Source organism: Bombina bombina, chromosome 6, assembly GCF_027579735.1.
Source record: "Bombina bombina isolate aBomBom1 chromosome 6, aBomBom1.pri, whole genome shotgun sequence".
NCBI classification, from domain to species: Eukaryota; Metazoa; Chordata; class Amphibia; order Anura; family Bombinatoridae; genus Bombina; species Bombina bombina.
The window spans coordinates 270,302,240-270,374,328 of NC_069504.1; positions in this window are offsets into that span (position 1 = coordinate 270,302,240).

Below are 72,089 nucleotides of genomic sequence, written 5' to 3' on the forward strand. Positions count from 1 at the left end.
TGAAAGTTCACGTGAAGAGTTTGACTGGGGCAAAACGTTGCACTAAACTATACTATTAACCCCTAAACCGCAATATCCCCACATCGCAAACTACTCCACTACACTGGTGCAATTAATAAAATGAGGCCCTTGGATTAGAAACAAATGAGAGTGTAAAATGGTGCGCAAGTAGAGCCCTGCAAATATACTAATCTGCTCCCAAAAAAAACAGATAAGATAGTTACAAAAAATATATGGAAAAAAGTTATATATGTGCGCTAGAAAGCAGATGGGGTTGTTAAATATTTAGTCAGACTAGTGTCTCTATTTAAATTCGCCTGAATAGTTATAGTAATAATCAAATGAAAACAAAAACAGAAGGTATAAAATAAACTGTATATATTTTTAATTGCTATGCAAGGTTATGAAGTAATAGTAAAAAGTCTGTGACATGCACAAACCTATTTAAAACATACAACTGTATATAAAACTTGATCTTATATATGAGCGGTCCTCTTTATAAACATTTCTATTTAATCAGTATCCACCTTATATTTTGATTTCCTTATGCATCAGGAATTTATAGCGCTTAGATGTTTAAAAGGTCCTTTTTAAAGGTAAATGTGAATGTTAAATCCTTGAAATGATTGTTCTTGTTGTAGATATATTAAACAAACAATAGTGGAAGGATGTTTGAAATCTTAATAGATTTCTGCCGATTGTTAGAGAGAAGTCCTGTTGTTCAATAGCTTTGTTTTACACTTTGTAAAAAGATAATGTTATCCTCAGAAGAATACCACACTCAAACGGGCTGTTACACCTCTATGTGCCTACCTTGATTCAGTCTGGGATCTTTCTGTGTGTTCATCAGGGCACAGGTGTCTATACAGCTCCGTTTGTTTGGCTTTCAGGGTTGATGACATCACTATCTGCATTCACTACTATGGGAAGTAGTTCTGTGACGATTCATATATCCTTACTCTGTGCAGAGTTTTAATGGATTCCTTTTTCAAAATTGAGTCCCCTTTTGGTTCCGTTTCAATCCTTCAGCTGGATAATGTGACTACAATGTCAGCAATCTCTCTTTGTACCATCAACGAGTTTCGCCGTTTTACACAGCTTTATCGAGATGGCTCTAAGCTGTTTTTGGTATCTTTATATACATGTACCTGATAGGGGATTGGTTGACCAATCCGCGTTGTGATTTCTAAAGGTGGACACTTTTAAGGTGGATTTTCAAAGTACTTGATGTTTCTTAATACACATACACCCTAAGACATTTTTAAAACATTTTTAAAAACATATTTGACCTTATTATATGACATTAATATGTTCAATCTGTACACATTAATATATCTCAATTGCAGATATTAAAAGTCCAGAATTAAAACATATAATAATTACGTTATTTGTAGAGGAACGTTTCAGAATACAATACATTTATGGACATTAAGTCCCAATGTAAATAAAATGAAAACATCTTATTCTTGGTACAAGTTATATATCTGTTTATAGGGATATGTCAAAAATTGGTGGTATAATATAGTACATTTATAGACGTTAAGTCCCAATATAAGTAAAGTGTAGAATTCTTATTCTTAATATAGGTTATATATCTGTTTATAGGGATATGTCAAAAATTAGACACCATAATTGGTGTTACATCAATATCGACATAGTCACTTATGAACATATAGATAAACATGAACATATGTATTGAAATAATACAGTACATTTATGAACATTACAATCTCAATATAGACAAAGTTAAGAATTTTTATTCATAGTATAAGTTATATATATGTTTATAGGGATATGTCAAAAAATAGTCGCCATGATTGGTGTTATATCAATATCTACATAATCACCTAAGAACATATAAATAAACATATATATTGAAATAATAAACCTATATTAATCCAAAACAAAAGGATGAAGATCTAGTTCTGAGTTTAGACCTTTTGGATATAATGTTTTCAATTTGTAAATTAATTCTGCCTCTTTCCTTAATAGTAATTGGTCAAAATCCCCTCCTCGCCAGTGTTTTTTAATTTTGCAAATTCCCCAGTATTTTAAAGGGACATAATACTCATATGCTAAATCACTTGAAACTGATGCAGTATAACTGTAAAAAGCTGACAGGAAAATATCACCTGAGCATCTCTATGTAAAAAAGGAAGATATTTTACCTCACAATTTCCTCAGCTCAGCAGAGTAAGTTCTGTGTAAAAAGTTATACTTCAACTGCTGCTCAGCTGCAGGTAAAAAAAAAAAAAAAAATGTAAAAAATTAACAGCCGCCAATCAGCATCAACAGTGCTGAGGTCATGAACTCTTTTACTGTGATCTCATGAGATTTGACTTAACTCTCATGAGATTTCATTGTAAACTTTCTTACACTGAATAGGGAAATAAAATGAGAGTGCACGTAAGCTCGCTCCTTACGCTGTCCCAGGACAGACATACTGATTTGTTGCTTAGAAGTCCTTTACAATGGGATGTGGCTACTGAGAAACTTTTGAGGTAAAATATATTTCTTTTTTACATAGAGATGTTCAGGTGATATTTTCTAGTCAGTTTTTTACAGCTATACTGCATCACTTTCAAGTGTTTAAACATTTGGGTATTAAGGCCCTTTAAGTCTTTGATGTTTAATCCTAAAGTGTTCATAAAGGCAAGTTTCTTGGTCTCCTTTTTTAATTAAATTAAGGTGCTCTCTTATTCTGGTACGTAGAGTACTAGAGGTCTCTCCTAAGTATTGTTTTCCACACGAACATTGAATCACTTATAAAACCCCTTTGTCACTGCATCTTATTGTATCTTTGATTTTATAATCTTCGCCTGTACTTGTAAAGGAATATCCTTTACACTTAGTACTATGCTGACAGGTTTTGCAACTGTAGCATGTGTAATATCCACATAGTTTATTCCCAAGGAGGTCTTTATCGTGCCGTTTCCGTAATTGTGTTTTTTTTTAAATCACTAGGTAACAAATGTCTGCAAGCATTTTAAATACCGTTTGGGCCTAGGGTCCCCAGGGAAATTGAACATAAAGCAGAATAGCAGAAGTTAGGGAAAACAAAGATGGCGCTTCTGCAAGAGTTTGTTGGCGTCAAACTACAACCGGTCACGTATTTGGAAGGTGCACAAAAGAAAGGATAGTGGCTGTAGTAAAGAGAGTGGTTTTGAAATTAGGCTATCCATTGTAGAGACACTAGTTCCTTCTAAGACCGGGCTGCGGGCTTACAATCTCAATTGGTCTGGGGGTATAGGCGATGAAAAAAGGCCTCCAGCAAAGCTGTGCTCTTCTGCTGCCATCTACTTTGCCTGCCTCCCGGAAGTCCCCTTTTAGAAGCCATTTTAATGGCTATATTAACAGGCCAAAATTATTAAAACCAGTGATATAAACTCGAACACCATAGTTACCTATGTTTAGTATTACAAAAGGGGCATGCTTTAACTAATTATAGCATATTATTTTTGCCTTTAAATGTCCCCTTAAATATAATGTCCTTGTTTCCAATGTTTATACATAATGTCCTTGTTTTGGGAAAAGAAAACATAGTTTGGGACTAAACCATTAGGACAAAGTTCATGTTTTTGTATGAAACCTTATTTGACTTATTGGAATATTTAACAATAAACAGTTCCCTTTTAAAACCTCTTTAGGCAACAGCTTGAAAATGTCCTGGAATTCTTTCTACAGGTCTAACATTTCATTTCATTCATAACACTGGAGTAGTAGTCTATAATTTTCATGAAATATTTCTGTGTGTAATCATGAATGAAGACTATTGTTAACGTTTTTGCAGGAATGTTCACATTTCAGTGAAAGGGAAAGAAAATCCTTTCAACTGGCGTTTTAACCACCAAGAAATAATAATATCTTTGAACTCTGTATAAACATTTCTGGAAAAATACTATTGCAATAAAAGGCTGTAGTTTAGATTTGGGGCTGTGTGTAATATGACACAGGATTTAAGGTCTTGGTACCAATGCAGACTGTTTCTACAGCATTTGTGTTTGTAATTATTTTAGAAATGTAATTGTACGCTGGAATGGGGAGTTGCTGTATTTCTGTTTTTATGCTCTAACAGGTCAGGTGCAGATTGAAAACAACAGGGCTGCCGAACAAAACCAGATTACGAGTGGGGTGCAAAATATAACATTAGATTTATGTAAAAATATGTCTTTATGAATAAACAGAACTTATTCTGTTATGTGCAGAACATTTGAATGTGAAATATTCATATTTTCATGTCAGGTTAGCGCACTTGAGAATATGCGGTCGAGTTCTATGGGTGAATCAGTTATTGCGAACGTGATATTGGAAGTTCAGCTTTTTGCATGTGTCGGGCTAGTGAGAGTGCAATAACTTTTTACCTTTAACTCGTAATACCAGCAAAACCTGGGGTGCGATCCGATATACGGCGTAGTTTTCGGCGCAAGCAAGGGAACCCGCGCTGCCCGTATTTTCACCTTGCACATTGGGGTATTACATATACCCCGCCAGCAGTTGCTAAGGTGCCGTAAGTCGGACAAACTAGCGATGTCCATAAATAAGCGTAACTACAAATTTCTGGAGTCGCCAGTGACTTACGGCACTTTAGAAATTGCCTCGCCTAAAAAAAGTAACTAAAATATTAAATCTCCCGTTACTGTCTAACACGCCTCCCAAAAATAAGCCCGACACGTATACCCCTATATCCGCAATCCCCCCTCTTACTCCTAATAATAAATGTATTAACCCCTAGAGCGATAACCCCCCACAACGCAATAAGCCTAATTATTAACCCCCTAAACCGCAATAAACCTATCCTAGTATTAACCCCTAAACTGCCGCTTCCGGAGCCCACCGTCACCTACATTATATGTATTAACCCCTAAACCGCTGCTCCTGGACCCCGCTTCACCTAAATATAGTGTTTAACCCCTAAACCGCCGCTCCCGGACCCCGCCACCACCTACATTAAATTTATTAACCCCTAATCTGACCCCCCTACACCACCGCCCCCTACATTAAATGTATTACCCTCTAATCTGAGCCCCCTACACCGCCGCCACCTACATTAAATGTATTACCCTCTAATCTGACCCCCCTACACCGCCGCCACCTACATTAAATATATTAACCCCTAATCTGACCCTCCTACACCGCCGCCACCTACATTAAATATATTAACCCCTAATCTGACCCCCCTACACCGCCGCCACCTACATTAAATATATTAACTCCTAATCTGACCCCCCTACACCGCCGCCACCTATATTAAATATATTAACCCCTAATCTGAACCCCCTACACCGCCGCCACCTACATTAAATGTATTACCTTCTAATCTGACCCCCCTACACCGCCGCCACCTACATTAAAGTTAGTAACCCCTAAACCTAAGTCTAACCCTAACACCCCCCTAACTTAATTATTATTTAAATAAATATAAATAATATTACTATTATTAACTAAATTATTCCTATTTAAAACTAAATACTTACCTATAAAATAAACCCTAAGATAGCTACAATATAATTAATAATTACATTGTAGCTATTTTAGGGTTTATATTTATTTTACAGGCAACTTTGTATTTATTTTAACTAGGTACAATAGCTATTAAATAGTTAATAACTATTTAATAGCTACCTAGTTAAAATAATTACAAAATTACCTGTAAAATAAATCCTAACCTAAGTTACAAATACACCTAACGCTACAACTATCAATAAATTAATTAAATTAACTACAATTATCTAAAATAAAATACAATTAAATAAACTAAACTATAGTACAAAAACAAACAAACACAAAATTACAAAAAATAAAAAAAATTACAAGAAGTTTAATCTAAATACACCTAATCTAAGCCCCCTTATAAAATAAAAAGCCCCCCAAAATAATAAAATGCCCTATACTAAATTACAAATAGCCCTTAAAAGGGCCTTTTGCGGGACATTGCCCCAAAGTAATCAGCTCTTTTACCTGTAAAAAAAAGAACAATCCCCCCCAACATTACAACCCACCACCCACACACCCCTACTCTAGAACCCACCCGATCCCCCCTTAAAAAACCTAACACTACCCCATTGAAGATCACCCTACCTTGAGCCGTCTTCACCCAGCCGGGCCGAAGTCTTCATCCGATGGGGCAGAAGAGGACATCCAGACTGGCAGAAGTCTTCATCCTATTCGGGCAGAAGAGGACATCCGGCCCGGCAGAAGTCTTAATCCTATCCGGGCAGAAGAGGACATCCGGAACAGCAGACATCTTCATCCAAGCAGCATCTTCTTTCTTCATCCATCCAACGAGGAACGGCTCCATCTTGAAGACCTCCGGCGCGGAACATCCTTCTAGGCCGACGACTACCCGACGAATGGCTGGTCCTTTAAATGACGTCATCCAAGATGGCGTCCCTCGAATTAAGGTAGGAAAAATCCAATTGGTTGATTTAATCAGACAATCGGATTGAAGTTCAATCCGATTGGCTGATTGGATCAGCCAATAGAATTGACCTTGCATTCTATTGGCTGATCCAATCAGCCAATCGGATTGAAGTTCAATCCGATTGGCTGATTGAATCAACCAATCAGATTTTTCCTACCTTAATTCCGATTGGCTGATAGAATCCTATCAGCCAATCGGAATTCGAGGGACGCCATCTTGGATGACGTAATTTAAGGGTCGAGCCATTCGTCGGGTAGTCGTCGGCCTAGAAGGATGTTCCGCGCCGAAGGTCTTCAAGATAGAGCCGTTCCTTGTTGGATGGATGAAGATAGAAGATGCCGCTTGGATGAAGATGTCTGCCGGTCAGGATGTCCTCTTCTGCCCGGATAGGATGAAGACTTCTGCCGGTCCTGATGTCCAATTCTGCCCGGATAGGATAAAGACTTCTGCCGGTTTGGATGTCTTCTTCTGCCCCATCGAATGAAGACTTTGGCCCGGCTGGGTGAAGATGGCTCAAGGTAGGGTGATCTTCAATGGGGTAGTGTTAGGTTTTTTTAAGGGGGGATCAGGTGGGTTCTAGAATAGGGGTGTGTGGGTGGTGGGTTGTAATGTTGGGGGGGATTGTTCTTTTTTTACAGGTAAAAGAGCTGATTACTTTGGGGCAATGCCCAGCAAAAGGTCCTTTTAAGGGCTATTTGTAATTTAGTATAGGGTAGGGCATTTTATTATTTTGGGGGGCTTTTTTATTTTATTAGGGGGCTTAAATTAGGTGTAATTAGATCAAACTTCTTGTAATATTTTTTTATTTTTTGTAATTTAGTGGGGGTTTTTTTTTAACTATAGTTTAGTTTATTTAATTGTATTTTATTTTAGATAATTGTAGTTAATTTATTTAATTAATTTATTGATAGTGTAGTGTTAGGTGTATTTGTAACTTAGGTTAGGATTTATTTTACAGGTAATTCTGTAATTATTTTAACTAGGTAGCTATTAAATAGTTATTAACTATTTAATAGCTATTGTACCTAGTTAAAATAAATACAAAGTTGCCTGTAAAATAAATATAAACCCTAAAATAGCTACAATGTAATTATTAATTAAATTGTAGCTATCTTACGGCTAGATTTAGAGTTTGGCGTTAGCCGTCAAAACCAGTGTTAGAGGCTCCTAACGCTGGTTTTGGGCTACCGCTGGTATTTAGAGTCAGTCAGGAAAGGGTCTAACGCTCACTTTGCAGCCACGACTTTTCCATACCGCAGATCCCCCTATGCCATTTGCGTATCCTATCTTTTCAATGGGATCTTTCTAACGCCGGTATTTAGAGTCTTGGCTGAAGTGAGCGTTAGAAATCTACCGACAAAACTCCAGCCGCAGAAAAAAGTCAGGAGTTAAGAGCTTTCTGGGCTTCATAAAGCTCTTAACTACTGTGCTCTAAAGTACACTAACACCCATAAACTACCTATGTACCCCTAAACCGAGGCCCCCCCACATCTCCGCCACTCTATTAAAATTTTTTAACCCCTAATCTGCCGCTCCGTACACCGCCGCAACCTACGTTAACCCTATGAACCTCTAATCTGCTGCCCCTAACACCGCCGACCCCTATATTATAATTATTAACCCATAATCTGCCACCCCCAATGTCGCCTCCACCTACCTACAATTATTAACCCCTAATCTGCCGACCGGACCTCACCGCTACTATAATAAATGTATTAACCCCTAATCTGCCTCACTCCCGCCTCAATAACCCTATAATAAATAGTATAAACCCCTAATCTGCCCTCCCTAACATCGCTGACACCTAACTTCAAGTATTAACCCCTAATCTGCCGACCGGACCTCACCACTACTCTAATAAATGTATTAACCCCTAAAGCTAAGTCTAACCCTAACACTAACACCCCCCTCAGTTAAATATAATTTAAATCTAACGAAATAAATTAACTCTTATGTAATAAATTATTCCTATTTAAAGCTAAATACTTACCTGTAAAATAAACCCTAATATAGCTACAATATAAATAATAATTATATTGTAGCTATTTTAGGATTAATATTTATTTTACAGGCAACTTTGTATTTATTTTAACCAGGTACAATAGCTATCAAATAGTTATTAACTATTTAATAGTTACCTAGTTAAAATAATTACAAAATGACCTGTACAATAAATCCTAAGTTACAATTAAACCTAACACTACACTATCAATAAATTAATTAAATAAAATACCTACAATTATCTACAATTAAACCTAACGCTACACTATCAATACATTAATTAAATACAATACCTACAAATAAACACAATTAAATAAACTAACTAAAGTACAAAAAATAAAAAAGAACTAAGTTACAAAAAATAAAAAAAATATTTACAGACATTAGTCCAAACAGGGATATCTAAATAAAAAGCAATGTAGCAAGTTTGTATCAATAAAAGTGTTTATTTAAACACATTAAAAACACAGCTACGCGTTTCTCAGTATCATGTACTGTTTCCTCAGGCTGATTCAGTACATGATACTGAGAAACGCGTAGCTGTGTTTTTAATGTGTTTAAATAAACACTTTTATTGATACAAACTTGCTACATTGCTTTTTATTTGGATATCCCTGTTTGGACTAACTCTCCAAGTGCTGGAGGAGTTTTAGTGCCTATCCTGACATCCATACACCTTAACGTTGCTGGTGACTACTACCCTGGCTGCTGAGAGCTTTAGCCTGAGAGGAGAGTTTACCGGACAACTCTGAGGTTCCGGTCTGCCTAGTCAGCACTACATCTTGGTGCTTTTTAACACGTGAGTGCATTTGAGTTACAACTCTGAATTTGGTATACCAAACGGAATTATGCTATGTGGCGCCTTCTCTGTTTCTTTATAGATTAATTCGTTGTGGACGGCCTTATACATCGAGGAGAGCTGCCTTACATCCTCATAATTATTGGGGACTCTGATAGATCTTTTTGGACTTTTGAATTTGTCTATTGGGACACTATAATTTTATACAGGTTCTTTTTTCTGTAAACCTTCTATATTTTATATGCTTGTATGCCCATACAAATGTGATATTTCTTTCTGATATTAATATATTAAGAACTGAGTGTATCATCATCCTTGTATATTTAGTTACCTAGCATATTTAGATACCGCCCCTATTTTATATATATTGAATCGCACATACCTTATAATTGGGTGTGTGTGTATATATATATATATTATTTACTGTTAATAATTGTAGGTAGGTAGCGGCGACGTTGGGGGCGGCAGATTAGGGGTTAATAAATATAATATAGGGGTCGGCGGTGTTAGGGGCAGCAGATTAGGGGTACATAGGGATAAAATAGGTTGCGTCGGTTTATGGAGTGGCAGATTAGGGGTTAATAATCAAATGCAGGGGTCAGCGATAGCAGGGGCGGCAGATTAGGGGTTAATAAGTGTAAGGTTAGGGGTGTTTAGACTCGGGGTACATGTTAGGGTGTTAGGTGCAGACTTAGGAAGTGTTTCCCCATAGGAAACAATGGGGCTGCGTTAGGAGCTGAACGCTGCTTTTTTGCAGGTGTTTCCTATGGGGGAATCGTGCACGAGCACGTTTTTGAAGCTGGCCGCGTCCGTAAGCACCGCTGGTATTGAGAGTTGCAGTGGCGGTAAATATCCTCTACGCTCCCTTTTTGGAGCCTAACGCAGCCCTTCTGTGAACTCTAAATACCAGCGGTATTTAAAAGGTGCAGGGGAAAAAAAGCCAGCGTTAGATACGTGGTTCGTTACCGACAAAACTCTAAATCTAGCCAAGTGGGTTTATTTTATAGGTAAGTATTTAGTTTTAAATAGGAATAATTTAGTTAATAATAGTAATATTATTTATATTTATTTAAATAATAATTAAGTTAGGGGGGTGTTAGGGTTAGACTTAGGTTTAGGGGTTACTAACTTTAATGTAGGTGGTGGCAGTGTAGGGGGGTCAGATTAGAGGGTAATAAATTTAATGTAGGTGGCGGCGGTTTAGGGGGGTCAGATTAGAGGGTAATACATTTAATGTAGGTGGCGGCGGTGTAGGGGGGGGTCAGATTAGAGGGTAATACATTTATTGTAGGTGGCGGCGGTGTAGGGGGGTCAGATTAGAGGTTAATATATTTAATGTAGGTGGCGGCAGGGTCCGGGAGCGGCGATTTAGGGGTTAATACATATAATGTAGGTGGCGGTGGGCTCCAGGAGCGGCAGTTTAGGGGTTAATACACTTTATTAGGTATTGCTGTGGGGGATTGCGGTTGACAGGTAGATAGACATTGCGCATGCGTCAGGTGTTAGGGTTTTTTTGCAGGTATTTTAGAGAGTTACGGTGCTCCCATACTCAACGCAAGGCCTGCTACGGCTGCATTTTATGGCGAGGTGAAAATTGAGTACGATTTCTCCATTTTCGCCAATTAAGGCCTTGCGCTGGATATTGGATACCAAATTGCGCGGCTGTTCTATGTTAGTCTATAGGTGAAAAAACTACGTCCGACGGGTGAAATATTTATATGCAGTGCTGTATATAGGATACCAAACCCGCGCAAAAACCGGCATTGCCGGCTTTTGCGGGCGATGCTGCATATCGGATGGGGCCCCTGACGCCGCATAATGTTTACTGCTGGCGCAATTAACGCTCGAGTGGGAGCGTTAATGCCCCACTCGTAATCTAGTCCTATATGAGGAATTACATTTTGAGTAACTGCCAATCCGTTTCCCCACTCCTTTGTGGCTCCACTTGTAATCTAGCCAAAGGTACCAGTGAGCTATATTTCGACCAGAACTATTATCCTGCAGTTGTGTCATTTAAGTGTTGTAACTTTTTATATGAGGTAGATTTGAAACTGTGTGAAAACCGGCTATATAGAAATGATATTTGAATATGCTGTTATATAAGGCTCGGCAAGCCTTCTGCCCCAAGCTGTATTCCCTGTTTTTGTCTCAATTTATTGTACCCTCTGTATATCACTCCTGAATATGTTGGTGCATTACAAATAAAGATAAAAGTAACAATACTTCAAAATCTTAGTGACTCTATACTGTTCTTTTGGTAGGAAGCTTGGAAAAATGTCCCCTGTAAACTGGAATAGGAAGTTCTCACAAACAGGTGTGGCGAACTGGAGTATGCTTTCTGCATAAGCTTTCTGCTTTATTGAATATTGTTCACCCTTTCTAATTAGCAAGTCATAGGTACAACATTTCTCTTAAATGGGTATTATATTGTGTAGCAAGCTGGGCTATATAGTCCCAGTGTACTGTTTTAAGACATTTTCAGATATGCAAGTGTTAAAATGCTCAATTGCATTTGACTTTGACTCTGAGGTTGTCCTCTATTACATACCTCCCTGCTGCATACACAGTTGCTGTTTGGTGCAGGCACAATATGCATTTGTTTGAGCAATAGGCACAGACACATCCAGCGTGTGTACACAGCAACAAGGACTTCCTTTGTTGTGAGGGGAGTTCAAAAATTACCAGTCCTGGGGTTAACAAAATAAAAGGTGCCTTTTAAAACTCACATATAATTAAAAGCTTTTAAAACTTTATACCGGGGCCTACAGTCCCAACATATTAGATACTACAATGTCAATTTAAGATCAACTATAAACTGATTGATTTATAACTTAGCGTAACATTATTATCCCTTAAACTTGTAAGTATTATGATTAACTAAACAGCAATGAATATGGAAGTGGAGGGCCCTCTAGTGGGCCTGTAGCAAAATTAAGGGGCAAGGGACTTGAAGTCTGGATGGTTCTAGGTGAAACAATGTTGCAATGAGGGGGGCGGGGGTTGTCTACTCACCTTTAAAGGTTCTTGTTGCAGTAGATCCGGCCTCTTTGTTCCAGTGCACAGACTTCAAGAAGAACTTTTGTTGCTGTAGCAAGATGAGGCGAGCAAAGAGAAGAGCTGTTCCTCCAAGGAGATATGCCGAAGTGGTGAAGGAGGTCCCAGGGATGAGAGGCCCTGCAAGAGCAAGAGAAGAATCAGGTTCTGAGGGAGTTATACCTCCCACCCCCAGGGCTCAGTCAGTTAGTAAAAAAGGGGCCGGAGCTAGGCCAGGGGCTAGGAGAAGCCTGGGGTTACAGGGAGGAGTTGTTAGGCAAGAGGCCCAGCAGGGAACCGGGGCTCAGGAGCTGAATGCCCCGGGTTTGGTAAGGGCCCTCTCTGGAACTACAGAACCGGAAGGGCCGGCAGGTAGTGGGGCAGTTGGGAGGCCCACAGCTAGTAGCGGGCAGCATGGACAGCGGCCTGCAGTGGACTCTGCGGCCGCTCCCATGCTCCCGGTCATTCAGGATGGCACGGCGGTGCCCCAGGAGCCGAGGACGGACTCGGCGGTTGAGGCATGGCTGGCCACATGCCAGCAATTGCGGGGCTTACCCTCGGAGGCCTTGGCTTCCGTGGCCTCCTTGGCCCAGTCCCTAGCAGCGTACATCGCCCCTGGTGCGGCTGGGGCGGGCGGCGATGGTGAGGTCCCGGGTGGCAGCGGTGCGGCCTACAGGCCTCAGAGGGCTACTAGGCCGCGTCGCGCGTCCCCGGCTGGCTCCGCCTCCTTGTTTACGTCACGCGCGTCCTCCCCATGTGACTCATCGAGCGGGGAGGAGCGCGGGCGTGCAAGGAGGAAACGCGGTGCTGGCAGCAGGAGCGGATCCTCTTCCGGAGAAGCCCCCAGTAAGTTGGGGAGACTCCGGGCGGAGGATGCGGCCCCTGATGGGAGGGGGAGCAGGCGGCCTGGGGGAAAGGCAGCATTTAAGACCCCGGGAGGGGGTAGAAGCAGAATGCCCGATGTTGGTGCTCAGGCAAGAGGAGAGGACGTTGCAGTGGTCGGGTCTGCTGAGGGAATGAATGCAGGGGATATGCCTGACACGGGTTCGTTGCATGAGCGGTCCAGACAGGGCATAGTACGCGACAGGCCTAATGCACCGGCTATGCATGAGACCGGAAGGCCTTCAGAACAGGGCAGACAAGGGGTGTTGGGAGACATGCCTAATGCAGTGATTATGCAGACAGTAAGGTGTAATGCGCAGGGCAGACAAGGTGCCTCTGGGGTTAGGTCTGGAGCTGAAAGGGTGGTTGCTGGTCACAGTGAGGAGACTTTGGTGGCGGCTATTGCACAAACAGGGTGTGTGAATGAAGAAGTTATAAGGAAGGCTGTGGCTGCTGCGCTTGGGATGTCTGTTGTGGATGGTAGTAAGGAACATAGGCGTGTGGGGGAGGAGGCTGGGGGCCCCTCGGGGGTCTCATCCTACGCACAGAGTACTCCCCATATTCCTTTGTTTTCCCAGGTTAGCAGTGATTCGGCAGCAGTGCGGATAGAATCCTCAGCTGGTCAACCCCTTTCTGGATCTCAACCTGTCCCTCCAATGGCAGCAGCGGCGGCTGCACAAAGCGGAACTGGAGCGGCTCCTCCTTTGGCCCCGAGTGGTGAGTACTTGCTTGGCACTTCCACACACACTGAACACATGGTACCCTCTAGTGAGTCAGGTTCAGATAGCGATGGGGACCTGGGGTTAGTGGGTAAGGGCCAGAAGGAGATGTTTAGAATGATCAAGAAACTGGTAGCAGCGCAGGTGAAGAGCCAGGCAGCGCAAGCGTCGGGCTCGGCGTTGGTTCCGTTTGTCCCCGGGGTGGGTGCAGTTTTACAGCCCCCCTTGGGGGTGCCAGTGACAAGGAGAGTGGCCTCGCAAGGTGATACTTACCCGTGCTTGGTTCACTCCCTTTATGGGCACCTCAAGGCGAAGGTGGTGAAAAAGATTCAAGATGGTCGCTATGTGAACATCTTTGAACTCTCACCTGAAGCATGTCGCGCGAAGGAGCGGGCAGCAGATGGCACGGGCCCTAAGAAGGTCCAAAGGCCGGAAACATATGAAGAATGGCAGAGGTGCTTCAGAGTCCTCGCAACCTGCTATTTGGATAAGTGGCAGACGCAAGGTCATAACCTCTTTAAATATGAAGACACTATCGATGATGTCCATGCCAGGTTCAGGGAAGGGGCGTGGCGCGAATATGACATGGCCTTTCGTAGAAAGATGGTAGGGAACCCTATGCTCCACTTTGGGACGCAGGATTTATACCTGTGGTCCAAATTGGGGTTGGAAGGGCAAGCGGGCCAGACACCGGGCCTGCGGACCGGCCCTGGGCGGCCTGGCACCCCGCGTCCGAAGAGACGCGGACGGGAATGCTGGAAGTTTCAGGACAAGCAGTGTGACAGGGGGGCAAATTGCTCCTTTCGTCACATCTGCAAGTTCTGCAGCGGCCCACACCCAGGAATTGATTGCAACAAGAAGAGAGAGGTTGGCGGAGACAAACAGTCCCAAAGAGGGGCCTCTGGTAACAAGGGCCCCAACGCCTCTTAGGCTTGAGGCCATGACAGTGTGGCTGGCACAGTACCCGGACAGGGGAGTAGCCGAACTAATCCGCCGGGGTTTGGCGGATGGGTTTAGGATACCTGTGTCGGGCCGGGTGGTGGGTTCCTCGTTACACAGGAACCTGAAATCAGCCTACGAGTTTCCAGGTGTGGTTAGGGATAAGTTAGCTAAAGAATTGGCCTTGGGGAGAGTTGTGGGCCCCTTCAAGGCTAACCCCCTCTCGGAACTGGTGGTGTCTCCTTTGGGGGTTGTACCAAAGAAGGATTCAGGCAAGTTTCGGCTGATACACCACTTGTCTTACCCCAAAGGGGCATCAGTGAATGATGCCATTGACACCGAGCTTAGTTCGGTGCACTACCAGTCCTTTGATGAGGCACTGGCATTGGTCAGAGATAAGGGTCATGCGGCTTTGATGGCTAAGCTGGACATTGAGTCAGCGTTTAGGCTTCTCCCTTTGCACCCGTCGGCCTTCGTGCTAATGGGCATGAAATTTGAAGGGGAATTTTATGTGGACCGTTGCTTGCCCATGGGTTGCTCTTTGTCATGTGCCCTATTTGAAAGTTTCAGTACGTTTCTTCACTGGGTGATATGGAAGGCGTCGGGTGGTGGGGCCGTGGCCCACTACTTGGATGACTTTCTTCTGGTAGGACGTGCGGACACCTCAGAATGTAGGGTCCTAATGGAGGTCATGCATGACATGATGGGCAGGTTTGGTGTCCCTTTGGCGTCAGATAAGACGCAGGGCCCGTGCACTTGTCTCACATTTCTAGGTATAGAAATTGATACAGTGGCTGAGGTATGTCGGCTTCCAGGCGACAAAGTGGTGCGCTTGTTGGGGGCCGTTGAAACAGTAAAAAGGGCAAATTGGGTGTCCAAAAGAGATCTGCAATCCCTACTTGGTATGCTGAATTTTGCCGATAGGGTTATCCCCATGGGTAGGGTTTTCAACAGACGGTTGGAAGAGCAATTACGGGGTCCTCGCGTCGGGGCGCGGCGTTTTAAAGTGTCGCAGGACATGAGGGATGACTTAGCAGTTTGGGAAGAATTTTTAAGTCGGTTTAATGGTGTCTGTATTTGGCAGGAAGAGCCAAAGTCTAACCAGGCGTTGCATCTGTTTACAGACGCAGCAGGCAGCCATGGATATGGGGCTTACTTGAACGGGGCGTGGAGCGCCGCTCCTTGGCCTAGTGAGTGGGTTTCAGCTGGCCTTAACAGGAACTTGACGCTTTTGGAGCTGTTTCCCATTGTAGTAGCAATTGAACTGTGGGGTCCAGCGCTGGCCAACAAATCTGTAGTTTTTTGGTCAGATAATATGAGCGTTGTCTACGCCATCAACAGGTTATCGGCTTCTTCCCCGAGGGTAGTCACTTACCTTCGGCACTTGGTGCTGCGCTGCTTGCAGCTTAACATTTGCTTTGTGGCACGTCATGTCCCGGGCGTCCACAATGTGGTTGCAGATGCGTTGTCTAGGTTTAATTGGGATTTATTTAGGCAGGCTGCCCCTCAGGCTGAGCAGAATGGCTTGACATGCCCTCCTTTTCTTTGGCAGATGGCAGAGGCTGGGAAACTGTTATCCCTTTGATTCGGGCTTCAGTGGCGCCTAAGACATGGACAACCTATGTGAGTCACTGGAGGGTGTGGGAACGTTTTGCTGATAATCAAGGGTTTGAGGTGCACAAGGCATCACAGGTACAGGTCTTAGAGTGGCTGGCTAGTTTGCGGAAAGAGGGGATCTCTAGATTGGCTGCACAAAGTAGGCTGGTTGCAATGGCGTTCTTTAATAGAACGTTTGGCATTCAGGATTTTTCGGGGTCATTCCTTGTTAGGCAGGTACTGAAGGGATGGGGACGCGTTGACCCTCGCCCTCCTGACCACAGGGAGCCCATCACACCTTCTCGTTTGCGGGCGTTGATGGGATGCTTGGGGGAGGTATGCTCCTCTGAGTATGAAGTTTTGTTGTTCCGCGCGGCATTTGCGTTGGCGCTTGCAGGGGCACTTAGGATTGGGGAGCTAGTGGCGTCATCGTGTTCTGGGGGCGCTGGCGGTATCCTCTGGAAAAATGTACGGCCGGCGGAGAATGGCCTTATGTTGCTCATTCCTAGGTCTAAAACGGACCAAGCGGGAAAAGGAGCATGGTTATGCTTGGGCAAGGCAGAGGAGGAGGTGTGTTGCCCAGTATGGAACTTCGATAAGTTCTGCGCAGTGCGCCCGGCGGGTCCGCTGCAGCTTCTCGTACATGAGGATGGGTCATCCTTATCTGCCTTCCAGTTCCGCAGGGTTCTGGCGAGAACAGCGAAGATGGCTGGGTTGGACCCTGCTAATATAGGGTCTCACTCATTTCGAATTGGGGCTGCGACGTCGGCTGCCGCGTGTGGGTCTTCAGGCAAGGAAATTCAGCGGCTGGGTCGCTGGAGGTCGGGCAGATATAAGTTGTATATTCGGCCGGTGAAGAATTCACGGGGGCCGGAACAAACAACAGGACAGGTCACTCAACGCTAGTCAGATGGGCTTTTAGGACGTGGGTGGGGTGAGAAGGGAGCTCTCTCGGGCTTCTTAGCTCTGAAGGGGTGGGCGATTTGTATGAGTGTTGCTCAGCATTTATGTCATGTCCTTTCAGGCAGGAATACCCCTTCATCACGTGTTTGGATAGTGGGCCACTCATTTATTCATTGGGCGGCCATCAGGGCGTTGAGGTTACCAGAAGGGCAGCAGCTGGGAATTCCGTGGTCAAGGGCCAATGTGCGTTGGTTGGGCCGCAGGGGATTGGCTTGGGATGATTTGCCAGCACTCCTTCAGGATGCTCACAGGAGGTGGGGGAAGCCTCAGATTGTAATTTTGCATGTGGGAGGCAATGACTTGGGTGCTGTCCCGGTGTTGGATCTGATCAGAAAGATGGTGTCTGATTTGCGATGGGTGTATGCTTGGCTCCAAGGTGTGCAAGTAGGGTGGTCCAACGTGGTTGCACGGCTGCGATGGAGACATATTGTGACACAAAGGGCGGCATATAATGTCAAGAAAAAAGTCAACCGGGAAGTAGGGAGAGCGGTCACGGCATTGGGCGGCTTTGTGATTCGGCATGACTCAATTACAGCCGACAAGAAGGAATTATACCGTTCAGACGGTGTTCACCTGGCGGACGCTGGGATTGACATTTTTCTAGCAGACATTAGACGGAGTTTGCTATCAGTTTTATAAAAGTTGAGACAGTTGTGTTTTATGTCAGTTACATGTTAAGTAAGTTATTGAGTTAATGCTGGTTATGTGTGTATGTGGTGGCGGCAAGAGGGCAGGGAGCTGTTCTCTTGTGGCGGTCGGCTCGGTCCCCCGAAGCGGGTAGAGAGAGATTTGAGTGACACCCTTAGATGGGGGAGGGACGCCTGCCGGGTGCCGGCCTGGGGGGTCCTCCTCCTTACTAATCTTTGGTTGAAGATCTCTACAGTTCTGCAACTATCTCTCTCTGCCATTTTGGGCGCAAGCAACCCGTGCTGCGCTGCAGTCCCCCGATTGGGGGGTCCGGGCCGGCTGTCAGTAGGGGTTAGGATAAGGAGTAGATGCCGCCACCAATTTTTGCTGAACTTGTTACAAGTTATAAAATTGAAAGTTGCCTGATGCGGCATTTAGCCGTGATAAAGGTTAGGTTAATAAATGCGACCGTGACCGGTCTTTTCCCACATACATATGTGTTGTGTATTTATTTTGAGTAAGTCTAGATTAATTTAAGACGGAATAGGAGGTTTGCCCCTTATGGAAGTGGAGGGCCCTCTAGTGGGCCTGTAGCAAAATTAAGGGGCAAGGGACTTGAAGTCTGGATGGTTCTAGGTGAAACAATGTTGCAATGAGGGGGGCGGGGGTTGTCTACTCACCTTTAAAGGTTCTTGTTGCAGTAGATCCGGCCTCTTTGTTCCAGTGCACAGACTTCAAGAAGAACTTCCCACCCGCCCAGCCCAGAGAGAGGAGATGCGGCATATTAGTGTAATTTAGGGCTTAGTCAGACGCGGCCCGGGTAGGTTTATGTGAGCCAGCCCGGTAAGTCCAAGTCTTGTAATTTTTAGTTTCCACCACGGATTGGCGTGTTTTTACGACTCGTCAGGCGTGGGTGCCTTCTCGGGCTGGAATTGTGTGCCCCAGCTGGCGGTCGGCTCGGTCCCCCGAAGCGGGTAGAGAGAGATTTGAGTGACACCCTTAGATGGGGGAGGGACGCCTGCTGGGTGCCGGCCTGGGGGGTCCTCCTCCTTACTAATCTTTGGTTGAAGATCTCTACAGTTCTGCAACTATCTCTCTCTGCCATTTTGGGCGCAAGCAACCCGTGCTGCGCTGCAGTCCCCCGATTGGGGGGTCCGGGCCGGCTGTCAGTAGGGGTTAGGATAAGGAGTAGATGCCGCCACCAATTTTTGCTGAACTTGTTACAAGTTATAAAATTGAAAGTTGCCTGATGCGGCATTTAGCCGTGATAAAGGTTAGGTTAATAAATGCGACCGTGACCGGTCTTTTCCCACATACATATGTGTTGTGTATTTATTTTGAGTAAGTCTAGATTAATTTAAGACGGAATAGGAGGTTTGCCCCTTATGTCATTGCAAATAGATACTTAGGGTATATCTTTTACTAAGAGTGAAATCATTTTCTTTCCAATGTGAAGATAAAAGTTTCATATTTAAGTGGTGGGATTCAGTATGCTTCATTTATAGATGGATTATTATGTCAGACCTCCTGACACTTGGTCTCAGGGCAGCTGTGGGCTGCTGTACAGATATGCTCTATTAGAAGAACCTGGATTCCCACCAGCTAGTGTATTTTATGGGAACATATTTTCAACTAATGTCCTAAGTTTCAAAGCTTTTTGCAGTATAAATTATATTTCACAGTTGTACAAAGTCGAAATAGAATATCGACAGGGATTTCTAATGCTTCAAATGTTTAAGCCAAAAAGTTTAGGGGCATTGTGAAAAATAATATATGATATGTGTATTCTTAAAGGCACATTACACTCTTAGCATATATCAGCAAGCAAACAATGCATTGCAAAGAAAAGGTTTTATAATCACTTTATATTGACATTTGCTTAATGCAGTGTACATGGTTTCATAATTTATAAGCTATTAGGGGTACACACCATTTTAAAAGCCTGCTGGGATCAAAGTTTCTTTTTAGAATTATGCAAACTCTGGTAAATTTAACCAGGTTCAGGTGGATTTTACCATAAGTAACTATGATGGAGGCTTTCTAGTTTTTCTAAAAGGGGAGGAACATATTTTTTGCAGCAAATCCCACCAAAAGAAATAATATATGTTTATTGCAATGTTGTTTTATATCTCTTAATTAAACACTATGGGAGTAATACATTTTGCATCTACTGTTCCTTTAAGAACATATAGTCAATACAGTCATCTGCATTTAAAGTTTTGATGTATTTTTATAGCTTAAAGGGACATTAAACTGCCAGGTGCAACTTCAGTAACATGGTTACTACTCACCATGCTATCGTTTTCCTGGTTGTGCCTGCAACAGTCTATAAAGGGACAGTAATAACCCTGTAGGAAAAAATTGAAGGAAGGGTTATGTGACCCCACTAGGAAGCAGGGCATGGGGTGAAGGAAAGGACAAGGGAGTGGGCTGAAGAGGGGGGTTTATAAACCCACAACAGGAAATAGCAGCAGTCATTTGATAACAGTAGCAGCACGGTGGAGAAATTTTCTCTTACCTGCAATGGAGGCTTTACTGGCAGAGTTGATGGAGGTGGCCAGGCAGAAGGGAGCCAATTGGATTAGGGAACACTTAGGCACAGCTGGGGACACAGCCACTAGTGTGGAAGCGGAGGTTTCAAGTCTGTATCCAGGAGGAGTGGACGGCCTGCAAGGAGGTCTAGACTGCCTGAATGTTTGAGCCCTGAACTAAGCACCGGTAGGACACGGTGGGGGAGCAGAAGGCCTACCGATAAAGACCAGGATGGAGAGCGGCATGAAACAGGACAGGTGGTGACGGCCAGGCCCAGGGCAGGCTTGCTGCCTAGTGAGGTGGATCCCAGTGACATCATGGCCCGGCGATCGCAGCCGGGGCCCCAGGTGGAGAGGCGGAGCAGGAGGCCTTCCAATGGGAATCAGGATGGAGAGCAACAAGGATCAGGACCGGAGGCGACGGCCAGGCCCAGGGCGGGCTTGCGGCCTAGTGCGGCAGATCCTGATGACAGCCGGAGAGGAAGGAACAGAGGGGGGGTGATTTGACTGGTTCCTCTTCCTCACAGGCTGCAAGATCCGGACATGGTACGGGGAGGGATCATACCCCCCTGAGAAGGCACGATTCATCCAGAGTGCGCAGGATGTCTAGGTCGCCACTGAACAGGAGGATTGGAGGGACGGAGGTGGTGTCACCAACCTGGGCCAGGGTGGACAGGTCCAGAGACAGGAGGAGACATGGCAGGAGGAGGTCCCCTGCCAGGAGAGGGGCAGCAAGACGCATCCTGGAGGCAGACGGAGAAGAGACGGTCAGGAGACCTAGGTGCTCCAGTTGGGATGGGAACATCAGGCCAGATGCAGGAGTCATAGATGACGGAAGGAGAGTAGGACCGGCAACAGCAGTACAGTCAACAGGTGAGACGACTGCGCTGCTCCTCAGGGTGAATGATGGCTTGTCTGGAGAGAGGTGTTATTGGGGGGGGGGTAGAAGGGTTTAATTGCAACTTTGGAGAAGTCACAGGGGCAGGGGGGGTCGCCAGCAGCAGTGTGGGTTCAGCCGGGAGGAGAGGTTCAGGCCGTGGTATCACAGCCTGGAGGAAGTACGGTGGCCTCGGTAAGTACGGTGGTGAATGGCGGAGAGACATTGAAGGCACCGGAGGACACCTTAAGGAGGCCCTGCCTGTGTTCGGTGGCATCCACCTCACCAGCGAGTTGAGGGAGAAGATCTGGAAAAGGGAATTCTTGGAGATTCTGTCGTTGCTTCCCTTTTATCAGGTGCTGGAGGTTAAGGAAGACGATAAGGATAAGGGGAAGAAGGAGGACGAGGAGAGGAAGAAGCGGTGGAGGAAACTGCCCAAGACATTTGGAAATTGGTCCAGGTCTTTCTGCATTTTAGGGAGTGTGGTGAGTGAGAAGTTACAGGAACAAGGGTCGGCATTGCAAGTGCGTATCAGACATACGGCGGGACGGCCTGGTGGCAGTATGATGAGAGGTACAGGCAGCGTATAGAGGTTAGGCCCGAAATGCGACGATAGGGACATGGGCATTTGGCTGGAAATCATGATGCCCCTTAGGGGAGGTCAGTCCTTTCGGTTGGTGGATCAGGAAGCAGGAAGCGGGGGAGGGAGTGGAAATACATTGACGGTTATCCGCAAAGGCCTCTGCTTTCAGTTCAATGATGGTCAATGCCGATTCGGGGCATCATGCAAGTACAAGCATGAGTGCTCCGGGTGTGGCGGAATCCACTCTTTCGCCAAATGTTTCAAGAAAGCGCAGCAGGGGGGCAAGCCTGGAGAGGTGGGTAATGCGGGTGCGGACCCCGGTGAGGGTAGAAAGGATGGTGCCGTGGCTAAAGGAGTACGCCAGTAGGAGGGGGCGCGTGGCAGATTCCCAGTTGTTGTTGACGGGGTTTAGTTCGGGTTGTGTTATTCTGTTTAAGGAGCAGGAAGCGGGGGTGTTTGGGGGTAATCTAAAATCAGCCAGGGAGTTTCCTTCGGTGGTGAGGGAAAAGTTGCTTAAGGAGGTAGCATTGGGCAGGATGGCAGGGCCTTTTGAGGGGCTGCCGTTGCCGGGGTTGTGGATTTGTCCGCTGGGGGTGGTCCCCAAGAAAGGGGCAGGACAGTTTTGTGTGATCCATCACCTTTCACACCCAAAGGGTTTTCGGTGAATGATGGCATTGATCCAGAATTGGTATCGGTGAACTATGCTTCTTTTGATACAGCGGTGGCATTGGTGCGAAGGGCTGGGTCTGGGGTGTTGTTAGCTAAGGCAGACATAGAATCAGCTTTCTGGCTGTTGCCGGTTCATCCTAGGTGTCACCATTTGTTAGGCTGTTGTTTTGAGGGTTCGTTTTTTGTGGACCTGTGCCTTCCTATGGGTTGTTCGATCGATCTTTTGTAGAGTGGGTAGTGAGGAGGAAATCTGGGACATCTTCGGTGGTACACTACCTTGATAACTTCTTATTTGTTGGAGCGGCAGGTTCGGGGGATTGCGAGCATTTGGTAGAGGTATTCGGAGAAGTGACGAGTGATTTCGGGATTCTGGTCGCGGCTGACAAATCGGAGGGCTGGTGTCTTCACTGAGTTACCTGGGTATCCAACTGGATACAATCCGCATGGAGTGCAGGCTCCCGGAAGACAAGCTGGTGGACCTTAAAAAAGTGTTGGGGGAGGCGTTGGCCGCACGGAAGGTCATGTTATGACAGCTGCAATCATTGCTGGGGAAGCTAAATTTTGCCTGTCAGATCATCCAGATTGGCAGGGTGTTCTGCCGCTGGCTGTCATTGGCAGCACTCAGGGTCTCGGAGCCGAGGCACCATATCAGGTTGACAAGGGAGTTGAAGGACGACTTGAGGGTGTGGCATATGTTCCTGGACGAATTCAATGGTAAATTGATTATCCAGGAGGTAGGTTGGTCTGACGACAATTTGTGTTTATACACGGATGCTTCTGAGGCTCAGGGGTTTGGGGCCTACTTACAGGGTAGATGGTGCGCCAAAGCGTGGCCTAAAAGCTGGGGGGAGGTCGGATTGACAAAGAACCTCACGTTCCTAGAGTTCTTTCCTCTGGTGGTTGCGCTTCGGGTGTGGTCCCACATCTTGAGGGACAAGAGGGTCACCTTTCATTCAGACAATTTGGGGGTGGTTATGGTTATTAACAGGCTGATGTCTAATTCCCTGCCGGTGGTTAGGTTACTGATAGAGTTTGTGTTGGAGTGCCTGCGCAATAACGTATCTTTCAGGGCTATCCACGTACCGAGCAAACGGAATGTTATAGCTGATTCTTTGCAGACGAGGAAGGGGCGCCATGCCCTAAGGACCTGTGGGGCTTGGGTGGCACGGGGTGATCGGTCTGGTTCAGGGTTCTTTAGCTGGTGCCACATGGAGGGCTTACGTCCGCGTGTGGAAGAAATGGTGCGGGTTGGAAAGGGGAAGGCATTTGCTGGTAAATTATGGAATCCAGCTAGGGGTGTTGTTGACATGGGTGAAGAGGTGGGGGGAAGAGAGGCTGTCACCTTCTGAGTTAAGGAAAAGGATGGCAGCATTGGCATTTTAGTTCCAGCTGTTGGGGCGGGGAGATCTAACGAGGGTATTTGTGGTAAGGATGGCAGTGAGGGGTTTGTGTCGGGGGGAAAAGTCCGGTGACATTTGCGATTTTTGAAAGGATTGTGAGTTGTCTAAGAGGTTTGTGTTTTTCAGGGTTTGAAGAGGCGCGGTTTAAGGCAGCATTTATTTTGGCCTTTTTTGGGGCATTCAGGGTGTCAGAGATAGTGGGTCTGAATAGGATGGATGATGGGGGCATTCATAGGGATGAGGTGATCTTAGGGGAAGGGGCAGTGGAGGTGTAGTTGAGAAGGTCCAAGACTGATCAGATGGGGAAAGGATGCCTGATCAGTTTGAGGGAGATTGGGGGAGTGTGTTGCCCGGTTGAGGCGGTCTAGCATTACCTCAGTCTCCGCCCGAAGTGGGATGGCCCACTGTTGGTTCATGAAGATGGATCTGCCTTGTCACGTTTCCAATTTAATGCTGTATTCCAGAAGGCCTTGGGGGTCTTAGGGCTTGGGGGGATGGAGTTTGGGTCCCATTCCTTCAGAATCAGGGCGACGACTGAGACTGCGGGGTTCGATCTGGATGTGGCAGTGATTAAGAGGATTGGGAGGTGGAGATCTGAAAGATTTCAGGGGTATGTCAGGCCAGGAATGAGGGTGTAAGTAAGGGGTAAGGCAGCTGACATGGCTTTATTTTGTCTTGGCATGTCCAGTGAGGTGCTGGGTGATTGGGCATTCGTACGTTTACTGGGCTAGTAAGGCTGCTGCGGTGAAGGAAGATGGAGTGAAGTTTGGGCTGTCTAGGGAGCAAGTTGAGATAAAATGGTTCGGGGTTCGGGTATGAAGTGGGGTTAGCTAGTGGAAAGGTAGTGGAGTATGCCAGATTGTTTTCTCCCCCTCAGATTTTGGTGATACATGTAGGGGGGAACAATCTGGGATTCATGTCTCAGAAGGAGTTGGTGGAGGATATTAAAAGGGGGATGGACCGCTTGCGGCAACTCTTTATGGGTTTGATTATAGTGGGGTCTGAGATAGAGAGTCGTTTGGTGTAGAGGTCAGCGTGGGATTCAGGGAGGTTGGAGGCTTCCAGACGGAAGATTAACAGGATGGTGAGTGGGTATGTGAGACGGATTAGGGGTGTGGGATTGAGGCATGTCGAGTTTGAGGGAGAATCGGGGAAGTGCTTCTACCTAAAAGACAGGGTTCACCTCAATGAAGTGGGCTTACACCTTTTTAATTTCACTTTGAAAGAGGGGATTTAGAAGGCCTTGGCTCTGGGTGGCGGTTCTAACCGGGGGTTGAGTGGTGGTGGGGTGCTTGCTCTGGTTGATAGAGGCTTACGCCTGTAATGATGTGGATGGGACTTCCTGTTTCAACAACAGGGGGTTGGTTTTATAGTGGTAGCCCCACCTGGGTAGGGCGGGGCTTGTGGAACAAATAGTAGGGGCAAGCACTGTGGTTGGTTATAAAAGTTAATGTTATTTATAGTTATGAGTTATGTTAATAAAAGGAGCTGCGGCCTTTCAATCCCATTAAAATGTGTGAGGTGTGTTTTGTGGGTGGGGTGGAATGGCAACTTGGCTGTGTGGGGTCAAGTAATAACCCTGTAGGAACAAATTGAAGGAAGGGTTATGTGACCCCACTAGGAAGCAAGGCATGGGGTGAAGGAAAGGACAAGGGGGTGGGCTGAAGAGGGGGGGTTTATAAACCCACAACAGGAAATAGCAGCAGTCATTTGATAACAGGAGCAGCACGGTGGAGAAATTTCCCGCCCTCCCTCCCTGAAGATGGACTTATCAATGTGTTGCAGCTGTGGCGGGGTGCTTGCTCTGGTTGGTAGAGACTTACGCCTGGAATGATGTGGATGGGACTTCCTGTTTCAACAGCAGGGGGTTGGTTTTATAGTGGTAGCCCCTCCCCTGGGTAGGGTCGGGGCTTGTGGAACGAATAGTGGGGGCAAGCACTGTAGTTGGTTATAAAAGTTAATGTTATTTATAGTTATGAGTTATGTTAATAAAATGAGCTGCAACCTTTCAATCCCATTAAAATGTGTGAGGTGTGTTTTGTGGGTGGGGTGGAATGGCAACTTGACTGCGTGGGGTAAAGTCTAGTAAAAATTAAACTCATGATTCAGATAGGGAATGCCATTTTAAATAACTTTCCAATTTACTTTTATCATCAAATTTGCTTTGTTCTATTGGTATTCTTTGTTTAAAGCTAAACCTAGGTAGGCTCATATGCTAATTTCTAAGCCTTTGAAGGCCACCTCTTATCTCAGTGCATTTTGGCAGTTGTTTACAATTAGACAGTGCTATTTCATGTGTGCCATATAAATAACACTGTGGAGTTACTTATGAGAGGGAACTGACTGGGTAAAATGCAAGTCTGTCAAAAGAGCTGAAATGAGGGGGCAGTCTGCAGAGGCTTAGATACAAGGTAATTACTAGGTAAAAAGTATATTAATATAACTGTGTTGGTTATGCAAAATTGGGGAATGAGTAATAAAGGGAATTTCTATGTTTTAAATAATATCCTGGAGTAGACTGTCCCTTTAAAGCTGTTATCTTACTTTAACCAATTACAGAATCCAGCTGCTAAAGCTCTGCATTTTATACTGTGCGCTGCCATCTTGTAGCTCGCGTATTGCTGCATCCTGTAATAGGAGCAGTGCACTTTTCTTTCATGTAATTGGCAAGAGTCCGTGAGCTAGTGACATACGGGATATACAATCCTACCAGGAGGGGCAAAGTTTCCCAAACCTCAAAATGCCTATAAATACAAACTTTGCCTCCTATGGAGGTGGTGAAGCAAGTTTGTGCTAAGATTTCTACGTTGATATGCGCTTCTCAGCATTGTTGAAGCCCGATTCCTCTCAGAGTACAGCGAATGTCAGAGGGACGTGAAGGGAGTATCACCTACTGAATACGATGATTTCCCTAACGGGGGTCTTTTTCATGGTTTCTCTGTTATCGGTCGTAGAGATTCATCTCCTACCTCCCTTTTCAGATCGATGATATACTCTCAAATTTACCATTACCTCTACTAAAGAACTGTTTTAGTACTGGTTTGGCTATCTGCTATATGTGGATGGGTGTCTTTTGGTAAGTATGTTTTCATTTACTTAAGACACTCTCAGCTATGGTTTGGCACTTTATGCAAATTATATAAAGTTCTAAATATATGTATTGTACTTATATTTGCCATGAGTCAGGTTCATGTATTTCCTTCTGCAGACTGTCAGTTTCATATTTGGGAATATAAATCTTTAAGAAATTACGTTTTTGACGCAACTTCGTCATTTCCGGCGTCATACGTCACGTCGAGACCTTTTCACACGGCGGCGTCATTAGTGACGCAAGTGTGTCATTTCCAGTCATTTTTGGCGCCAAAAAAGTTTACGTTACGTTGTGCGTCATACTTGGCGCCAATTTTTCTTCATTATTTCAATACCCCATTGTTGTTTGCCTCCTGCTTTCTTTTCTATCAAGAGGCCTATGCTTTTGCATTTTTACCCATTCCTGAAACTGTCATTTAAGGAAATAGATCATTTTGCTTTATATGTTGTTTTTTCTCTTACATTGAGCAAGATGTCCCAATCTGATCCTGTCTCTGAAGTTTCTGCTGGAACATTGCTGCCTGACATCGGTTCTACCAAAGTTAAGTCCATTTGTTGTAAAATTGTAGAAATTATTCCACCGAATGTCATTTGTAATAGTTGTCATGATAAACTTTTACATGCAGATAGTGTTTCTATCAGTAATAGTACATTGCCAGTTGCAGTTCCTTCAACTTCTAATGTGCATGATATACCTGTAAATTTTAAAGAATTTGTTTCTGAATCTATTATGAAGGCTTTGTCTGCATTTCCACCTTCTAATAAACGTAAAAGGTCTTTTAAAACTTCTCATTTAGCTGATGAAATTTCAAATGACCAACAACATAATAATTCATCCTCTTCTGATGAGGATCTATCTGAAACAGAAGATCCTTCCTCAGATATTGACACTGACAAATCTACTTATTTATTTAAAATAGAGTATATGCGTTCTTTATTAAAAGAAGTGTTAATTACTTTGGATATTGAGGTAACCAGTCCTATTGACGTTCAGTCTAATAAACGTTTAAATGCTGTTTTTAAACCTCCTGTGGTTTCTCCGGGTGTTTTTCCCATTCCTGAGGCTATTTCTGATATGATTTCTAGGGAATGGAATAAGCCAGGTACTTCCTTTATTCCTTCTTCAAGGTTTAAGAGATTGTATCCTTTACCAGCAAAATCTATAGAGTTTTGGGAAAAAATCCCCAAAGTTGATGGGGCTATTTCTACTCTTGCTAAACGTACCACTATTCCTATGGAAGATAGCACTTCCTTTAAGGATCCTTTAGATAGGAAGCTTGAATCTTATCTAAGGAAGGCCTATTTATATTCAGGTCATCTTCTCAGACCTGCTATTTTTTTGGGTGATGTTGCGGCTGCATCAACTTTCTGGTTGGAAAATTTAGCGCAACATGAATTGGATTCTGACATATCTAGCATTGTTCGCCTACTGCAACATGCTAATCATTTTATTTGTGATGCCATTTTTGATATTATCAAAATTGATGTTAGATCCATGTCTTTAGCTGTATTAGCTAGAAGAGCTTTGTGGCTTAAATCTTGGAATGCTGATATGACATCTAAATCTAGATTACTATCCCTTTCTTTTCAAGGTAATAATTTATTTGGTTCTCAGTTGGATTCTATTATTTCAACTATCACTGGAGGAAAAGGAGTTTTTTTGCCTCAGGATAAAAAACCTAAGGGTAAATCCAAGGCTTCTAACCGTTTTCGTTCCTTTCGTCAGAATAAGAAACAAAAACTCAATCCTCCTCCCAAGGAATCTGCTTCCAGTTGGAAGCCTTCCTCAAATTGGAATAAATCCAAGCCATTTAGGAAACCAAAGTCTGCCCCTAAGTCTGCATGAAGGTGCGGCCCTCATTCCAGTTCAGCTGGTAGGGGGCAGATTAAGGTTTTTCAAGGATTTTTGGATAAAATCTGTCCAAAATCATTGGATTCAGAGCATTGTCTCTCAAGGGTATCGAATAGGATTCAAAGTAAGACCTCCTGTGAGAAGATTTTTTCTCTCACACATTCCTGTAAATCCAGTAAAAGCTCAGGCTTTTCTGAAGTGTGTTTCAGACCTGGAGTCTTCAGGGGTAATCATGCCAGTTCCTCCTCAGGAACAAGGTTTGGGGTTTTATTCAAACTTATTCATTGTACCAAAGAAAGAAAATTTGTTCAGACCAGTTCTGGATCTGAAAATTTTGAATCGTTATGTAAGAGTACCAACTTTCAAGATGGTGACTATAAGGACTATTCTGCCTTTTGTTCAGCAAGGACATTATATGTCCACAATAGACTTGCAGGATGCATACCTTCATATTCCGATTCATCCAGAACACTATCAGTTTCTGAGATTCTCTTTTCTAGACAAGCATTACCAATTTGTTGCCCTTCCATTTGGCCTAGCAACAGCTCCAAGAATCTTTTCAAAGGTTCTGGGTGCCCTACTATCTGTAATCAGAGAACAGGGTATTGCGGTGTTTCCTTATTTGGACGATATCTTGGTACTAGCTCAGTCTTTACATACTGCAGAATCTCACACGAATCAACTAGTGTTGTTTCTTTGGAAACATGGTTGGAGGATCAATTTACCAAAAAGTTTCTTGATTCCTCAGACAAGGGTCACCTTTTTAGGCTTCCAGATAGATTCAGTGTCCATGACTCTGTCTCTAACAGACAAGAGACGTTTAAGATTGGTCGCAGCATGTCGGCTCCTTCAGTCTCAGTCATTCCCTTCAGTGGCTATGTGCATGGAAGTTTTAGGTCTCATGACTGCAGCATTGGACGCAATCCCCTTTGCTCGTTTTCACATGAGACCTCTACAGCTTTGTATGCTGAATCAATGGTGCAGGGATTATACAAAGATATCACAATTAATATCCTTGAATCCCAATGTACGACACTCTCTGACATGGTGGATAGATCACCATCGTTTGGTTCAAGGGGCTTCTTTTGTTTGCCCAACCTGGACTGTGATCACAACAGATGCGAGTCTTTCAGGTTGGGGAGCTGTTTGGGGGTCTCTGACAGCACAAGGGGTTTGGAAATCTCAAGAGGTGAGACTACCAATAAATATATTAGAACTCCGTGCAATTCTCAGGGCTCTTCAGTTCTGGCCTCTACTAAAGAGAGAACCGTTCATTTGTTTTCAGACAGACAATATCACAACTGTGGCTTATGTCAATCATCAGGGTGGGACTCACAGTCCCCAAGCTATGAAAGAAGTATCTTGGATACTTGCTTGGGCAGAATCTAGCTCCTGTCTAATCTCTGCGGTGCATATCCCAGGTGAAGACAATTGGGAGGCGGATTATCTCAGCTGCCAGACTTTACATCCAGGGGAGTGGGCTCTCCATCCAGATGTGTTTTCTCAGATTGTTCAGATGTGGGGGCTTCCATAGATAGATCTCATGGCCTCTCATCTAAACAAGAAACTTCCCAGATACCTGTCCAGGTCCAGGGATGTTCAGGCGGAAGCAGTGGATGTGCTGACACTTCCTTGGTGTTATCAACCTGCTTATATCTTCCCACCTCTAGTTCTCCTTCCAAGAGTGATTTTCAAAATCATCATGGAACAGTCTTTTGTGTTGCTGGTAGCTCCAGCATGGCCACACAGGTTTTGGTATGCGGATCTGGTTCAGATGTCCAGTTGCCCGCCTTGGCCACTTCCGTTATGGCTGGACCTACTATCTCAAGGTCTGTTTTTCCATCAGGATCTCAAATCATTAAATTTGAAGGTATGGAAATTGAACGCTTAGTTCTAAGTCATAGAGTAAAAGTGTCCTGAAAAACAGAAAAAGAAGAGGCGCTCTTTGTGCAGCAAGTTCCAAATAACTGGTAATCTACCGATAGTGCTCAAGGTAATATACTCACAAACATAAATGCACATACAGTGCAATAGTAGACAGGCCGAAACTTCAGAGCCGTTCGGCTGACTCCTCAATGGGGACTCTGCCAAACAAATGCTGAAGCCCAGGTGCTGGTAACAATGATCCGGTTTCTCCAAACAACCTCCATGATAGGCTGCAATGTACAGCTTAATAAAGAATCCAGTAGCTGTCAGAATAGGGTAATCACAAAACCCACAGGAGCAAGGAAGAGTGATAAAAAGTCAGTTTATTAAAAACATTTAAAAGTTGCTGTGCAACGCGTTTCTCGGCTAACAATGCCGTTTCATCAGGCTTTACAATTTGTTACACTCTACCTTGCTACCTTATAACTAAACTAACAACCAATCTCCTGTCTGGAATGAAAACAACGCCCAAATGGCTTAGAGCGAATCAGAGATTCTATTGAACGCACATCACTAGATACAAATTATACACTCTCAATGATATTCTCTAGGCTTATGTAATGTGCGTGGTCATAGTATCCCCGATTTTACAAAGCACAACATACTGGGTAAATACAATACCAATATGGTTATATTTAGAGCTAAGAAATAAATGCAGTTTCTGCATGCCAAGATATTAATGATCCCGTGTGGCTACGGACAAATCTAAGGTACATATACGCCCACATCATTGTGGACCAATCAGAGACCTCGCTAGCTACACACCTTTTGTGACTTGTCAACAATTCTCTATATTAAATAGCGGGTGCGGCAAGCAGAGTACTCCAACTACACCACAATGAGGTTTACGATCGCAGGCACAGCTAAATCATAATATAATTTTTTTTCCTATACAATACTTGCTAATGAATATACATATAACACTATAATCAATTTGACGTTCACAAAAATACCCAAATTGCATTCAAGTTCTTATGGTCAATTAACCCGTGTACCCCGCATCTCCTAAAGCTGGATTTTTTTTTAAATTTAGGCTTTTAACAGGACATGGGGGAATGATGTATTATATTTGATCAAATAGATGCTGCGTGCCGAAATATTTATTTATTTAGTGGTCCCATGTCACTACAGACAGATCTAAGTTCTATCCACGCCCACATCACTATGGTCCAATCGGATAATCTGCTAGCTACACACCTCTCGTCACTCGTAAATAATTCTCTGTATTATATAACGGGTGCAGCAAGCAGAGTACTCCGATTACACCATAATGAGGTTTACAATTGCAGGCTCCACTAAGTCATGGTAGGAATCATACTTAAACAATACTTGTGAGTGGATTAATTCAACTTTCACAAAAGTGCCTGAATTGTTACAATATGGTAGGATGACCCATATGCCCGTTCCTCCTCAAGCGGATTTTTAATTTTTAGCTTTTATAGGGACATCTACCAGTATTATAATAATAATAATTGATGGTAGAGTACTTAAATATTATTAAAAAAAAAAAATATAGATATGACTCCCATGGATTAACGATTTCTATTCATCAAATCGATACCCATATCGCTCAATGATAGTGATAGGTGGTTACGACACCATAGCTCAATGATAGGTGGTTACAACATGATCTATATAAAAGGACAATATATACACATATATTAATAATATGATATAGTCTATAATATATCCGTACACTAAATGTGATAGTGATAGTGCCCACCATAAAATATGGTCATACTCATAGTGGTGTGAAACTTATTTATGTGGTGATTAAAAATATTAATAATTCTTAATCTAACTTCAAACTAGTGTTGTTTTCATTCCAGACAGGAGATTGGTTGTTAGTTTAGTTATAAGGTAGCAAGGTAGAGTGTAACAAATTGTAAAGCCTGATGAAACGGCATTGTTAGCCAAGAAACGCGTTGCACAGCAACTTTTAAATGTTTTTAATAAACTGACTTTTTATCACTCTTCCTTGCTCCTGTGGGTTTTGTGATTACCCTATTCTGACAGCTACTGGATTCTTTATTAAGCTGTACATTGCAGCCTATCACGGAGGTTGTTTGGAGAAACCGGATCATTGTTACCAGCACCTGGGCTTCAGCATTTGTTTGGCAGAGTCACCATTGAGGAGTCAGCCGAAAGGCTCTGAAGTTTCGGCCTGTCTACTATTGCACTGTATGTGCATTTATGTTTGTGAGTATATTACCTTGAGCACTATCGGTAGATTACCAGTTATTTGGAACTTGCTGCACAAAGAGCGCCTCTTCTTTTTCTGTTTTTCAGGACACTTTTACTTTCTGCCTACAAGTTGGAGAGAGCAGCTCACCACTGGATTGATGAACTCTATCCATCTTGGGTTAAAACCCATCTGAAAGGACTTTTTTTCTCACAATATTGGTTAACACTTGTTTACTTAATTTTTATATTTAATTATTATATTTCATTTATATATTTTTTGGAACATTTAATAAGGTTTATCACCGGTATATATATATTTAGATTTATTTCGTTTGGCGCACCCCTTTTGTTTTGTAGGTTAGCACAGCGGTTGTACTGTGTTTAAACCTCATTTATTGTTTCTAAGTCATAGAGGTTTCTCTGATTCAGTGATTAATACTATGTTACAAGCTCGTAAATCTGTCTCTAGAAAGATTTATTATAGAGTTTGGAAGACTTACATTTCATGGTGTTCTTCTCATAATTTCTCCTGGCATTCTTTTAGAATTCCTAGAATTTTGCAGTTTCTTCAGGATGGTTTGGATAAGGGTTTGTCTGCAAGTTCCTTGAAAGGACAAATCTCCGCTCTTTCTGTTTTTTTTCACAGAAAAATTGCTATACTTCCTGATATACACTGTTTTGTACAGGCTTTAGTTCGTATTAAGCCTGTCATTAAGTCAATTTCTCCTCCTTGGAGTCTTAATTTGGTTCTGAGGGCTTTACAGGCTCCTCCATTTGAACCTATGCATTCTTTGGACATTAAACTACTTTCTTGGAAAGTGTTGTTCCTTTTGGCTATCTCTTCTGCTAGAAGAGTTTCTGAGCTATCTGCTCTTTCTTGTGAGTCTCCTTTTCTGATTTTTCATCAGGATAAGGCAGTTTTGCGGACTTCTTTTCAATTTTTACCTAAGGTTGTGAATTCTAACAACATTAGTAGAGAAATTGTTGTCCCTTCTTTATGTCCTAATCCTAAGAATTCTTTGGAGAGATCCTTACATTCTTTGGATGTGGTAAGAGCTTTGAAATATTATGTGGAAGCTACTAAAAATTTCAGGAAGACTTCTAGTCTATTTGTTTTATTTTCTGGTCCTAGGAAAGGTCAGAAAGCTTCTGCTATTTCCTTGGCTTCTTGGTTGAAACTTTTGATTCATCAATTTGGAGTCGGGTCAAACCCCGCCTCAGAGAATTACAGCTAATTCTACTAGATCAGTCTCTACTTCATGGGCTTTTAAGAATGAAGCTTCAGTTGATCAGATTTGCAAGGCAGCCACTTGGTCCTCTTTGCATACATTTACTGAGTTCTACCATTTTGATGTATTTGCTTCTTCGGAAGCAGTTTTTGGTAGAAAAGTTCTTCAGGCAGCTGTTTCAGTTTGATTCTTCTGCTTTTTGATTTAATTTTTTTTTCTTTCAAGAGTGAAAATAACATTTTTGGGTTGTGGATTATTTTCTCAGCAGAATATGGCTGTTTTTTGTTTTATTCCCTCCCTCTTTAGTGACTCTTGAGTGGAAGACTCCACATCTTGGGTATTGATATCCCATATGTCACTAGCTCATGGACTCTTGCCAATTACATTAAAGAAAACATAATTTATGTAAGAACTTACCTGATAAATTAATTTCTTTCATATTGGCAAGAGTCCATGAGGCCCACCCTTTTTATGGTGGTTATGATTTTTTTGTATAAAGCACAATTATTTCCAAATTTCCTTTGTTGATGCTTTCTACTCCTTTCTTTATCACCCCACTGCTTGGCTATTCGTTAAACTGAATTGTGGGTGTGGTGAGGGGTGTATTTATAGGCATTTTGAGGTTTGGGAAACTTTGCCCCTCCTGGTAGGATTGTATATCCCATATGTCACTAGCTCATGGACTCTTGCCAATATGAAAGAAATGAATTTATCAGGTAAGTTCTTACATAAATTATGTTTTCACAGACCTGTGATGTTACCTGCTTTTTTACATCTGTACCTTTCACATTAGTTTAGCTCTCATAATAGAGAGCAGAAGAGTTACATTTTTGCAGTTATTTTGTACAGTTTAAAATTTAAAGGGACACGAAACCCAGTTTTTTTCTTTCATGATACAGAGAGAGAGAGAATGCAATATTAAACAATTTTCCAATTTACTTCTATTATCTAATTTGTTTCATTCTCTTGGCGTGCTTTGTTGACAAGCATATCTAGGTAGCCTCAGGGACTGCTGATAGATGGCTGAATATATATGCCTTATGTTATTGGGTCACCCATGTGCATTGTTGTTTCTTGAATAAAGGAAAATCAAGAGAATGAAGCAACTTAAACCATAGAAGTAGATTGCAGAGTTGTTTAAATTTGTATTCTATATCTGATTCATGAAATAAAAATTTTAGGTTTCATGACCCTTTAAATAACTAATATAAGCTCCAAGATCGCGGCACCCAGTGTGAAGAGCAGAGCTTCACTAACTAATACTTTCAAGGGGTTAAAATGAGAGGATAGCTTTGAAGACAGCTGCAAGCACAGGAGGATACACAATAGCATGGTGAGAAGTAACTATTCTATTGCAGTTGTACTCAGCAGTTTACTGTCCCTTTAATGCCCATTCATAGTTTTGTCAAAGTTCCTATGAGAAAATATCGCAAAACATTTTCAGTTTTTACGCAAACTCTCATTTCAAATATTCTATTTTTGCCCTAAAAATAGCAACTTATATAATGAGGAGGAACAACTAACAGAGATTTATGTTCAGAGATAATTCATGCATGGCCAAATAAACATGATAAATAAGTAGCGTTTTTATTATTTATATATCTTCAGGTTTGCAGGAGAGCATGCCCAGTGTTTTCCGGCCAGTAACTCTGCATTAAAGAAACATTAAACACCTCAGGATATTAATATAAATTGTTTAATTACATGTAGTAATTCAATTTTGCAATATATTTTCATTATTAATTTTGTTCTCCTTTCATGCAATTTAATTCTGATTATTGTGGGCTTTCCAATTTATGTTTAACATGAAAGTGCAGACACAGCTATGTTCCACACAGTCATTGGTGTCACACTCTAGCAAGCCATTTATAACCATTGCTAATTGGCATCAGCAAAAAGGTGACCTAAGTAACAATATGGCACCAGGGCTAAAGTGGGCGTTAGAAAGAAAAAAAAAAAACGGCACTGAAACGTGTCTTTACATTGTGGTCTATGGGAACTGTGTGTTCCCTTTAAATATATATGTATATGCTTATATACTGTACATATATATTTATGTGTTAATAGGTGCCTATGGAAGCGAGCTCTCGTGGGCGCAATGCTGCCCAGCAATGCAAATGAGAGGTCGCATTTGCACTGCTGTGAACTTCTAATACCAGCGCATATTAGTGTGCGCTGGTATTACAGAGTGGAGCGCAAATATCGCTTTCATGAAAGCGATATTTAGCACTCCACTTGTAATCTGGCCCTTAGTGTTTAATGTCCCTTTAAGTAAAGAAATAATTTATTTTTCATCAAATTACAAAATCTAGGATTTCTTCTCCTTTAGGATAAAGTCCAGTAGGAAATATTTAAAAGGACAGTAAACTCAAAATTTAAACCCCTACTAAAATTTTGATTTTGGATCACATATGGATATGTCCATTATTTATTTTGATTACTTTTCCTGCAGTTTACCTCTTAAAACAGTGTTTTCCTCATCCTCCAAATTGCCAGGTTTGCTAAATCATTTAAAATGGATGCAGTATCTCTCTAAGAAGTTGACTAGAAAATATCACATGGACATCTATATTTAAAAAAGGAAGATACAGGTGAAACTCGAAAAATTAGAATATTGTGCAAAAGTTCATTTATTTCACTAATGCAACTTAAAAGGTGAAACTAATATATGAGATAGACTCAATACATGCAAAGCAAGATAGTTCAAGCCGTGATTTGTCATAATTGTGATGATTATGGCTTACAGCTCATGAAAACCCCAAATCCACAATCTCAGAAAATTAGAATATTACATGCAATCAATAAAACAAGGATTGTACATACCTGTAGAACAATATCGGACCTCTTAAAAGTATAAGCATGCATACTGTATATACTCAGTACTTGGTTTGGGCCCCTTTTGCAGCAATTACTGCCTCAATGCGGCGTGGCATGGAAGCTATCAGCCTGTGGCACTGCAGAGGTGTTATGGAAGACCAGGATGCTTCAACAGCGGCCTTCAGCTCTTCTGCATTGTTCAGTCTCATGTCTCTCATCTTTCTCTTGGCAATGCCCCATAGATTCTCTTTGGGGTTCAGGTCAGGCGAGTTTGCTGGCCAATCAAGCACAGTAATCCCACGGTCATTGAACCAGGTTTTGGTGCTTTTGGCAGTGTGGGCAGGTGCCAAGTACTGCTGGAAAATGAAGTCAGCATCCCCATAGAGCTTGTCTGCGGAAGGAAGCATGAAGTGCTCGAAAATCTCCTGGTAGGCGGCTGCGTTGACCCTGGACTTAATGAAGCACAGTGCACCAACACCAGCAGATGACATGGCTCCCCAAATCAACACAGACTGTGGAAACTTCACACTGGACTTCAAGCATCTTGCAGTGTGTGCCTCTCCATTCTTCCTCCATACTCTGAGTCCTTGGTTTCCAAATGAGATGCAAAATTTGCTCTCATCAGAAAAGAGGTCTTTGGACCACTGAGCAACTGTCATGTCTACGTCCATTCCACCTTAAACAGCTTATCTAACCTGTCATACCACCTTTTAATTCAATTAAGCTGTTCAGGTTCGCTATTTATTCTCACTTTAACCAAGATGCTTTGCTGGTTTATTGAAGTTCTTAGCTAAAGTAAAGCAGCTCTACTCCTTAACTTGAGTACCAAAGAAAGATCTCTTGTTCTGAGACTTCACTTTCACTACTAGCAGCTTTTGTTTCTCGCTGCCACAAGCGCTGACGTCACCGCAGCGCCGAAACTCACTACCGATCTCATTGCAACTTACTCTGCCTGAACAGACTGCTCTGCCGAACTTCCATCTACGCAGAGACTGACCTACGCTGCACGCACTCTGCTACTTGCAAGGATTCAAGCTATCTGCAGCAAGGTTTTCCCCCTCTGCATCATCGCTGAATAGAAACCGCCAATATATGAGCTTTCCGCTCCTACCCTGCTCAGCTGCAGAATTCAGGTTCCGTATAACAAGGGCATAAGTTTGTTATATCTTCACTGTCTTTATTACTGCAACGCTCAAATCTGCAAGTGCATCTAACTATACCAGCTTTATCTGACACAGTGCGGTCTGGGTTTCACACTTAGTACTGTCTCCAGATTTAGTGACTTTGCAACTTATTAATTGAGGTACAATTCTTAAGCTTATCTGTAGTACTTTGTATACCTTATCTGATATTTGCCTTATATAAAGCTCATTAATACTGCTTATATTTCTAGGTCTTATCTCTCAGGCTACATTACCACAAGTGATTAAGTGTATGTTTACTCACTAGCAAACACTCTTAACCACTTGTAACACTTCACAAATTATATAATATGGTTATAGGCCTTTTTGTACAGCAAACACTTGCTGTGCCTAACAGCAACAGACCAGGTCTGTTTTTCTTTAGCCCAGGTAAGACGCTTCTGACGTTGTTTGTTGTTCAGGAGTGGCTTGACAAGAGGAATATGACATTTGAAGTCCATGTCCAGGATCCGTCTGTGTGTGGTGGCTCTTGTGAAAGTCCCCAACATTTTTGAATGGCCTTTTCATGACAATCCTCTCCAGGCTGTGGTCATCCCTGCTGCTTGTGCACCTTTTTCTTCCACACTTTTCCCTTCCACATAACTTTCTATTAATGTGCTTTGATACAGCACTTTGGGAACATCCAACTTCTTTTGCAATTACCTTTTGAGGCTTTCCTTCCTTATGGAGGGTGTCAATGATGGTTTTCTTCACAACTGTCAGGTCAGCAGTCTTTCCCATGATTGTGATTCCTACTGAAGCAGACTGAGAGACCATTTAAAGGCTCAGGAACCCTTTGCAGGTGTTATGGCTTAATTAGCTGATTAGAGTGGGACACTTTGAGCCTAGAATATTGCACCTTTTCACAATATTCTAATTTTCTGAGATTGTGGATTTGGGGTTTTCATGAGCTGCAAGCCATAATCATCACAATTATGACAAATCACAGCTTGAACTATCTTGCTTTGCATGTAATGAGTCTATCTCATATATTAGTTTCACCTTTTAAGTTGCATTAGTGAAATAAATTAACTTTTGCACGATATTCTAATTTTTCGAGGTTCACCTGTATATTACCTCAAAATCTCTTTAGCTTACCAGAGTAAGTGCTCTGTGAGCAATTATCCTTCCTATACTAATGTTATCTGTATGGTGAAAGAAAAAGCCTATCAGCATCATTAGTGTTGAGTTCACACTTTGCTTAACTATGATCTCATGGGGATTCACCATATTCTTGCAAGATTTCATGGTAAATGTCTTTATGCAGAGGAGGTAAAAAAGTGACTGTGTCTGTACAAACCAGATATACAGTGCACTCCCTGGCAAATCCTGGCACTAGCATCCTGATTGGGTGCTTAAAGTCCCTTTACAATGGGATGTGGTTACTAAGGACATTTTAAGGTGAAATATCTTCCTTTTGTTACATAGAAATGTTCATGCGTCAGTTTTTACAGATATGCTGCATCACTTTCAAATGATTCAGCATCTGGATAAAATTTTCCTTTAAGACTTTAAATAGCCAATACTGCAGTATAATAGACAATGACTGCCCAGTATAGGGACCTATAAATATGTGGCTATTTAGCGCTCCCTCTCCAGTGGTAAACACTTCTATAAGTAATCTTAATTTTTTTTGCGAGCTCGAGTTAGCATACATATTACAAGTTGAAAGTAAAACTTTTGGGGCGAGCGACACACAACACGTGCTAACTTCAGGACCTCGGATGTCACGACCAGGCTAACTTTATGTTGTGTTTGGTGCAACTTTTATTTTAGCTGTAAGCCTTTACACAAGGCCTTCAGTCGTGCTAACCTGTAGCGTTAAATTTGATTACTCTTCAGCGAACATGTTTACTTTCATCAAATTAAGGTGCTCGTTAGTGCGACACTTTTACTCTAGCCCTATATATTTTGCTAAAAAAAATTACAGCTTTAACTACATTTGCAGTGAAGTGACTCATAGTTGATATATATTATGTATTGATAAAAAAAAGATTTTAATTTCTCTTTAAAATCTGTGGCAGTTTATCATCTTTTGTAGTTTCAACATGATTTATATTAGAGGTATATGAGGTTCAGCACCTTAAAGTTGTAAAGATCAGCATTATCAGCATTATCTGCAATGCTTGATGTAAAGTATGCATACAGGATAATATCCAGACCCTTAAAAGAACTGGTAAATTAACATGTCCTATCTATTTCACATACTTTAGACCTGCTTCATTTTGAAGGAATGTAACTTTAATATATTTTGAAGCAAAATGTCCTCTAGAACGATACAATTATCTTAAAGGGACATGAAACCCAAAGTTTTTCTTTCATGATTTAGATGGAGCATTACAGTTTTAAACAACTTTCCAGTTTACTTCTATTGTCTAATAATTTTCTTAGGCCTAGATTTAGAGTTTGGCGGTAGCCATCAAAACCAGCGTTAGAGGCTCCTAACGCTGGTTTTTACCGCCCGCTGGTATTTGGAGTCAGTCAGGAATGAGTCTAACGCTCACTTTGCAGCCGCGACTTTCCAATCCGCAGATCCCCCTACGCCATTTGCGTATCCTATCTTTTCAATGGAATCTTTCTAACGCTGGTATTTCGAGTCTTGGCTGAAGTGAGCATTAGAAATCTAACGACAAAACTCCAGCCGCAGAAAAAAGTCAGTAGTTAAGAGCTTTCTGGGCTAACGCCGGTTTATAAAGCTCTTAACTACTGTGCTCTAAAGTACACTAACACCCATAAACTACCTATGTACCCCTAAACCGAGGTCCCCTCACATCGCCGCCACTCTATTAAAATTTTTTAACCCCTAATCTGCCGCTCCGTACACCGCCGCCACTTACATTATCCCTATGTACCCCTAATCTGCTGCCCCTAATACCACGACCCCTACATAATATTTATCAACCCCTAATCTGCCGCCCCCGCTATCACTGACACCTGCATATTTTTTTTTATCTTGGCTGAAGTGAGCGTTATCTTGGCTGATTGAGCTCGCATTCTATTGGCTGTTCCGATCAGCCAATAGAATGCGAGCTCAATCTGATTGGCTGATCCAATCAGCCAATCGGATTGAACTTGAATCTGATTGGCTGATTCCATCAGCCAATCAGAATTTTCCTACCTTAATTCCGATTGGCTGATAGAATCCTATCAGCCAATCGGAATTTGAGGGACGCCATCTTGGATGACGTCCCTTAAAGGAACCTTCATTCTTCAGTTGGACGTCGGAAGAAGAAGATGGATCCGCGCTGAAGGTCTTCAAGATGGAGCCGTTCGTCATCGGATGAAGATAGAAGATGCCGCTTGGATCAAGATGGTTGCCGGTCCGGATCTCCTCTTCTTCCCGGATAGGATGAAGACTTTGGAGCCTCTTCTGGACCTCTTCAGCCGCGGCTTGATAGAAGACTTCAGCCGGATTATGGATCGTCAGCCCCCGCTTGGGCTTGGATCAAGACTTCGGAGGACGGATCGGTGAACCTGGCATGGTGAAGATAAGGTAGGAAGATCTTCAGGGGCTTAGTGTTAGGTTTATTTAAGGGGGGTTTGGGTTAGATTAGGGGTATGTAGGTGGTGGGTTGTAATATTGGGGGGGGTATTGTATGTTTTTTTTTACAGGCAAAAGAGCTGAATTATTTGGGGCATGCCCCGCAAATGGCCCTTTTCAGGGCTGGTAAGGTAAAAGAGCTTTGAACTTTTTTAATTTAGAATAGGGTAGGGCATTTTTTTATTTTGGGGGTCTTTGTTATTTTATTAGGGGGCTTAGAGTAGGTGTAATTAGTTTAAAATTGTTGTAATATTTTTCTAATGTTTGTAAATATTTTTTTATTTTTTGTAACAGTTCTTTTTTATTTTTTGTACTTTAGTTAGTTTATTTAATTATAGTTATTTGTAGGTATTGTATTTAATTAATTTATTGATAGTGTAGTGTTAGGTTTAATTGTAGGTAATTGTAGGTAGTTTATTTAATTAATTTATTGATAGTGTAGTGTTAGGTTTAATTATAACTTAGGTTAGGATTTATTTTACAGGTAATTTTGTAATTATTTTAACTATTTTAGCTATTAAATAGTTATTAACTATTTAATAGTTATTGTACCTGGTTAAAATAATTACAAAGTTGCCTGTAAAATAAATATTAATCCTAAAATAGCTACAATATAATTATTATTTATATTGTAGCTATATTAGGGTTTATTTTACAGGTAACTATTTAGCTTTAAATAGGAATAATTTATATAATAAGAGTTAATTTATTTAGTTAGATTTAAATTATATTTAACTTAGGGGGGGTGTTAGTGTTAGAGTTAGACTTAGCTTTAGGGGTTAATCCATTTATTAGAGTAGCGGCGAGATCCGGTCGGCAGATTAGGGGTTAATTATTGTAGGTAGCTGGCCGCGACGTTGTGGGGGGCAGATTAGGGGTTAATACATATAATATAGGGGTCGGCGGTGCTAGGGGCAGCAGATTAGGGGTACATAGGTATAATGTAGGTTGCGGCGGTGTGCGGAACGGCAGATTAGGGGTTAAAAAAAATATGCAGGTGTCAGCGATAGCAGGGTTGGCAGATTAGGGGTTAATAAGTGTAAGGCTAGGGGTGTTTAGACTCGGGGTACATGTTAGAGTGTTAGGTGCAGACGTAGGAAGTGTTTCCCCATAGAAAACAATGGGGCTGCGTTAGGAGCTGAACGCTGCTTTTTTGCAGGTGTTAGGTTTTTTTTCAACTCAAATGGCCCCATTGTTTTCTATGGGGGAATCGTGCACGAGCACATTTTTGAAGCTGGCCGCGTCCGTAAGCAACGCTGGTATTTAGAGTTGCAGTAGCGGTAAATATGCTCTATGCTCCCTTTTTTGGAGCCTAACGCAGCCATTCTGTGAACTCTAAATACCAGCGGTATTTAAAAGGTGCGGGGGGAAAAAAGCACGCGTAGCTAACGCACCCCTTTGGCCGCAGAACTCTAAATCTAGCCGATAGTTACCTTTATATCTTTTGCTGAAAAGGATACCAAGGTATGCCCAGGAGCTGGAAGCTAGCTTCTGATTGATGGCTGCATATATATGTTTATTTTAATTGGCTTACTGATGTGTTCAGCTAGCTCCCAGCAGTGAATTGCTTCTCATTCAATAAAGGATACTAAGAGAATGAAGCAAAATTGATACTAGAAGTAAATTGGAAATTTGTTTCAAAATGTTCTATATGAATCATAAAAGAAAACATATGTGTTTCATGTCCCTTTAAGGTATTTTGTTGGTTTTATTTAAATATGCTCTCACCTTTTGTGTTGCAAAAATATCCACATTAAAATAAGGGTTTTAAAGGTGTTTAAAACTCTCAAAACTGTCTACGAAAATTAGAAGGGATTTACTATTTCACTGCATTCCAGAGAAACACCTCTTCAAAGTCTGGTGGAAGTTGCCTTATGGGTCAATTTTTCTATGGCCATCAGGAATTTTGTTAAACGCTAGTCAGAATGGTAGGTGGTTTTTGGCTGCTACTGCAGTTAACAGGCGCTTTAAAACTGTAGTTTGCATTCAGTTTACATTGAGCCCATTAACAACTTCTGGATTGTTGTATGCTGTCATTCTGGTTCTGGAGTCTAGTTTTTGGCTTCCGCTACTAGACATTAAGGGTCAGAATGTCCTTTACAACTATTATCAGCAAAAGTGAAATATTTTTAAAACGTAAAACTCACACAAAATAAGATGACAAATTATAAAAAAGAAGTGGAGACAGAGGGCCTTATGATCTAAACCTCTCCTCTCAGGTGAGATGATCTAAAATGATCCTCCAGCACTATGAGATCCCTAGTGAAATTCTTAAAAGGCAAATTTTGCTATACTTCTCCAAGGGGTGTTTATTGCATTACTGCATGGAAGTCACTGTGATTCCCCAGCCTGTGCCTGTGTCAATTAGCACATTGGTGCTGCTCCCTTTGTGAGTATCATTTTATTACAAGATCTGATTTATTACTACTTTCACAGTGTTGCACTAGGAGGCGCCCTCTCTCTTTGTGATCCTTTTCACAGATTCCTGGTTTTTGCTGTCTATCCATGAGAGGAGCTGCTCATTACCTTCTCAATTGATTTTCACTGGCTACATTTGTATTGTCATACTCAGATGAGTTACTACAAATGATGAATATAACAGGACAATTTTGATAATTGGAACTTGTGTCATAAGCCCCCATAAAGACTCAGCTAAGTGTTTTACTAACATTTGGTGCTTATGACTGATGACTGAAATCATCTGGTTGTATATCTGTGATTTATGTATATGTATACTACCTGTATAGGTTACATTGTGATAACTTACCTATTATAATTACACTATACTCACAGATTGTCAAACATGAGATTCATCCATATACTTTGTATTGATAATTCGCCCATTTTATCTGCCATATTATAGCGCCGCCTAGTGTTGGACACCTAGGTGTTATCAAAAGTTGTTGTATATTCTCTAGTATTTTTATGATATAGGGATGGCAGCTTATTAATATTTAATTTTTTATTATAATCAGATATAGCGAGTCACTTGATTAAGACTGTGTCAATATGTTATCTACTTAAGAAAGGAACAATAAAAGGTCCTTATTGGTGAATAACACCAATGGTACAGGAGGAACTTTTATAGACTTAAATAAAACCAATAGCAATGACATCAAGGATTTGTTTAATAAATTGGAAGATCTCACCAAAACAGAACATCGTCAAAGTCTGTAACCAAATTAATTGACTTGTTAATTGAACCTAGGATTAAACTCTTGAAAGAGCTGAGTGTCTCTATTGAGGGAGTACAAGGGAAAGAATTAGAATCACACAGCAATCACCCTGATTATAAAAAATTGAATGATCTTACCTTAAAAAATACTGATGACTATCAGAATGAAATTATAAATAGGAAAAACAAGAAAAAAGCGAGAGATGAGGAGGATTACTCTAAAGGAGAGGTATATACTTTCAATAGGAAAATAAGGGAGAACAAACAACCACAATCAGAATGGACTGTGGTATCCCACAAAACCAAATCCAATCAACATATAGGTCATAATACACATAAATATCATAACCCACATGGGGGAAGACACCCTGATACCAACAGACAATACTCATATCCTAATAGATATTCAAATCAATATGTTGTGCTAGATAGAGGCGCTGGTTCTCCGTATTCAGCTATATATAGAGGCGCTGGCTCTATGTTGTCAGCTGTACGCTCCTTCCCCACTTTGTCTTACTTGTCCTTATTCTCTAGGTACAAGGAACAAGGCTGAGGCATCAAACTGAAGCATGTAAAATAAGGTGTATATCTACTCACAGTAAATATTCCCAGTATCCGGCTCTCTCATGTTGTTAACAAAAGCGATTCCACAGATTTATTTAATAAAAAGCTGTATTTATTAAGCTCAACGCGTTTCCATGGACCCAGCCGTCTTTTTCAAGAGCAATAAAAATTTAAAAGTGCTTTACATACCAGATAGCATACCTTGCCGCCCCACAGGCGTTCTTTATATACATAATTATCAAACGGTACCTGTTTCCCCATAGTTATTCAAATCAGACTGCACATAGATACCATCAACCTCACTCATACCAGTCTAACTATAGACATCACCATTCTGATGATTATAGACCCTATCAGGGTAATACAACGCCAACACCTGATCTGGGTATTGTTAATTTCTACCAACATGGTAATCACTATAGAGATTGGGATATTAGACAGGAAACCCAGAGTCAACAACATAGAAATGGACAATCCCATTATTCACAGCAAAGAGGTAATACCTAAATTGAATCTAATCATGTAGGATACCCTCCTACACCAATTAGCACACATAATAGATTCCAAGTTCTTTACCCACAAAATAGAGACCAGAGATACAGTGCAGTCTATAACACACCTGACTCAAGAGAAGTTAGACCATTTCCCTCCATATCAAATGATTTTTTAGAGAGACCCCCAGAGACCCACAACCCCCCAGACAAACCACCTATGAATTTAGCGCCCCTTTGGCAGAAAAATACCAATCCCTCAATTCAAAGAGGAAACCAAGGTATCAAAAGACCATACGGCCAAGGGGCAGAAGAGGCAGAGGGAACATCTCAAAAAAAGAGAGACTGGAGAAATTGAAAAAGGGAATATTTAATTTCTCTAGCCACACTTTGAGTAATGATGAAATCAGAGTTTTGGGCAAAGGATTATCCTTTTGCCCATCTAACAGTCATAATGTTTTTTTATTTATTTGTGGATGTAAACAAATTTACAAGGAAACTAGCTATTCAAAAATACTTTGCTAAGAAAAACTCCAAAAAGGCATGATATAGATGGTACACCTATTCTAACTAATTCCATGAATGAGAGGGGTCTTGATGTGGTATACCTTATGGAAGTAGACAATATTGTTGAAGGACTCTATGAGGGATATCTTCACACAAATTTATGTCCACAATCTCAATTTAATGCCCCTCAGAGAAGAGGGCTCCTTTATTGATTTATTTCAAAATCTTGTGATGGAAGATCTTTCACACATTCCTAAACATATCCAGGGAAAACACAATTTGTGGCCCCAAGAAAGATTAGCCCTCACAAACCAAGTAAATGATGACTCTATAGTGATCTGCCAAGAGGATAAAGGAGGGGGCATAGTATTACAAGATTTTAATTACTATGTTTGAGAAGCAGATACAATTCTTCTAGACACCGAATATTATAGAATTCTATCCTATGATCCAACCGATATTTATATGAAAAGATTAACGAGACTAATAGATGAAGGCCACAAAGAAGGCATCACCTCTAAAGAGAAACAATATTTGATTCAATTTAAACCCAATATTCCATTTTATTATCATTTGCCTAAAATACATAAAGATAGTAAAATGCCCCCTGGTAGGCCCATAATAGCTGGGATAAACAGTCTTACTGATAAGCTATCAGCATATATTGATTTTTTCTTGCAAAAATACGTTGCCCAATTGCCTTCTTTCATCAAAGATACTGATTTATTGAGAAAGTTGTCTATCACTAAAGAAGACCAATATATTTGGATGACATGTGATGTTTGTGCCTTATATTCCAATATCTCACACCATATTGGATTAGAATCAGTTAAAAAAAATCTAGAAGATGATATATATATATATGCCCGATAGTCAGAAGAAATATATACTGGATTTGATATTGTTTATACTCCAACATAATTACTTCAAATATCAAGATCAATTTTATTTACAGATTAAAGGTACTGCCATGGGGACCAGGTTCGCCCTCAGTTTCGCCAATTTAGTTATGGGCCAATTCGAACAAACTTATATTTACCATCGAAACTAGGGACAGAACCTGGTCTTCTATGGTAGGTATATAGATGATTTAATTTTTGCATGGAAAGGGTCAGTAGAGATTGCAGAGAACTTTGTATCATATCTGAATAACAACACCTACGGACTATCATTTACAAGCAATATACAAAAAGAATCTATAGAGTATTTGGACCTTATACTATCATGGACCAAACCAAACATATAGCCTCAAATACATATTTTAAAACAGTAGATAGTAACAATTTCTACATTATAATAGCAACCATTTGATTAGTTGGAAGAACAATATCCCTTACAGTTAGTTCCGTAGAATCAGAAGAAACTGCTCATCTATAGATTCATACGACCAACAAGCACGAATTCTAAAAGAAAGATTTAGAGATAAGGGATTTCCGGTACAACTTATTCAAGAAGGGTTTAATAAAGCAAGGGCACTAGAAAGAAAGACCATGATTGATCCTATAACCACTATAGAGCAATATAAACAGAACAAGACGGACAAATTAAGAATGTCATGTATCACTAACTATAACTCTAACCACAAAATAATCAAAAAAGATTGTAAATAAACATTGGTACCTTCTACAGAAGGACCCAATACTCAAAGGTATAATAGATGAAAAACCTAAAATTACGTTTAGAAGAGCCCCAATATTGAAACAGAAATTGACACCCAGTAAAGTTGTAATGAATAAAAAATCTAATGTGAGAATTGGGTCTCGAGGAACTAAACAAACAACTAAGGGAGCATATAGATGTAATATAAAAAGATGCAACATGTGCCAATACATCTCCCATGGGGCCACAAGTGTGACCTCACATTCTACTAAATATATTTGGATGACATGTGATGTTTGTGCCTTATATTCCAATATCTCACACCATATTGGATTAGAATCAGTTAAAAAAAATCTAGAAGATGATATATATATATATGCCCGATAGTCAGAAGAAATATATACTGGATTTGATATTGTTTATACTCCAACATAATTACTTCAAATATCAAGATCAATTTTATTTACAGATTAAAGGTACTGCCATGGGGACCAGGTTCGCCCTCAGTTTCGCCAATTTAGTTATGGGCCAATTCGAACAAACTTATATTTACCATCGAAACTAGGGACAGAACCTGGTCTTCTATGGTAGGTATATAGATGATTTAATTTTTGCATGGAAAGGGTCAGTAGAGCCTGCAGAGAACTTTGTATCATATCTGAATAACAACACCTACGGACTATCATTTACAAGCAATATACAAAAAGAATCTATAGAGTATTTGGACCTTATACTATCATGGACCAAACCAAACATATAGCCTCAAATACATATTTTAAAACAGTAGATAGTAACAATTTCTACATTATAATAGCAACCATTTGATTAGTTGGAAGAACAATATCCCTTACAGTCAGTTCCGTAGAATCAGAAGAAACTGCTCATCTATAGATTCATACGACCAACAAGCACGAATTCTAAAAGAAAGATTTAGAGATAAGGGATTTCCGGGACAACTTATTCAAGAAGGGTTTAATAAAGCAAGGGCACTAGAAAGAAAGACCATGATTGATCCTATAACCACTATAGAGCAATATAAACAGAACAAGACGGACAAATTAAGAATGTCATGTATCACTAACTATAACTCTAACCACAAAATAATCAAAAAAGATTGTAAATAAACATTGGTACCTTCTACAGAAGGACCCAATACTCAAAGGTATAATAGATGAAAAACCTAAAATTACGTTTAGAAGAGCCCCAATATTGAAACAGAAATTGACACCCAGTAAAGTTGTAATGAATAAAAAATCTAATGTGAGAATTGGGTCTCGAGGAACTAAACAAACAACTAAGGGAGCATATAGATGTAATATAAAAAGATGCAACATGTGCCAATACATCTCCCATGGGGCCACAAGTGTGACCTCACATTCTACTAAATGTACCTTTCCAATTCAAGGAAGATTAGATTGCAGTTCTACTTTCGTAATATACAGTATGTGTTAATTTGTAAATGTGGGGTCCAATATTTAGGGTGTACCATCAGAAAGCTAAGAAGGAGGTGGGGAGAACATTTCAGAAATATCTCAAGGAACAGCACTAAACATAGTGTGTCCAGACTTCATAATATATGCTACCATAAAGGTGTTTGTAATTTTCAAATAACCCCTCTGGAGAGTATACCATTTTTGAAGGGGTCAAACAGATATATGAGACTCTGTCAGAGGGAGACATATTGGATCTTCAAATTTGGGAGCCTGTTTCTGGGGGGGGGGTTTAAATGAAAATTTGGACATGGCTGCGTTCTAATTGTCGAGATGGGATATGTGATCCCTCTTCTCTGAAATGGGTCAATGCTTTGATAATAACACATGCATATTAACATTATTATTTCGAGATATAATTGTCGATTCAGTTATCTTTTTTAAAGTGTATAATATTACTTAGTCAATATTAGATCTTAGGACTATTGCCTATTAGTGAGTCATTATAGTTTATGTCACTTATATCGGTCTATTAAAGTTAGTTACTATGATCCACGGATAGGTTAGTACCATTATGCTCACTATTATAGTAAGGTTAGGTTAGTACCAATATGCTCACTATTATATGCTCACTATTATAGTAAGGTTATACTTTCACCTCTATGCAGGAAAATATATACCACACAGTCCTTGTGTATATATTTTACCATTATAGGATCATTTGATATATAACAGAAAAATAGTGTCATCAGATCAGGATTTGTTTGTATTTATACAAGCAATAGATGAGTGTGGGCATATATATCCACTCTTCTTAAAACAGATTATTTCAGTAGTGCCCATATTACTCATATTAAAACGATATAATTTATTATTTTAAAATTCTCTAAAGTAACTGACCACCATTTTAATATTATCTAATGGGTCCATATTGGTTTGTGTATCATTCATCATAATGCACTGCCAATTAATATTCCTTCTACAGAATTATTTCATTACCCCATACATTTACACTCTTTAGTAAGATGGGACAATCATTGTCCTATATATATCTTATACCTCACCTATAGTCACATATTCCTTGTGACACAATTTATCCAATATGGTAGATTATCACTCTAAAAGGTAACACAGTAGTAATATCATTCTAGTATGTCTACATATTAGGATATTTCCCAAGGTTTATTTCCTCTTCACAAATTGTTTGATTAACCATTACACACTATTACATATTATAGCCTTCATTTTTGGCACATCACTATATTTTAAGGTAGCACATTTCATTATTAGCTAGCTGTGTACACTAGGTCACACATCTAGTTATATCTTTCTTTCCCCTCTAAATATCAGTGAGTAGTGTATACTAGGTCATGCATCTAGTTACATTATTATATTTTCCCCCCCTTAAGATTAGGTAGTCAAATCATCCACATAATGACTATATTGATTACATATCAGTTTTTAATTATATCCATGTATGTCATTTACCTGCAATTAACGTCTTTCACACCCCTATGTAATATTTATGGTAATATTCACAATATTATTTTTAAGCACACATACTATTCACACATTCACACAACCATAGTTATAGTTCACAACGTCATGTTGACGTGCTCACATACTTTTACAGGTTATGATTGTCCCCTAAGCATATTTCCAATGGTGCATTTATTACTATTATTTTTTGTAACACACTCTTCTATGGAGTATAACCAATTGCGCACTATTTAACATCACGCACTCACTACACACTTACATTCTTCAATATCACGTATTCATTGACACTTTTTTGCAATTATTATTATTTCGGAAACACACCCCTTTACGGAGTATAACCAATAGCATATTCTCTAATATTACGCACTCAGTGATACACTACACAAGGCCTTGATGATGAGCTCACCCCCCCCCCCCCAGGATGTGGACATTTCTCAAAGACATACCCAATCGCGCATTAACTCTCATTTTTTGTTTCTCATCCACCTAAGGTGTATACCCAATCACGCACTTCCTATCATTAATTGACACACCCCTCTGATCATGCCGTAGTTCAGAGTAAGGTGCCATGGTACTAACAAACGGAGCTACAATCGGTTAACAAACCTACATCAGTTTGTAAATAAGGTACCTTTTCCAACTACGCTAATAGTCTTTTATGAAACATTAACAACCCCAACATATAGGCCTCTAGTTATTAAGGTCTGTTGGACCTGATCCAACAGCGAGGATCAGGTCCGACAGACCTCGCTGAATACGGCGAGCAATACGCTCGCCATATTCAGCATTGCACCAGCAGCTCACAAGAGCTGCTGGTGCAACGCAGCCCCCTGCAGACCAATAGGCCGCCAGCAGGGGGTGTCAATAAACCCGATCGTACTTAATCGGGTTGATTTCCGGCGATGTCTGTCCGCCTGCTCAGAGCAGGCGGACAGTTTATGGAGCAGCGGTCTTTGTGACTGCTGCTTCATAACTGCTGTTTCTGGCGAGTCTGAAGACTCACCAGAAACAGGGGCCGTCAAGCTCCATCCGGAGCTTGATAACTAGAGGCCATAGTGTATCATAGAACGATTGAACACAAAAAACTGCACTTAGATTGTGAAAAATAAAAAACCATAAAAATGATATATAATTGTATCAGTTGAAAACCTATTGACCCTAGATCTTGGTTAGCTTTAAATTTTGCACATATATTATCATAACATAATTATCAAGGCTTTGACTCATTCAAATAGAGTGAAACATCCATCCCTATGGAGCCAACCATTTGTTTATTGTATATTTTATTTGTGGTTGCACGTTATCATATTCTTTTATTTTATTTTATCTATATTTAATTTTTAATGGTTTACTATGAGGCAACAATGTAATGATGATCTATTGGGTGTATAATATTATGTTTGTTTTTGGGTGTATAATAATAGTTTGTTTTCTATGTAAACTGTTATATCCAATATATGCAGGACTTTGATAATTTAGTCAATTGTTAATTAAGTATAATTGCTGAAACATGTGGTTGGAGGGGTTATCAGGCTTACCTACAGTTTTAAAAGCTATTGCTTCCATTAGTTGAACAGATGCCTGAGGAAACAGCCAGTTGGGCTGAGAAACATGATGCAATCTATTAAAACATTTGTTTTTATGTCTTTGGGTGAAGTCCTTACACCCTTTTGTTTTTATCAACCATTTTAATAAATATGTTGTATTATATGGAAGCCTGAGCCTGTCTTACCTACCACACCACTTGGATATTCTGGATCCCAACATCCTATTGCAGGATCAGTGTAGCTGGGTCACTGTGATTCCCCAGCCTGTGTCAATTAGCACATTGGTGCTGCTCCCTTTGTGAGTATCATTTTATTACAAGATCTGTTTTATTACTACTTTTACAGTGCTGCACTTGGAGGTGCCCTCTCTCTTTGTGATCTTTTTCACAGATTCCAAGTGCAATATAGCACTGCATGAAATGACAGTATTGCGGCATTTACACTTTGTGCTTTCTATTTTATATTATTTTACACATCAGATTAAGTTTTATTACATCTTTGCACTTTCTATTTTGAATTTTAATTGGTATACAGTAGTGTTTTTAGGATTGCGATTTTACAAATTCTGCTTTTGCTTTTACAGTTTCCGTGTAACTTTAACAAATGATGATCATTTTTTGGGTTCCATTTATCAAGCAATAGTTGCTGTTTCGGATGCCCACCATTTTAGGAAAGCCTGAAATGAAAGTTAAGAAGCAGCCGTCGTAACCTGTCTGCCACCTAAAAGGTGGCGGATTGAAATCATCCCCATTGACAGCCCCTGCTAGTGGCTGATAGTGGCTAGTGGCCAGTGAGCTGGGGGCAGCATTGCACAAGTAACAGCATATGCTATCTCCCTGCTGCAATGTCCAGCAGACATGATGCTACAGCAAATTATGTCTGCTCAACAATTGATTAATGGAGCCTTTTGTATATTTATGTGTATCTTTTACAAATTACATTGCACTTTGTATTTCTTCTATCTAAAATAAAACTGAAAAACTGACATCTTCACTGTACCAGAGATTTTCATAGACTTCACAGGGGGCTGAACTCACTGAATTCTATAAGAAGAAAAAATGGAACCTTGAAGTCCCGCACCTAGATTATGAGTTTTGCGTTAGAAGCTGTGCGGTGCTAACGAGCAGTTTATGCTCACCGCTCACTTACAGACAGCGCTGGTATTACTGGTTTTTACAAACCAGGCGTTAACCGCAAAAATAGTGAGTGAAGAGCAAAATTTAGCTCTACATCTCACCTCAATACCAGCGCTGCTTACGTTAGCGGTGAGCTGCTAAAACGTGCTTGTGCACGATTTCCTCATAGGAATCAACGGGGGAGAGCCGGCTGAAAAAAAACCTAACACCTGCAAAAAAGCAGCGTAAAGCTCCTAACGCAGCCCCATTGATTCCTATGGGGAAATAAAAGTTATGTCTACACCTAACACCCTAACATGAACCCCGAGTCTAAACACCCCTAATCTTACACTTATTAACCCCTAATCTGCCACCCTCGACATCGCCGACACCTACATTATATTATTAACCCCTAATCTGCCGCTCCGGACACCGCCGCCACCTACATTATACTTATGAACCCCTAATCTGCTGCCCCCAACATCGCAGAACCCTACATTATATTTATTAACCCCTAATCTGCCGTCCCCAATGTCGCCGCAACCTAACTACATTTATTAACCCCTAATCTGCCGCCCACAACGTCGCCACCACTATAATAAAGTTATTAACCCCTAAACCTACGTCTAACCGTAACCCTAACACCCCCTAACTTAAATATAATTACAATAAATCTAAATAAAATTACTACAATTAACTAAATAACCCTAACACCCCCCCCTAACTTAAATATTATTTAAATTAATCTAAATAAATTTACTATTATTAACTAAATTATTCCTATTTAAAACTAAATACTTACCTATAAAATAAACCCTTAGCTAGCTACAATATAACTAATAGTTACATTTTAGCTAGCTTAGGGTTTATTTTTATTTTACAGGCAACTTTGTATTTATTTTAACTAGGTACAATAGTGATTAACTATTTAATAACTACCTAGTTAAAATAAAGACAAATTTACCTGTAAAATAAAACCTAACCTAAGTTACACTAACACTACACTATAATTAAATAACTAAATTAACTAAATTAAACACAATTAATTACAATTAAATAAAATTATCTAAAGTGCAAAAAAACCCCAGTAAATTACAGAAAATAATAAAATAATTACAAGATTTTTAAACTAATTACACCTACTCTAATCCCCCTAACAAAATAAAAAAGCCCCCCAAAATAAAAAAGCACCTACCCTACACTAAATTACAAATAGCCCTTAAAAGGGCCTTTTGTGGGGCATTGCCCCAAAGTTCAGCTCTTTTACCTGTAAAAAAAAAGTAAAAATACCCCCCCAACATTAAAACCCACCACCCACACAACCAACCCAATCCCCCCTTAAAAAAAACACTAACCCCTTGAAGATCACTCTACTGTGAGACATCTTCACCCAACCGGGCAGAAGTGGTCCTCCAGACGGGCAGAAGTCTTCATCCAGACGGCATCTTCTATCTTCATCCATCCGGCGCAGAGCGGGTCCATCTTCAAGACATCCGACGCGGAGCATCCTCTTCATCCGGAGTCTTCTTCAACAATGACGGTTCCTTTAAGGGACATCATCCAAGATGGCGTCCCTTCAATTCCGATTGGCTGATAGAATTCTATCAGCCAATCGGAATTAAGGTAGGAAAAATCATATAGGCTGATCCAATCAGCCAATAGGATTGAACTTATATCCTATTGGCTGATCCAATCAGCCAATAGGAATGAGCTCGCATTCTGTTGGCTGTTCCAATCAGCCAATAGAATGCAAGCTCAATCCTATTGGCTGATTGCATCAGCCAATAGGATTTTTCCTACCTTAATTCCGATTGGCTGGTAGAATTCTATCCGCCAATTGGAATTGAAGGGACGCCATCTTGGATGACATCACTTAAAGGAACCGTCATTGTTGAAGAAGACTCTGGATGAAGAGGATGCTCCGCGTCGGATGTCTTGAAGATGGAGCTGTTCCGCGCCAGATGGATGACGATAGAAGATGCCGCCTGGATGAAGACTTCTTCTGTCCGGCTTCAATGAAGACTTCTGCCCATCTGGAGGACCACTTCTGCTGGTTTCGTTGAGGACTTCGGCCCGGTTGGGTGAAGACTTCTCAAGGTTGGGTGATCTTCAAGGGGTTAGTGTTAGGTTTTTTTAAGGGGGTATTGGGTGGGTTTTAGAGTAGGGTTGGTTGTGTGGGTGGTGGGTTTTAATGTTGGGGGGGAATTGTAGAATTGTAATTTTTTTACAGGTAAAAGAGCTGATTACTTTGGGGCAATGCCCCGCAAAAGGCCCTTTTAAGGGCTATTTGTAATTTAGTGTAGGGTAGGGATTTTTTTCATGGGGGGGGGGGCTTTTTTATTTTGTTAGGGGGATTAGATTAGGTGTAATTAGTTTAAAAATCTTGTAATTATTTTATTATTTTCTGTAATTTAATGGGGGGGGTTTTCCATACTTTAGATAATTTTTTTAAATTGTAATTAATTGTATTTAGTTTAGGTAATAGTGTAGTGTTAGGTGTAATTGTAACTTAGGTTAGGTTTTATTTTACAGGTAATAATTTAGTGAATTGTAGTAATTTTATATAGATTTATTTAAATTAAATTTAAGTTGGGGGGTTAGGGTTAGACTTAGGTTTAGGGGTTAATAACTTTATTATAGTGGCGGTGACGTTGGGGCGGCAGATTAGGGGTTAATAAATGTAGGTAGGAGTCAACGATGTTAGGGCCAGCAGATTAGGGGTTAATAATATTTAAATAGTGTTTGCGATGTGGGAGTGCAGCAGTTTAGGGGTTAATATATTTATTATAGTGGTGGGGATGTCCGGTTCGGCAGATTAGGGGTTAAAAATTTAATTTTAGTGTTTGTGATGTAGGGGGGCCTCGGTTTAGGGGTTAATAGGTAGTTTATGGGTGTTAGTGTACTTTTTAGCACTTTGGTTAAGAGTTTTAATGCAACGGCATTGTAGTGTAAAACACTTAACTACTGACTTTAAAATGCGGTACCAGGCTTGACAGGAGAAGGTCTACTGCTCACTTTTGGTCAGACTCATAATACCGCCGCTATGCAAGTCCCATTGAAAAAGAGGATATGCAATTGACCTAAGTGGATTTGTGGTATTTCCGAGTCTGGCCAAAAAAGAGAGCGTTACACCTGTACCTGCAAGACTCGTAAAACTAGCGGGCATTAAAAAGTAGTGTTGGGACCGGCCAATGCTGCTTTTTAACCCTAATGCACAACTCGTAATCTAGCGGCCGGAGAGATGAGAGATGCCTTGCATAGAAAGTAATGAAGCTGTCATGCACAACAGAGAGGGTTCAGGGGTTAGGAGCTCATGCTTAGAGGTGTAATACTTAGTCCCATTTTGTGCACTGAAAGGGGCAGTTAGAATAGGCTTCTTTGCTGAACTCCCACTTTTAGGCATGATTGAGAAACCAGACACAAGGCAAGTTTATTGTACAGGAAACTTAAGAGTTGGATTCAAGAAACAGAATTATGCAACAGTAATGCCCACACCGGAGCTGAGTCATAAGGATACTGATGCTTGGCAAACAGAGTACTAAAGCAGGATACCAGTGCTTGTCAGATGCCCTCTGCAGGGCTAGGGTACTGGAACAGAATACTGGTGCTTGGCAGATGCCCTCTGCAGGGCTAGGGTATGGGAACAGAATACTGGTGCTTGGCAGATGCTCTTTGCAGGGCTAGGGTGCTGAAGCAGGATACCTGCCCTCTGCAGGGCTAGGGTACTGGAACTGAATACAGGTGCTTGTCAGATGCTGTCTGCAGGATTAGGGTGCTGAAGCAGGATATCGGTGCTTGGCAGATGCCCTCTGCAGGGCTAGGGTGCTGAAGCAGGATACCAGTGTTTGGCAGATGCCTTCTGCAGGGCTAAGATACTGGAACAGAATATCGGTGCTTGGCAGGTGCCCTCTGCAGGGTTAGGTACTGATGCTGGATAATGGTATAGAGATACGGGATACACTGGTAGCTTTGACTGGCTGATAACAAGAGAATAGTCTGAAGACAAGTCGAGGGTCAGATACTAGAAAGCAGTCTGATCAGTCACCAAACACAAGGAGTATCCGGAAGAGTAGTCAGAAAACAAGCTAAGTTCAATTTACCAAAGAAGCTGTTTGATCCTTTGTCTAAACATAGGAGAGATCCAAAAGTGAGGTCAGGGGACAAAATGGGTACAAAAACCAGAAGATACACCAGAATAACTTATATACAGGCAAAGGTCAGAGGCACAAACAGAGTGTAAACCACAATGTCAGGCAGTGGTCTGTGAGTCTGCCTTTTATAGCAATGCTGATGAGTAACTGCCTGCAGCTGACAAGCAGGTGGATGCAGAGAGCTAGCCAATGCAGGCAACAGCACAAAGAAACTATCAGCCTGAGCCAGTGGCTACAGAGGGAAGGTGAGAGAACCAGTAACTGGAGGTCCGTGTTTCAACATGACAGAAGCTCTCTGGGATACAGAATTTTACAGTGGAGATAGAAGGCTATTTGACAACTGGGGCTGATATAAAACCTCATTTTCCATCAATTAAAAATTAAACTGAAATGTTTGTACTACAATTTAACTTGCTTTTCCTATAGTTTACTATTTGGTACATTTCTGTCAGTTAAATAAGTGTATTGTAATTTTTTAGCAAACTTTACCTGCATACAGCTCGCAAGAAAAATCAATAAGACCAGCTTGTTTACAATACTTACAGCATTTCACAAGATTTGCAATAGAGCTTCAGACATACATGGGGAACTCCCCTGTCCCTCTTACTTTCTGAAGCTGTGTTTTATTTTACAATAGAGAAAATACAAACTGCAATGTAAGTTGTAAAAGATACACAGAATTTGTTAAAGTAACACAGGAACTTTCAAAACATAATCAGAATTTGTAAAATCACTGATGAATCTATATGTATTAAAATATAAAATAGAAAGTGCAAAGCTCAAATGTAATAATACTGAAAGGACCCAATCTAAAGTAAAAAACTACTCACAAGGAAAGTGGCACCTTAAAGGGCATATCCACAGGTATTCTAAATAAAGAAGAGAAAGAATTTCTCAAAGTCACAAATCCTAGTGTGGCACACTATTACCACTTGCCCAAAATCCACAAAGACCAAGTCAATCCACCTGGACGCCCCATTATAGCAGGCATTGGTAACCTTACATACAATTTATCTTTTTATTTAGATAAATTTTTACAAAAATATGTTGTTACTTTACCCTCCTATATCAGAGATAGCACACATTTACTATATCAACTTAAAAACATTTGTAATAACGATGATCTAATTTGGATCACTTGTGATGTTGGCTCTCTTTATTCTAACATCTGCCACAACATGGGTATCAATGCAATTTCCATTTTTTTGGAAAAGGACTTATATATGCCAGACATCCAAAAAGAATTTATATTGGAAGGAATAGAATACATCCTTAAGCACAATTATTTTATTTTCCAAGATAGGTTTTTCCTACAGGTCAAGGGGACGGCCATGGGTACCAGGTTCGCCCCAAGCTTTGCAAATTTGTTTATGGGAATCTTTGAAGATCGATATATTTATTCCTCAAGCTTTTGGACGAACCTGGTATACTATGGCCGCTATATAGATGACCTGATTTTTATTTTAAGAGGGAATCACGAGCTAGCTAACACACTAATAGAACACTTAAATCAAAATCAGATGGGTTTAACCTTCACAGCTAATATACAAAAATCTTCAATAGAATTCTTGGATCTATTACTAAGTTGGGACAATCAAGGTAACATCATTTCTCAAACCTTTTTCAAAAAAGTCGATAGCAATAGGTATCTAGACTTCTCTAGTAACCACCATATAGGGTGGAAAAGAAACATCCCATACAGCCAATTTAAGAGAATACGCAGGAATTGCTCCAGATTAGAATCTTTTGACATTCAAAGCAAGGTGCTTTACCAACGCTTTGTTGACAAAGGTTATCCTATAGATCTACTAAATCAATGTCTTAAAAAAGCACTCAATCTAGATAGAGAATAAATTTTTGAAAAAGTCCAAAATAGCTCCACCGATCAAACCAAAAAGAAATCCACAAACAACGTTGTTTGTGAACCACTTTTCATTACACAATACAATAACAACCACTACAAAATTCGAAACATACTACATAAACATTGGAACATTATCCAAAAGGATCCTTTCCTTAAAGATATAGTCAGTGAAAAACCCAAAATTGTATATAGACGAGCTCCCACTTTAAGGAATCAATTAGCCCCCAGCAAAAGAGTGAAACATTGCCAATTTCGGTCCAATAAACAGACCAAAACTTCAAACTTTTTAGCTTCCCATGGATCATTTAAATGTGGCAAAAGAGGTTGCAATATGTGCAAATATACAATTTCACAAAAATCTTTTAAATCCAATATTACTGGTTTAACCTATCAAATCACACATCGTGTCAATTGCGAATCTAAATATATAGTGTATCTCCTTAATTGTATTTGTGGCGTCCAGTATGCAGGGCGCACTATTAGAAATCTCCGTACCCGTTGGGGCGAACATCATCGAAATTGTAAAAACTGTAAAAAAAACTAAAACCAACCATAGTGTCCCCAACCATTGCGAAACGATACACGATGGGAGTTCAGATATTTATAAAATTATCTCTATTGATCATGTACCACCTTCCACAGATTATGATCTTCTGATTAAACTCAGACAATTAGAAACATATTGGATACATAAACTTAAAACTTTGTATCCATTAGGCTTAAATGCCAATGTAGATTTGGCAGCCTTCACATAAACTATTATCGTTTTTATACAGGTTACATTTGTATCTAACATGAGATTTAGCTTTTAGGGTTTAGTACATCATATTTTCTGTTAATTTTTGATATACATTAACAAACACTACCACATGTTGATACCACTACATTTATTTCTCCTATTTCTATTTTCCCTTTTTTGTTAGTCTCCAATAATATATTGCATCAATGCAATTTAGATACATATAGTCCTAGCACCCATATAGTTTCATATTGCATCTTACATACCTGATTTATATTATTTTACACGATACACAATTTTGCACATTTCATCTTTTTAGCATTCATCAACACATACACCTACAATTGTTTATACACATTCTGGATACACTATTTAGTCTATTTGGTTGTTGTATATGATTGGAAACAATCAATAACATAATTCCTAACATATTTCTGCCCCAATATATAATATAAAAATAAGCCTCCAAGATAGCCTTACCAATTTCATGCTCGCCTAACATACAGAAGGTCCCAAGTTTGAGTCCAGTGGAGCCACAAATATATATATACATATTATTATTAACATAATTCCTAACATATTTCTGCTCCAATATATAACATAAAAATAGGCCTTCAAGATAGCCTTACCAATTTCATGCTCGCCTAACATACAGAAGGTCCCAAGTTCGAGTCCGGTGGAGCCTTAAATATATATATACATATATATTTTTTATAATTTTTTTATATGTTACTTATTTATAGTAAGCATTTGTTACGAATATTCTTTTTTAGTTTTATATCTACAAGAAAATTCCTTTTAGTTTGAGTTTAAAAATTAGAGTCATTTATCAAAAAGACCAAATAAGATTTTCTGCCAGACATTGTGAGATATGTAGATCAATTTTTATATTCTATATTAATAGTTACTAATCCTTTTTGCAAAAATTCAAGTAAGATATAAAGGTAGCCTTTTGGATTTATCCATTGCCTAGCATACATTAGGTCCTGGGTTTGAATCCGACCAGGAGATGAGATACACATTTACACACGTTAATATATGTCCAGTTTACTATGATATACTTTTTCAGATATATTTGGTAATTGCGAATAGGATTTTTTAATATACCTTTTACTTAAGTGTTGTCTATGCGGTCACAAATGTTCAAGTCTTTTTATATAATGTATCAAAAGTTAAATGTTTTTGCAATTGCAACATTGTAAATAGAGTTGACCTTTTGTTTCAATTCCGGGTCATTGTGGGTTTAAATAGATCTCTATTGTTAACTATGATTATGCCTGATGAAACGGTCTGGAATAGACTGAGAAACGCGTTGCAAAATAAATACTGTTTGTTTTATACCACAACCCGGTATTTCTGCTTCTTTCTACAATCCACTTGTTTTAAAATAGGACATTTGCCACGGAACCTTTCATACACTGACACTGTCAGGCTTGGAGAAAAGTCTCGGCGGCTTGAGTGCAGCAGGAGAACACCTATCGGCTTGCAGCTCACCTGGTCCGACCATTGGCCCTAAAAAACGTGGGTGCCACTTTCTAGACGCCTATCGGGATTCCACAGGTCCTCTGGGTGAGACCTCCAGCGTACTGACTGCTGGAATTTGAATGTCAGCCTGCTTTATCGCACCTTATTCATTTAAGGTGCCACTTTCCTTGTGAGTAGTTTTTTGCACATAACTTTTATATTTGTTGTTTGAACGATTCACACTATGTTGGCGCCCCTGGTTTATCTTCCATTCTATATGTCTTTATGGTGCTTTCTACCTTTATATATATATAACATAACAATTTTAATTATTTTTAAATACACTTTGGCAGTGTTCACCTTCACTGATCAATTTTTATTATTTAATATATTAAAAGTTATGTTTTATCAATCTCTGGCCTCAACCAAGCCACACTGTTTATTCTTAGTATCTATATGATTTAGGATGTATGAGTGCTCTGTACATATCCATTTCTCTCTTTAGCTTTGACTATTTATCTCAGGATATTGAGCACCCCCCACACAAATATATTGTAATAGGATACAGCAATATACCCCAGCGCCAACAGAAACCCTGTGAGCCTGAGGCGGTGGTACCTAGCTCCCACCTATAGAAAGATAACTGTGAGGAATGAGCCCAGGCGCCAACAATACGGAGGCTAAGGTTAGGTATAGGAGTGGACTACTTAAAGTACTATTAAAATGTTAAAACAATTTATTGTACAGAAGTAAAAATGGTAAAATACAATACTTTAGTAAAAACACAATATTACATGTGCATGGATCCACGCTAATAAAATATAGTGTATATAAAAACTTCAGAGCATAAACACATAGTAGAAGTAGACACAATGAAATTGGGTTAACAATATAAAAGCTAATCTTTGGTGATCATAAGACTGTGAGTGAATAAAAATCAAAATGACAATAAAAATAATAAATCCAAATGACAATAAAAATAATAATAATAAAAGATGTGGCAGTGTTCCAGTACTTAATGTTTCATTAAAAAACAATGAAATAAGTGTCAATCCTGTGTTAGAAAATGCAAAACAATGTGTCAATCCTGTGGTTTTCAGTGAAACCAAAAAAGATGGAAAAAATGAAAAAAGAGCTGAAAAAAGACAAAAATCAAAGTATATGTGGAGTTTAATCCCTGTGTCCGGTGTTGTTATCCTTATCCCTTAGTGTATGGTATCCTTCTCCCTTGGTGTGTGGGGGCCCAAGGGGACTCTGCCCCAGTGGAAAATACCAGAAAGTGCTGAGTGCAAGAATTCAAAGTAATTCAACTAAAAAATGGTACAAAATACAAAATACGAAAAAATCCAAAAACTCAAAAATGGAAACCTGTGAATAAAAATATACACAATGTGTAAAACGTTTACAAATGAGTACTTCTAATGGAATGATGCTTACCAGGTCTACGCGTTTCGGCCCTTCCTAGGCCTTTATCAAGACTCTTACTGGAACACTGCCACATCTTTTATTATTATTATTTTTATTGTCATTTGGATTTATTATTTTCATTTTGATTTTTATTCACTCAGGCCTAGATTTGGAGTTCGGCGGTAGCCGTCAAAACCAGCGTTAGAGGCTCCTAACGCTGGTTTTGGCCGCCCGCTGGTATTTGGAGTCAGTGATTAAAGGGTCTAACGCTCACTTTTCAGCCGCGACTTTTCCATACCGCAGATCCCCCTACGCCATTTGCGTAGCCTATCTTTTCAATGGGATCTTTCTAACGCTGGTATTTAGAGTCGTTTCTGAAGTGAGCGTTAGAGCTCTAACGACAAAATTCCAGCCGCCTGAAAATAGCAGGAGTTAAGAGCTTTCTGGCTAATGCCGGTTCATAAAGCTCTTAACTACTGTACCCTAAAGTACACTAACACCCATAAACTACCTATGTACCCCTAAACCGAGCTCCCCCCACATCGCCGCCACTCGATTAAAATTTTTAACCCCTAATCTGCCGACCGCCACCTACGTTATACTTATGTACCCCTAATCTGCTGCCCCTAACCCCGCCGACCCCTGTATTACATTTATTAACCCCTAACCTGCCAATAGAATGCAAGCTCAATCTGATTGGCTGATTGGATCAGCCAATCGGATTGAACTTGATTCTGATTGGCTGATTCCATCAGCCAATCAGAAAATTCCTACCTTAATTCCGATTGGCTGATAGAATCCTATCAGCCAATCGGAATTCGAGGGACGCCATCTTGGATGACGTCCCTTAAAGGAACAGTCATTCGTCGTTCAGTCGTCGGTCCGGATGGATGTTCCGCGCTGGATGTCTTCAGGATCCTGCCGCTTCGCTCCGGATGGAAGAAGATCGAAGATGGCGCTTGGAGAAGATGTTTGCCGGTCTGGATGTCCTCTTCTTGCCGGATAGGAGGAAGACTTTGGAGCCTCTTCTGGACCGGATTATGGATCGCCAACCCCCGCTTGGGTTGGATGAAGATCTTGGAGCCAGGACGGATCGGTGATACCTGGATGGTGAAGACAAGGTAGGAAGATCTTCAGGGGCTTAGTGTTAGGTTTATTTAAGGGGGGTCTGGGTTAGATTAGGGGTATGTGGGTGGTGGGTTGTAATGTTGGGGGGGGGGGGTATTGTATGTTTTTTTTTACAGGCAAAAGAGCTGAAATTCTTGGGGCATGCCCCGCAAAGGGCCCTGTTCAGGGCTGGTAAGGTAAAAGAGCTTGTAACTTTTTTAATTTAGAATAGGGTAGGGAATTTTTTATTTTGGGGGGCTTTGTTATTTTATTAGGGGGCTTAGAGTAGGTGTAATTAGTTTAAAATTGTTGTAATATTTTTCTTATGTTTGTAAATATTTTTTTATTTTCTGTAACTTAGTTCTTTTTTATTTTTTGTACTTTAGCTAGTTTATTTAATTGTATTTATTTGTAGGAATTGTGTTTAATTAATTTATTGATAGTGTAGTGTTAGGTTAATTGTAGGTAATTGTAGGTAGTTTATTTAATTATTTTATTGATAGGGTAGTGTTAGGTTTAATTATAACTTAGGTTAGGATTTATTTTACAGGTAAATTTGTTATTATTTTAACTAGGTAACTATTAAATAGTTCTTAACTATTTAATAGCTATTGTACCTGGTTAAAATAATTACAAAGTTGCCTGTAAAATAAATATTAATCCTAAAATAGCTATAATATAATTATAATTTATATTGTAGCTATATTAGGATTTATTTTACAGGTAAGTATTTAGCTTTAAATAGGAATAATTTATTTAATAAGAGTTAATTTATTTCGTTAGATGTAAATTATATTTAACTTAGGGGGGTGTTAGTGTTAGGGTTAGACTTAGCTTTAGGGGTTAATCCATTTATTAGAATAGCGGTGAGGTCCGCTCAGCAGATTAGGGGTTAATAATTGAAGGTAGCTGTCGGCGATGTTAGGGAGGGCAGATTAGGGGTTAATACTATTTATGGTAGGGTTAGTGATGCGGATTAGGGGTTAATAACTTTATTATAGTAGCGCTCAGGTCCGCTCGGCAGATTAGGGGTTAATAAGTGTAGGCAGGTGTCGGCGACGTTGAGGGGGGCAGGTTAGGGGTTAATAAATATAATATAGGGGTCGGCGGTGTTAGGGGTAGCAGATTAGGGGTACATAGGGAGAACGTAGGTTGCGGCGGTTTACGGAGCGGCAGATTAGGGGTTAAAAAAAATATGCAGGGGTCAGCGATAGCGGGGGCGGCAGATTAGGGGTTAATAAGTGTAAGGGTAGGGGTGTTTAGACTCGGGGTACATGTTAGGGTGTTAGGTGCAGACGTAGGAAGTGTTTCCCCATAGGAAACAATGGGGCTGCGTTAGGAGCTGAACGCTGCTTTTTTGCAGGTGTTAGGTTTTTTTTCAGCTCAAACAGCCCCATTGTTTCCTATGGGAGAATCGTGCACGAGCACGTTTTTGAGGCCGGCCGCGTCCGTAAGCAACTCTGGTATCGAGAGTTGCATTTGCGGTAAAAATGCTCTACGCTCCTTTTTTGGAGCCTAACGCAGCATTTGTTTGAACTCTCGATACCAGAGTTAAATTTATGGTGCGGCCAGAAAAAAGCCCGCGGAGCGTTAACAGCCCTTTTACCGCCGAACTCCAAATCTAGGCCTCACAGTCTTATGATCACCAAAGATTAGCTTCTATATTGTTAACCCAATTTCATTGTGTCTACTTCTACTATGTGTTTATGCTCTGAAGTTTTTATATACACTATATTTTATTAGCGTGGATCCATGCACATGTAATATTGTGTTTTTACTAAAGTATTGTATTTTACCATTTTTACTTCTGTACAATAAATTGTTTTAACATTTTAATAGTACTTTAAGTAGTCCACTCCTATACCTAACCTTAGCCTCCGTATTGTTGGCGCCTGGGCTCATTCCTCACAGTTATATTGTAATAGGATTGCTTCCCTTGACACATTGTTGAGGGTCTTTTCCCGTTGAGGTTGATACATAATTGGATATATTAGCTGGGGACACATTGGAAATATGATATTATATCTATTTTTCCTCTACCTATTTTTCACTAAGAGAGAGATAGTCATATAAAAAAATTGGGGTTGCAACTGATGTGGCTGCTTGTGGATAGGTGGAGATCATTAGCAAATGTTATAGTTGGCCATGTTTTATTAATACAAATAAAAACAACTTTAATTTATAATATAGTTTCTATTTTTTATTTTATATTTTTTGATTATTATTTTGCTTTTTGGGGAGTGAGTCCAGATACCTTTATTTCAGTATGCTAGGTCTGCCCAAACTCAGGTCTATTCAACTTTAAAGCGAATGTAAATTTTGATACTAAAGTGCCCATTTTTTTAAAACATTTGATTAAAAACAGGGGCACTTTAATTCATCAAAATTTATATTTCACTCCTGTTGTGAAAAAAAACTTACCTTTTAAACTTGACAGCCACTCCAGATTTCTCCGGTCGTCGCAAGCCATTTCTGATGTCAGAAATGATGGATAGGTCATCCTCCAATCACAGCTTCCCCCCCGGGGGAATCAGTGTCTGATTCAACACCGTGATTGGAGGAAGCCGGATTCCTCATTTTAGATCCAGGAAGAGGCTTTGCAACGGTGGAGGAAGCTGGAGCTGCTGTGAAGTTTAAAAGGTAAGTTTTTTTTCACAACAGGAGTGAAAAGTACATTTTGATGAATTAAAGTGCCCCTGTTTTTTTTTTTTTTGTTTTTTAAAAATCTTTATTGATGATAAAAAGATAACAACATATCCTGGAAACGCAGCTCCAACGTTTACAGTAATGTCCTTATTGCATACAAATATATAGGCTCTAAAGGTAGAACTGACTTGTTGCAATAGTCTTATTGATTGTTAATTATTTCTAGCCTTCATAAGCATTGGCAACATGTTGTCAGGTCCATATGTATTATATGCCGTACAGTGTCTCAAACTTCCTGTCTGCTGGACAAATTTGCTATCCACATGTTACAGTTTTACATTTATTGCTAATACTTCTCCAACTGGAGTTACAACCGTTTTAGTGCTATCTTACTATGCAGCTCCATTTAAACACAATAAAATAAACAAGAACAATAATGAAAAATCAAAGCGTTCCCAGTGGTCTTTGTGTGTGTAATGTTTCTTCTATTTTGTTTATCACGTCAAGAGTTCTACTAAGTCCCCCTCCCTGTCTATTGGTGTGTTTTATTGATCGTCTCTATGTGCATTCCATCTCATTGTCATATATTCATACTGCTCCAGTTTACTAATACGAAGGAAGTAATATCTTTCCAGTAAGAGTGTGCTGTCTACTTGGCGTTTCCATGCAGAGATATCTGGTATCGCTGCGGTTTTCCACCTCTGTGGGATTAGCATCTTGGCACTATTTAACATTATGTGTAGCAGCGACTGTTTTGATTCGTCTTTGGTGTTTGGAAGTTTATGGAGTAGTAAAGTATATGGTTCGACTGGTATTTGTGTAGATAAGGTTTTGTTAATATGTGTGATTACATCTCTCCAGAAAGTACCCAATTTATCGCATTGCCACCATATATGTAGCATATCTGCACGATTGCCACATCCCCTCCAGCAATGCTTGCTGGCGTTCTTGTATATTTTCTGTAAGTGCTGTGGTGTAAGGTACCAACGGGACAGAAATTTATAGTTCATTTCTTGCATTTTGGTAGAGGATGATGCTTTTTTATTTAATAAGAAGATCTTTGTCCACTCCTTGGGGGTTATGTCTATGCCCAACTCTGAGGCCCACTTATGGCAGTAGGACGGAAGATCATCTTGGCTTATGTCTGACAAGCACCTATACAAAATTGATATAGTGTGGCGAGGGTATTTTGGCAATATACAAAGGTTCTCGAAAGTTGTTAGTGGGCGTGATATATTACTTTTCTGTTTGTGGGTGTTTAAATAGTGTGTTAATTGTGCATGTGTGTACCAATTGAATTTTACATTTGTTATGATATCTGAGATCTCCTGCATCGTGAGAAGTTTGCCTTTTGGTGCAATGCACCTCAGTATCCTTTCTCTCAATTGTGGAGGGATGTCTCCTTCTGCCTTGCAGTTTGGAACGAAAGGAAACTCAGGATTCTCAGCGAATGGGGTCAATGGTGCAGGTCTTGTGGTGATGTGTGTGCTGGTGTTAATGGTTGCATCCCACTGCAAAAAAATCTCGGACAACAGTGGATATTTTCGAATTATTTCTGGTCTATGCGATGGCTGTAACCATGCCAAACCTCCCACATTATCTGTTTTCAAAATTTCCATATCTAGCTGAATCCACTGCTTATTTGTGGAATTGTGGTTCAAGTCAATTATTCTGTGAAAGAGTGTCACTTGCCTATATTGGAGGATGTGTGGTAGTCCCAGGCCACCCTTCTCTCTCATTCGGTATAGTGTTTTTTTAAGTACTCTAGGCTTAATGCCGTTCCAAATAAATGATTCTATATTGCCCTGTATTTGACTAAGATATTCTTTTGGTAGTGCGATGTGTAATGTTTGTAGGACATATAGTATGCGGGGTAGGATATTCATTTTCACTGTGTGGATTATCCCTATCCATGACAGTGGTTTACCTTTCCAATTTGACATATCTCTTGTTATATTGCTAACTAGTAATTTAAAATTGGCCGCGTAAAGGTCTTGGTAATTTTTGGTTATTAGTATCCCTAGGTATTTGATTTGAGTCTGCTGTAATTTAAGGGGACAGTTATCCATTAATTTAACCATGTCCTGTGTGGAGATATTCACGTTTAAAACATCCAATTTGGTTAGGTTGAGATGAAAATTTGATACCTTTCCATATTCTCTAAAGATATGCAGCAACGTGGGTAGTGATGTTTCTAAGTTGGTCAAAGTGAATAAGATATCATCCGCATACATTGCAAGCTTATACTCTGTCTTGGTCGTGTGTATTCCTCTGATTCTTGGGTCTGATCTGATCTTACTGGCTAAAACCTCTATGGATAGTGCAAACAATAAAGGCGACAGGGGGCACCCCTGTCTTGTGCCATTTCTGATTTTGAATGAGTCTGAGATGATAGAGTTGGTTCTGACCTTTGGTGTGGGGTTAATGTATAGAGAGAAAACCTTATCCAGAAAGCCTTTGCCTATGTTCATTGCAGACAGGGTAGCCCTGAGAAAGTCCCAGTCCACCCTGTCAAAAGCCTTTTCGGCATCCGTAGATATGAGGGCCATGGCCTGGTTTGTATTTTTTGCGTGCGCCATTAGTTGTAAAATTTTTAGCGTGTTGTCCCTGGCTTCTCTCCCTAGCATAAAGCCTACTTGGTCCGGGGCAATTAGATGTGATAGCAGAGGGTTTAGTCTATTGGCCAATATTCTTGCCATTATCTTTATATCTGTATTCAGGAGGGATATAGGCCTAAAGTTTCCAGGTATGTCAGGAGGTCTGCCTGGTTTTGGCAGCACCGTGATATGGGCCTCTAAAGTCGGGGAGGTCTTTTCCCTGGTCAATCGTGGCAAATAACTTCTCAAGTTTTGGGGCAAGGATATCCACAAATTTCTTGTAGTATTTGGTGCTAAATCCGTCTGGTCTTGGACTCTTCCCAGTGGTGAATGCCTTTATTGCCACTTTTATTTCAGCTACACTAATGGGTAGATCTAAGGTTGAGGATTGTTCTTCATTCAATTTGGGCAGGTCTGTGTTTTTTAGGAATTCGGAAATAGCCTCTCGCATGTCATCTGATGTTTTATCTTTGGGTTCAGTATCTGCAATATTGTATAATGCCGAGTAGTATGCGCGAAATGTTTCTGCTATTGATTTGCTATCGAATTGAGCCTGGCCTGTCTTATTTTTAAGGAGGCGTATGTGCGTTTTCACTTGTTTATGTTTGAGTGATCTAGCTATAATTCTCCCAGCTTTGTTTCGCTCTTTTGTACTGTTCCTGGTCAAGGAATACATTTATTTCTCTCCTAGTTTGATTAAGGCTGTTAGTGAGCTCTACATTGTGAGGGTCTCTTTTATGGGTCTGCTCTTTCTGATATAGCTCTTGCAATAGGGATCTATATTTATTTCTGAAAGTGCCCCTGTTTTTAATCAAATTTTTAAAAACCTGGCACTTTAGCATCAAAATTTACATTCACTTTAATACACTCAGCTTTCTATCAATGTATCCTTGGGCAAAAGTACTTGTGCTTGCTATGTAAAATGCAGTTTTGTCTATAGACAAAACACCTTTACCAAGTATACTGAATCTTTACACAGTCGTTCCTTTTTTACAAACACAAAAATATTTGTGCTTACATCTTTCTCAGTTGATGTTCTAATGCCTATAAATAGAAGTCATATGCAATACACGGCTAGTCTCCATGCGTTGTGTCAGCAGAATCCTCACACAAACATTATAATTAGTTATTGCTGTCTTAATTCATAGAGGGAAAGCAAATTCCTAAACTGATATGTAAATTGAGTCAAATGTGAGTTTATTCTAGATTAAGTCACAAGAACCAGATCTAGATCAGGAAGTTTATCAAGCTTTCATAGGGAATTGTTAATAGTAGTGTTGATTGAGGCATTCCCAATGCGTAAGCCTAAACACTTGTGCTGTAAATTAATACAGATTTAAGTTGGTAAACAAAAGGTCCACTGAAACATAGAATTCCCATAATTGCATACTAATGTTTTAGTTCTGTTTCCCAGAGAAAAATAGTGGTTAACTCACACAATCAGCATTGACCGAAAAAATGAATGGCAGCATTTCATACTGGTCACTGGAACTTTTCTTAAGTTTCTTTAGAGTTTAAAATACAGTAGTGGTATTTTATTATATTATATTTCTATAAAAAATAATATATTACTTAGTAATATAGTAATATGGACATTAAATAATTTAGTAGTTTTAAAGAGTACATCTAATAAGCAATGAATTGCAAATCAAAGAACATTTTAAACAGTGATTTTGTTTAAGCAATTACTGTTCTGTTCTCTCTAGAGCTGTGAACCCCCCACAATTTGTAGTTTAATTATATTACTATTACACTACTATTTGCATCAGTTTATCAGATAATGTATATAAAACATGTATTTCTATTTGAAGAATTGCTAGAGTTCACATACTTATATACAAATATATTTACATGATAATATGTGTATATTCACATATATATTTATATTTGCTGCCATTGTTGCGCTACTTATCCCCTTTGCTGTGCTTAGGTTCTGATGCCGTCTCTGACGGCATCAGAACGAGGCTCCCATAGGAGCCTATAAAAGCATGCTCTCGTGAGTGCAATTGCACACAAGCGATATTTAGCTCTCCACTTGTAATTTAGCCCTATGTTTGTTAGTCCCATTATTGTTAAAATAACTGCCTGTGCTATTATACATTTTCTTTTATCATTATTAATATTATTATTATTAATAATAATAATCTTTTTAAGAGTTACTACCTGTGTACCCCTAAGAAACGTTCACAATTGGGGTTCTTAGCTTCTGGAATGAGGAATGGACCATTATATTTATGGATATAATTAAATTAAAATAGTTACAGACCTCCTGTGAAATATAGTTTTTCCCAGACATTTTAGCAGATAACAGTTAAACCAAAAAAAA